This window comes from Neovison vison, chromosome 4 (assembly GCF_020171115.1).
Source record: "Neovison vison isolate M4711 chromosome 4, ASM_NN_V1, whole genome shotgun sequence".
NCBI lineage: Eukaryota > Metazoa > Chordata > Mammalia > Carnivora > Mustelidae > Neogale > Neogale vison.
Window position 1 is genome coordinate 80,858,455 of NC_058094.1, and position 72,089 is coordinate 80,930,543.

The following is a 72,089-nucleotide window of genomic DNA, read 5'->3' on the forward strand; positions in this document are numbered from 1 at the left end:
ATCTAGAAAAAGCAAACAGATATACTGCCTTGAGCAAATTCCCTTTCACAAAGACCTCATTAAAGAGTTGGCTACTGGACATAAAGATAAGCCCCAAATATTTGGTTGTAATGTTCTATGTTCAGTCTAAGTGCTTCTTTATTGAACTTCAACCCTATATGTAAGGTTTTCAATATGGTGTTTGCAGAAGTCAACAGAAATTTGCTTTTATTTTATAATAAACGATTTCATCACTTGTTTTGATTTGTTTAACCTGAATACATTTAAGCAAATCAAACGGGAAGTTCATAGATTAGGATTATTTAGTTAAAATAGCTATAGGGGCACTTGAGTGGCCAGTTGGTTAAGTGTCTGACTTGGCCTCAAGTCGTGATCCTGGGGTCCTGGGATCCAGTCCCACATCAGGCTCCACATTCAATGGAGAGTCTGCTTGTCCCTCTCTCTCTGCCTCTCCCTCAGCTTGTGCTTTATCTGTCTTTTTCTTAAATCAATAAATAAAATCTTTTTTAAAAATAAAATAAAAGTAAAATAGCTAAGGAATAAACTCAGGTCTCAACCTTCTCAATATGGTCAGTAAGTCTTAGGGAAAAAAAAAAAAAAAGAATATGCGTGTTTCTCTATATGTCTTTATCTGTATATGTATATGTTTCGAGTCTTGGTGAAATGATCAGACTTCATACTATACATAATGTATGCAAAATCCTAGCATTCATTCCTTACTCCTTATTTGAATTTGTATTATATACTTTCTCCTGAAGAAGTTTTGACTTGTGATGTAAGAGTTCCACCCCACTGCTATATCTTGTTCTCCACACTTGTTTTGGGAACTGTCATCTTCCCACTCTGTCTTTAGATAGTAAATCCCAGGATTTAAGGTAGATGTTTATGAGTAAATTTATTCATTCATTCATTCAATTGTTTAACAAATACTTATTTGGAGCCAGTCCCTGTGATGAGACTTCAGGGAACAAGAATGGAAAAGACCCCATTTTAATTAATCTACTGGAAAACATTAAATGCAAGGAGTTCACTTTTTTTTCCTTTTAAAACAACAAAGGCAATGAGGCAAATTTTATGATATATTCAAGAATCACTCCCATTTTCCTGATTTTGACTAAATTCTGAAGATTTTCTAGTAGCAAAGCTGCTCAGAACTGAACACCCTTTAAGATAAAACTTTAATAATAAATTCTACCCCCTTTCTCCTCAGGAAATACCCAGGTATCTCCAACATAGCATAGTGTGGAAAACTAATAAAAACATATTCTTTGAGATTCAGTACAATGCAAAAATGCTCACTCTGGCCACTTCTATTCAATACAGTACTGGAATACTAGCAAGAACTATCAGACAAGAAGGAGACATAAAAGGCATAGAAATCAGAAAGGAATAAGTAAAATGATCTTTTTTTCATAGATGGCATAATCTATATATAGAAAACTCCTAAGACTCACCAAAAAAGACCATTAGAATCAATGAACTCAGTAAAGTTGCATGATATAAAATCAACATACAAAAATAAGTTGCTTATCTACAATCTACATATGAACAGTGAACTATCAGAGAAAAATTAAGAATACAATCTAATTTACAATAGTATCAAAAAGAATAAAAAACTTAGGAATAAATTTAAGCAAAGAGGTGAAAAATCTGTACTGTGGAAACTATCAAATATTGATGAAATAAATTGAAGATGAAAATAAATAGAAAAGCATTCCACACTTATAGGTTGGAAGAATTAATATTGTTAAAATGTCTGTACTAACCAAGGCAATATACAGCTTCAATGATATCTTTATTGAAATTTCAATGGGGTATTTCACAGAAATTTTAAAAAAAAATTATGGAGGGGGGACAAGATGGCGGGGTACTAGGAAGAGGCGGCTTTTCAGCTGGTACCCCAAAGTGAGCTTATTACCTACCAAAGAACTCCGATCACCCATGAAATCAGCCTGAGATCAGAATTATACACGTCTGGATCTCTACAGGGGCAGAAGACACCAGTGAGCAGGTAAAACAGAATGGGAACAGCGGACTGATATCGGAAGATAAACAAAAGGGGGAGGGAGCCACCAGAGGCGACCGGTGCAAAAGTAATACCCCGATACGAGTGAGAGTGCCCTGCGTCTGGGGACCAGCAGTAACTTGGAGACTGGTTGAAAGCACTCCAAAAGAGCAAAGGATCGCGGGGGCAAATTGTGGGAATCGGGGCGGCTAGGGACAGGGGCTTAAGTCCCCGGTCCCAGACGGCCTCCCCGGCGCGGAGGCAGAGAGAGTGCAGTGGAGAAACCGGCTCCTGGTCCCTAAGCCGCCAGCGCGCCCCAGAGCGCGGGGGTTCCGGCTCCAGTGAGGGGATGGGAGCTGCGCCGGTCTGCAGAACGCGCACTAGCCCTACCACAAAGCTTGAGATGCGCGCGCACGTCCCTCCAGCTCTCCTGGGTTTCTAAGGCCCAGGGGCGCTTCTTGACCCTCGCCATTGTTTCAAAGTCTAAGCCGCGCGCGCGAAACTCTTCCCCGGACAGAGGCGTGCAAAAGCCCAGCCTGCGGCTTCCGGACCAGCGCCCCGTTCTCAGTGCCCCAGACGTGCGCCCGACCCACAGCCGCCTCTGAAAAGAGGTGCGCGCAAGCCGGCCACTCCCAGCCCGGGCCGGCGGCAAAATCTCAGTGTGCGATCGCTGCTTGGAACCTCTCAGACAGTCAGGAGCTCCCAGACAGCCGCCACTGCCTTGGCTTTGGGGACGAGCAAAAGATCCTGCGCCCCCAGGGTCTGCAACTTGGAACCTGCACTGCCAGCGTCCAAGGGGGAATTTATTCAGCTTCTGCACCCAGACTGAGGCTTCTCTCTGAGACTGAGATCAGGAAGTGTTCCAGGGTGCACCTTGACTGCACCAGAGTTGATACATCCAGCTACATCTGTTCAGTCTTCTCCCACCAAAATGACTAGGAGGAGGAATGCCCAACAGAAGAAAAATACAGAGGATGGACCTTCTGCAATAGAGCTAACGGCTATCAACATAGACAATATGTCGGAAAGAGAATTCAGGCTAACAATTATCCAGGCAATAGCTAGGTTGGAGAAAGCCATGGATGACCAAACAGAATTGATTAGGGCCGAACTGAAAGCGACCAGACAGGATGTTCACAATGTTAGGGCGGAGCTTAAAGCTACCAGGGAGGAGGTCCACAATGCTCTCAATGAGTTCCAATCTAATCTAAACTCTCTCAAAGCTAGGGTAACTGAGACAGAAGATAGAATTAGTGATCTGGAAGACAAACAGATAGAGAGAAAGGATCAGGAGGAAGCCTGGAACAAACAGCTTAGATCCCACGAAAGCAGAATCAGGGAAATAAATGATGCCATGAAGCGTTCCAACGTCAGAATTATTGGAATTCCTGAAGGGGAGGAGAAAGAAAGAAGTCTAGAAGATATCGTGGAACAAGTCCTTCATGAAAATTTTCCGAATCTCGCGAATGAAACCAGCGTTCATGTACGAGAGGCTGAACGGTCTCCACCCAAGATTATACACTCCAAAAAAAATCACGACACCTGATAGTCAAATTGAGAAATTATAATTGTAGGTATAATCTCTTGAAAGCCGCCAGGGCAAAGAGGCTCCTTACTTACAGAGGGAAGCCCATCAGAATAACGTCAGACCTGTCCACAGAGACCTGGCAAGCCAGAAGAGGCTGGCAAGATATATTCAGGGCACTAAATGAGAAGAACATGCAGCCAAGAATACTTTATCCAGCAAGACTGACGTTCAAAATGGATGGAGAGATAAAGAGTTTCCAAGGCCGGCAAGGCTTAAAAGACTATGCAACCACCAAGCCGACACTGCAGGAAATATTAAGGGGGGTTCTATAAAAGAGGAAAAATCCCAAGAATAGCACTGAACAGAAATATATAGACATTCTACAGAAAGAAAGACTTCAAAGGTAACTCGATGTCAATAAAAAGGTATCTATCAATAATCACTCTCAATGTGAATGGCCTAAATGCACCCATAAAACGGCACAGGGTTGCAGATTGGATAAAACGACAGGACCCATCCATATGCTATCTACAAGAGACCCATTTTGAACCTAAAGATACACGCAGACTGAAAGTGAAGGGGTGGAGAAGCATCTTTCATGCCAATGGGACTCAAAAGAAGGCTGGGGTAGCGATTCTCATATCAGATAAATTAGACTTCAAACTAAAGACTGTAGTCAGAGATACAGAAGGACACTACATAATCCTTAAAGGGACTATCCACCAAGATGATCTAACAATTGTAAATATCTATGCTCCCAATATGGGAGCAGCCAATTACTTAAGAAAACTGTTAATCAAGATAAAGAGTCATATTGATATGAATACACTAATCGTAGGAGATCTTAACACGCCTCTTTCAGAATTAGACTGATCATCGAAGCAGAAAATCAATAAAGAAACAAGAGCATTGAATGACACATTGGACCAGATGGACCTCATAGATATATACAGAACATTCCACCCTAAATCAGCAGAATACTCATTCTTCTCAAGTGCACACGGAACCTTCTCCAGAATAGACCACATACTGGGTCACAAATCAGGACTCAGCCGATACCAAAAGACTGAGATTATTCCCTGCATATTCTCAGATCACAATGCTTTGAAACTGGAGCTCAATCACAAGGAAAAGTTCCGAAGGAACTCAAACACCTGGAAGCTAAAGACCACCTTGCTTAAGAATGCTTGGCTCAACCAGGAGATCAAAGAAGAACTGAAACAATTCATGGAAACCAATGAGAATGAAGACACTTCGGTCCAAAACCTATGGGATTCAGCAAAGGCGGTCCTAAGGGGAAAATATATAGCCATCCAAGCCTTGCTCAAAAAAATTGAAAAATCCAGAACACACCAGCTGTCTCTACACCTTAAAGAACTGGAGGATCAACAACAAATCAAACCAACTCCACACATAAGAAGGGAAATCATCAAGATTAGAGCTGAGATCAACGAGGGAGAAACCAGAGATACAGTAGAACGTATCAATGAAACTAGAAGCTGGTTTTTTGAAAGAATCAATAAGATCGATAAGCCACTGGCTACACTAATCCGAAAGAAAAGAGAGAAATCCCAAATTCATAAAATTATGAATGAAAAGGGAGAGATCACAACTAACGCCAAGGAAGTAGAAACAATCATCAAAAGTTATTACGAACAGTTATATGCCAATAAGCTTAGCAACCTAGATGAAATGGATGCATTCCTGGAAAAATATAAACTACCAAAATTGAACCAGGAAGAAATCGACAACCTGAATATACCGATATCTAATAACGAGATTGAAGCAGTGATCAAAAATCTCCCAAAAAACAAGAGCCCAGGACCTGACGGATTCCCTGGGGAATTCTACCAAACCTTCCAAGAAGAAATAACACCTATTCTCCTGAAGCTGTTTCAAAAAATTGAAGCAGAAGGAAAACTTCCAGACTCTTTCTATGAAGCCAGCATTACCCTGATCCCCAAACCAGGCAAGGACCCTACCAAAAAGGAGAATTTCAGACCAATATCACTGATGAATATGGATGCTAAGATTCTCAACAAGATCCTAGCCAACAGGATCCAACAACACATTAAAAAGATTATCCACCATGATCAGGTGGGATTCATCCCTGGGCTACAAGGATGGTTCAACATTCGTAAATCAACCAATGTGATACAACAAATTAATATGAGAAGAGAGAAGAACCACATGGTCCTCTCAATTGATGCAGAAAAAGCATTTGACAAAATCCAACATCCGTTCCTGATTAAAACGCTTCAAAGTATAGGGATAGAGGGAACATTCCCGAACCTCATCAAATCTATCTATGAAAGACCCACAGCAAATATCATCCTCAATGGGAAAAAGCTTGCAGCCTTCCCATTGAGATCAGGAACAAGACAAGGATGCCCACTTTCACCACTCTTGTTCAACATAGTATTAGAAGTCCTAGCAACAGCAATCAGACAACAGAGAGAAATAAAAGGTATCCAAATTGGTAATGAAGAAGTCAAACTCTCTCTCTTTGCAGATGACATGATTCTTTATATGGAAAACCCAAAAGACTCCACCCCCAAACTACTAGAACTCATACAGCAATTCAGCAACATGGCAGGATACAAAGTCAATGTGCAGAAATCAGTGGCTTTCTTATACACTAACAATGAAAATACAGAAAGGGAAATTAGAGAATCGATTCCATTTACTATAGCACCAAGAACCATAAGATACCTGGGAATAAACCTAACTAAAGAGGTAAAGGATCTATACTTGAGGAACTATAGAACACTCATGAAAGAAATTGAAGAAGACACAAAAAGATGGAAGACCATTCCATGCTCTTGGATCGGAAGAATAAACATTGTTAAAATGTCTATACTGCCTAGAGCAATCTATACTTTTAATGCCATTCCGATCAAAATTCCACTGGCATTCTTCAAAGAGCTGGAGCAAATCATCCTAAAATTTGTATGGAATCAGAAGAGACCCTGAATCGCTAAGGAAATGTTGAAAAACAAAAATAAAGCTGGAGGCATCACCTTACCTGATTTCAAGCTTTATTACAAAGCTGTGATCACCAAGACAGCATGGTACTGGCATAAAAACAGACACATAGACCAGTGGAACAGAGTAGAGAGCCCTGATATGGACCCTCAACTCTATGGTCAATTAATCTTCGACAAAACAGGAAAAAATATACAGTGGAAAAAAGACAGTCTCTTCAATAAATGGTGCTGGGAAAACTGGACAGCTATATGTAGAAGAATGAAACTCGACCATTCTCTTACACCGTACACAAAGATCAACTCAAAATGGATAAAAGACCTCAACGTGAGACAGGAATCTATCAGAATCTTAGAGGAGAACATAGGCAGTAATCTCTTTGATATCAGCCACAGCAGCTTCTTTCAAGATACGTCTCCAAAGGCAAAGGAAACAAAAGCGAAAATAAACTTCTGGGACTTCATCAAAATCAAAAGCTTCTGCACAGCAAAGGAAACAGTCAAAAAAACAAAGAGGCAACCCACGGAATGGGAGAAGATATTTGCAAATGACAGTACAGACAAATGGTTGATATCCAGGATCTATAATGAACTCCTCAAACTCAACCCATACGAAACAGACAAACACATCAAAAAATGGGCAGAAGATATGAACAGACACTTCTCCAATCAAGAAATACAAATGGCTATCAGACACATGAAAAAATGCTCATCATCATTAGCCCTCAGGGAGATTCAAATTAAAACCACATTGAGATATCACCTTACACCAGTTAGAATGGCCAAAATTAACAAAACAGGAAAAAACATGTGTTGGAGAGGATGTGGAGAAAGGGGAACCCTCTTCCACTGTTGGTGGGAATGCAAGTTGGTGCAGCCTCTTTGGAGAACAGTGTGGAGATTCCTCAAGAAATTAAAAATAGAGCTTCCCTACGACCCTGCAATTGCACTCCTGGGTATTTACCCCAAAGATACAGATGTCGTGAAAAGAAGGGCCATCTGTACCCCAATGTTTATAGCAGCAATTGCCACAGTCGCCAAACTATGGAAAGAACCAAGATGCCCTTCAACGGATGAATGGATAAGGAAGATGTGGTCCATATACACTATGGAGTATTATGCCTCCATCAGAAAGGACGAATATCCAACTTTTGTAGCAACATGGACGGGACTGGAAGAGATTATGCTGAGTGAAATAAGTCAAGCAGAGAGAGTCAATTATCATATGGTTTCACTCATTTGTGGAGCATAACCAATAGCATGGAGGACAAGGGGCATTAGAGAGTAGTAGGGAATTTGGGTAAATTGGAAGGGGAGGTGAACCATGAGAGACTATGGACTCTGAAAAACAGTCTGAGGAGTTTGAAGTGGCAGGGGAGGTTGGGGTACCAGGTGGTGGGTATTATAGAGGGCACAGCTTGCCTCTATAATAACCACTGGAGCACTGGGTGTGGTGAAAAAATAATGAATACTGTTTTTCTGAAAATAAATAAATTGGGAACAAAAATTATTGGGAAAAAAAAATCATATAGAAGCACAAAGATCCTGAAGAGCCAAAGCAATGAGAAAGAAGAGAATGTTCTTGAGAAAGAAAAACAAAATTGGAGGCATCTTATTTATTTATTTCAAATGATATTACAAACTGTAGTAATCAAAACAGTATGGTACTGTCATAAAAATAGACATGTGGAACAATGGAAGAGAATTGAAAGTCCAGAAAGAAACCCATGCACATAGAGGTAACTCTTCCTTGACAAGGGTGCCAAAATTGCATAATAGGGAAAGGACAGTCTCTTCAACAAATGGTGTTGGGAAAACTGAATATTCATCTGCAAAATACATCAAACACAAACATCAATTCAAAACAGATCAAAGACTTAAATGTAAGGCCTGAAACTGTCAAAGTCCTGAAAGAAAGCATAGGGACATAGCTCCTTGACATAGACCTTAACAATAACTTTTTTGATATAATACCAAAAGGATAGGCAACAAAAGCAAGAGTCATCAAGTGGGGCAAAATCAATTGGAAAGCACCTGCACAGCAAAGAGAACCTGAAAAGACAGACAAATCATATATCTGATAACGGGTTAATATACAAAATGTATAAGGAACACATTCAACTCAATAGTAAAAGAGCAAGCAACACAAATGAAAAATGGGCAAAAGACCTGATCAGACATTTTTCCAAAAAGGGCATTTTTCCAAAAATGGCCAACAGGTACGTGAAAAGATGCTCAACATCTCTAATCATCAGGGAAATGCAAATCAAAACCACAATATCAGCCTAAGCCTGTTAGAATGGCTATTATCAAAAAGACAAGAGATAAGTGTTGGCAAGGATGAGGAGAAAAGGGAACTCTGGTACAATGTTGATGGGAGTATAAATTGGTAGTCATTATGGAAAAGAGTATGGAATGCCTCAAAAAATTAAAAATATCTCATTTTGGGGGGCAGCAGCAATTAGTAAACCTAAATGGGTGTTTATAAGTAAATCCAGGAGCTGTGGAGCTGTTGGAATAATGAGCTTTATTCTCAGGCTGCACTGCTGGGTCCGGGCAGCTCTCCACACTCTGCAGACCCCTGCCCCACCAGGCCATAACATGCACTGAATGAGCTGATCCAGGCTGTGTCACATATCCGATTTGTGTGTACCTTGGTGGTTCCAGACACCCAGTTCCTAAGAATGTAACCTACAGGAAGCCTCTCCATCATGGTATTAACCAGCTAGTTTGCTCAAAGCCTTCAGTCTGTTGTCCAGGAGAGAGGAGTTCTTATTCAACTAGCGAAGACTCCATGCACAAATTCTTTGAGGGTATCCTCATTGATTCATTGCATAAAACTATCAGAAAAAATCTTGGTCCAGAATGGATCACCAAAACAGTCCACAAGCACAGGAAGATGTGAGAGCTGACATCTGCAGGCTGCAAGAGCTGTGGTGTTAAGATGGGCCACAGTTCCCTCATACTCTTGGTGGGTCTTGTCCTTCAGGTTGGAGAAGATCCAATACTGTCTGATTCCACTTTTACTAACATTGGCCATGTTTTTAAATTATTACCTAATAAACAATTTATGATGGTCTAAAAGCAAATTAAAAATGGGACTACCATATAATCCAATAATCCCTGTTCTGGATATATATCCAAAGGAAATGAAATTAGTACTTCGAAGAGATATCTGCACTTCCGTGTTCATTACAGCATGATTCACAGTAGCCGAGATCTAGAAACAATCTAAATATCCATTGAGAGAATGGATAGAAAAAAAAAATTGTGGTATATATGCACTATGGAATATTATTCAACCTTAAAAAAGAAGACTTTGCCATTCTTGCAACATCATGGATGAAACTAAGAGATATACCAGCTATAATTGAACTTATTTGCTTGTTATTAATTAACTTTCTTTAACTTATATAGTAGCACATGGTAAAAAATCTCAAATACTGTACACATATGACAAAATATGTATCTCCCTTCACTTCAGACTATCAGGCACCCAGGCCCCCACCTCAAATGTAAACAATGTTTTCAATTTTTTTGTGTATTGGTTTATGAAAATATTCTGGGCATACAAAAATCTAGATCCACAATTTTATATATATTTGGGAGGATATTATGCATGCTAATATGCTCCTTGCTTTTTCACTTGAAAGTATTTCTTGGAGATCATCCTATATAACAAAGAGACATAGGCTGCTCAAAATGTTTCATAGATCAGTTATCATTTTTCAAATGCAATATCAAATAATTTTAACTTCCAACTTTCTACCTGAAAGGCAGGTCTGCAGTCAGCTGAACTGCCTCCACCCAAGCCATAGAAATAGCTCTCTTCACTCAGGTGGAGACAGGTCAGGGGCTTCACATCACCCTACAATTGAGCAACTGAGAAATTGTCAAGTGACACAATTAGCATAGTTATTTGTTACTCTCTGCAGGGAGCAACCAGGGGTGGGATCCAATCAAAACCTTCTTTTCCTTGTTAGAAGAGAAAGGAACAAATTTCTAATACATGTATGGAGACTAAACTATCAATATGAGAAAGCAGGGTTTTTAAGTAAAAAGAGATTTGCAAATGCTATGGATTTTCCAGTAGTACAGAAATAAAGAGTAATTTTTGAAAGTGACATAGAGACCTGGCACAGCTTGTATAACGCCAAAATGGTCACAGTCTTAGTCCCCTGCTCCCAAGAGAAGAGATAATCACTGTCAGATGCTACCCAGGGCTTCAGACACCTTTTGAGAAATTCCCTAAGGAGTTTCATAACAAAGTTGAAGTGCTAGATCAAAAAGCACCCAAAATTTAGTTTTGAAAAATATTTGACTTTCAAAGAAAGTATCTTTGAAAGAGATAAGTGTCTCTCCTAAAAAGTTGTACTGATTTACAATCCAAGCCAAAATATATGTAAGTTTCTGTTTTTCCATATTTTGACACAGGCTGTGTTTTTTAAAAATATGGTGAAATATATAGATATCTATATACAGATAGATAGATAGAGATAGAGATAGATAGATAGATAGATAGATATAGTTTGTAGAGTTCCAAAATTACCCCATTACCTTTTTTATTATTATCACATTAAATTTATTAATATCAAATATCTGAATCCTAACCCACTTTTGGATGGATTTGCCAGTAAGAGGCAAATCAATCAGCACCAGGAAGTTATAAGGGCAGTCCTCAGTTACCAATATAAAATGAAAATTGATCCCCTAACAAGGCAGAAACAAGGTTCTGAAACAGAAAAAGAAACTTTCTGGATGATAGAATTCTGCTTCAAGACTGTAAAATAGGAAAGTTCTGCCCAAAATTGGAGCTTCCTGGACTGTCCTATCAGTTTTAGACATGCCATCCTTTATAATTGCATGTGCTGATTCCTTAAAACAAATCTGTCTTTCAAATCTAAGGAAATTAACTTAAAACAAGTCTATGATATATATATTTCTCCAGAGAAGTAGAACTAATTGGAGTATATATCTAATCTACTGGTTCTACTTCTATGGAGAATGCTGACTGATACAAGTATTAATGCAAACCGAAATGGAAAACAAAATGTACACATTCAGTGAATTAGAACTGAATATATGCATTGATGTCTGTGAAGAAGCCAAGACATATTAGATAGAGTTCAAGTGATCAGTTATCAGATTATTTTTTGTCTTTGTAATCTTCAGGAGTTTTTTTCATCAAATCACAGATTACATGGCAAAACTGTTACAAAATCATTTCTGATTTCATCTAGTAGTTTTTTATTTTCTTAGATTGTGTTTCTCAGAGATTGGAGAGCTTGCAATTGTTATCTAGTTTTCTTTTTCTAAATTCTGGAATAAAATGTACCATATAATATATGTAATTCTGGTTCAAAATATTGCAAACTGAGTTCAGTTTTGAGCCGAGGTCCTACGTCTTGGAGGCACTCTGCTTGTGATCACTAAAGCCTTGTGGAAACATCCTGGATTACACTTCAGTGATTCCATCTTCTTGCATGCTGGCAAAGTAGCAGAGAAATGAATAGATACGTTGGTTGCCACCACCTTGAGATGGGTCTTTAAAAAAAAAAAAAAAAACCTGCATAATGTCTGATTTAGAAGAGTAAACACCACTATTAACAGCAGCTTTTAATGAGCTATCTGACCCACTTGTCATTTGAAGTAAATAAAAGAACAACTTTTCACATATCCAAAGGTCTGACTATATTTAAATAGCCTGTGTAGGTTGAAAGAATTAAGGTGATCATTCCATGGACATCAGTTACTCTTTTTATGCTATATAGGCAGCCTATGGTTCTATTTCTCTGGAGAAATATGTATTATAAAATACATGAATATGAAATTTTCTTTTTAAATGGGCTCTACACCCAGTTCCATGGGCGTAGCAACATGGGGCTTGAACTAAGGACCTTGAGATCAAGACCTGAGCTGAGATCAAGAGAGGGGCAGTAACCCATCTAAGCCACTAGGTGCCCCTATAGGAGAGATTTTTTAAGGAATCAGCTCATGGGGTTGCCTGGCAAGTCAAAATTGATAGGTAGGCCAGCAAGCTAGAAACTTGGGCAGAATTTTTCTATTTTACATTCGCGAAGCAGAAGCTCTTCTACAGACACTTCAGTTTGTTCTCTTAAGGTCTCTGACTGATTGGATGGGGGCCCACCCACATCACTGAGGGCAATCTCCTTCCTTTAAAGTCACCCAATTGTAGATGTTAATCACATAGACAAAATACCTTCACAGCAACTACCATAACACACATAAAGGACTTTGACCACTACTTTTTTTTGGAATAAATAGATGAAGTTCAGTAACATGCAATTATGAAAGTAGTTGAAAGTTCAATCCAAACAAGATTAGCTTTTGAGTCTGATTCTCCCTGAAGATCATCTATGTGAGTGAAATATATTCAATAATGATGCAATTAATCATGTGTCGCTTATGTAAGATGACTAATTTTGTGGAAGTCAGCTGTGTGTCATAAAGCTATACCTAATCACAAAGTGAGCTTGAGTTTAGCTCATTACGCCAAGTGGAGATTTGGCAACATCTAAGTAATCTAACTGAAGATAGCCATACTTTATAATTTACTCATCTGTGAATAAACTTATGTAAATGTGTGGAACCTAATCTCAATGAATAAGCAAATGCCAATCAACACCAACAAGCTTGAGCATGTAGATAAGTTTGAAGGCAAAAATTATGTGACCCACAGAAGCTGAAAGAATAACATGCTTCTGACTACTGTAAGAATCAATGAAGTTAAAATTTTGTAGATTGGAAGGATAACAGATAGTATCTTGCTAGGTTCTTTCATGTTACAGCCCAGGATACTGATGCTTTTAAAATCCCACCCATACCTTCTGACTCTGAGTCCAGTGCTCATTCTGTTATGGCTCAGTGTGCTTCATGCATTGTTGACAGTCTGATCAGACATCTTTTGTGTGTGCTAAGGGTTCTGTGATGAGAACAGTAGAATTAACCATTAAGAACTTCACAAGACAGGTCAAATTTTCCACCATACAACTGAAATCAATACTAACATAGACATAAGACATTTCCATTTTCTCCATGGGGATTCTCTATAACCTAACATACCTAGGGCTCAAAATTTTGGCTTAAACTGCTAACACCATGGATACAGAATTACATTAATGACAAATGAGAGTATTTATATTATCATAATAGCCTTCAAAAAAATGGGATATTTTCCCCCTCTCTCTCCTCATCACCATGCTTTTGGTTTATGCAGGCTACTACTTTATTTGGAGTCATTGTCAATGAAATATATTTCTTTTCTCAGGATCTCTTTCTGCTCATAATAACAAAGAAATTAAAGTAAAAGATTTATTCAGTATCTAAAGTCCATTTAAATACTTTGTAAACTTTCCAGTGTCACATTCCTTTTCAAATTTCAAAAATGCTTAAAGGTCAACAATTTAACAAAATACATATTGTCCATATTTATATCCTTAAGTTTATAGTGTTCACATTACAAGCAACTGGTTTTTTTTCTTTCTTCAAAGAAAACTTAGATAGTACTGAAAAATAGAAAAGAAAATACATTGTCCTATTCCTGAAAGTAAAACACTAGTAAATATGACTGTTATATTGAGCTATGAAAAGAGCCAGATTCTCAGGGCCAGAAAAATGTTCATGGCAGGAGTGGGGTGCACAGAGGCAAAGACTCTCACCCGGATACTGACAATAGGCACAGATGTATGTAAGGCAGTTTATGAAGGGATTTTGCACCACACTAAGGGCTTGAGTATTATGTTTTGAACTGTGTGGAATCTTCAGAGTATTCTAGATATTCTAAAATATAAAATGGAAGTGATGCCAAGTTTGTTTCTGAAAGCATAAAACTTTCCTTGCTTAAGGTTCATAATACATATAATGTAATTGCCTTATTGATTCACTTTAAGATTTATTTTCATAAAAAGGAAAAAAATCACTTTCAAAGAAAAAAGTACAAAGAAATAGTTAGAAAGAAACTAACTTTCTAGCTTTAGAGATAAATTAGGTAATAACTCCTAATAATATTTATTACAAGTAAACAGAGTTATCCATACTCTTAAATTGCAGAATGATTATTTGCTCTTATCAAAAAATCATTTTCTTTGTTAAATAATTCAGTGGAGTTGTAAAGACAACATTCTCTGGAGTCTAACTGCTTTGGCGGAATATTGATTAAATTGAATAATTTAATTTATCCAACCAACACTACCCTTGGATCTAAGTAAGAGAGGTTCTGATCCCAGCCCCTACATCAGATACAACCCTCTCCCACTTCAGAGTGCTTTCATTTGGGAGTTCTAAGTTCTCTGATATCTGGGATTGGTTTGCTCTGATAATGCCACCTGTCCAGTATGGGCCTTGGTATCCATCTCTCTCCTTCAGCAGACTTTCTAACCCCACTGTGTGGGAGGTGACCAGATGCCCAAAGACCTTCAGGCCTACACCTACAGCCATATTGCTAAGCCTTAGTTCATAGGGGATGTCCTGGCTAGTACGTTGTTTCTTTTGCATATTCATGCAAGATTGGGCCACCAGATAGTACTAACATGTTGGTTTTGGATGACTTTCAAATCAGACACAGGATGAGTCCAAATTTCTGTACTACTTACTAATAATGGTATCATTCCTATCCTGGGTTTGAGCCATGTGTGGGGTCCCACACATCACTTGATCCATCTGTGTTTCATCATAGGGCCAATCTTGTTGACAACACCTTAGGGGAACAGGAATTATTTTACTTTTTACTATCATCTATTTACTTATCCATCTATCATCTATTTATCTATCATCTATCATCTCCTATTAGTTATGTTTTTCTGGAGAACCCTAACTGACATGTGTTGCATAACATAGAGGTTTTAGGAGTTATCTCTGAATTTGATAGAATTTAGTAATTTCCCAAAATGACCAAAGTTCATTACATGTGAAGATACCAATTCTCTTGCATAAGAGTGAACTATGCACAGGGCGTAAGAAACCAGAAACTTGAATTGAATGTGAAGAGAAGTATCTGTGCTTTCTTGCAGACTGGAGTCCTCTCGACCATAAACATCCTAGAATTCCAGAGTAAATGGAGCAGTTCTAGATACTGAAACTTCAAGAAAATTACTGGGCTCTTGTCTTTTCAAACAATATAACTTGTGTTTAACATGCTATGTGTTGCCTTACAATATAGCTGCTTTTAAATGGGTATGTTGAGGGGCACCTGGGTGGCTCAGTGGGTTAAGCCGCTGCCTTCGGCTCAGGTCATGATCTCAGGTTCCCGCATGGGGCTCTCTGCTCAGCAGGGAGCCTGCTTCCCTCTCTCTCTCTGCCTGCCTCTTAGTCTACTTGTGATTTCTCTCTGTCAAATAAATAAATAAAATCTTTAAAAAAAATGGGTATGTTGAAAATACAATCAGGTGTGCAAGTTTACTTTTAGGCAGGATACTGTAGTCACAAAACATGTTGTCATTTAATTCTATGCTCACATTTCTACAGTCTCATTCTCTAAGGTAATGTTAGGAATCTCTAATATATAACACACCAAGCAAGAGATCCAGTTTTTCAAAGAGTAGTCTTCCTAGTTTGCAAATATTATTAGAGCCACTGTACCAAGAGGTTGCTTAGTCAGTTAAGGATTACAGCTTTCCTTGCTCAGGTTTTTGAGATATAATTGACATAAACATTTTTGTAAGTTCAGGATGTACGACATGATGCTCAGATAGAGGTATATATTGCAAAATGATTGCTACAATAAAGTTAGTTAACATCCATTTCCTCACATAATTATAATGTATGTATGTGGTAACAATATTTAAGACCTACTCTCTTAGCAATGTTCAGACTGACTGTAGTCACCATGCTGTGCAGTACATCCCCAGAATTTATTCACCTTTAAACTGGAAGTTTGGACCCTTTGACCAGCATTTCCCCATTTTCCTCACTCTGTAGCCACCCTTCTATTCTGTTTCTTTGACAAATTTGGACATGGATAAACACAAACAAAGATACAGAGAGAGAAAGAGAGAGAGAAAAGATAATGCTTAATGAATTTTGGAACAATCAGAACATGCACATTTTAATCTAGTATTCTGAAAAATCTTGGAATAAAGTCATAAAAGAAAGTTGAGAGTAACAAAAATATGTGCTTTCATTTTGCTAAAGGTTTTAACAGAATGCAGTTTGAGACAACGCAAGAATATCACCTAAATTTCAACTGAAGTGGTGAAGGAAGCCAATTTGGGGTGAATAATGAGCCTTGTGAGTTGGATGCAATGGATGGAGGAGCCAAAGTCTGCAAGAAGGAGAACTGCAGGGGTGTCAGATGAGAAGCTGCCACCTAAAATTTTTCCAACTTAAAATGTAGGTTTTTAGGAGGATTAAGTAGCCATATCTTAAGAGCAAGATTTCAACTGTTAGTTTGTTTTTCACAACTGTTTTCATTACCTCTCATGTTAGAAAAGAATTTCCCCTAGTTGGCAACCACTGGTCCAGAGCATGAAAATGGAAAATAACTTTATTACATTCCAATAAAAGTTAATCTTTTACTTACTCATAAGTTTGGAAAGATCACTTCATCTTTCTGTGCTCCATTTCTGCAAATACAGGATGATGTTTATAATAGTAAAGACCTCAGAAAATGGACTTCTGAAAACTTAAATAAGATAAACCATATACAATTATAACCTCAGTCCATGTGCATAAAAATCTAAATGTATATTTTAGTTGGCTAATGATTTTCTAAATAAAGAACTAAATGGCGACTCTTAATTTGTTACAACCATGAATTTCTTAATTGATTTTTCAAAAGCATCATGAAGCCTAGGGTTTTAGTACTGTAAATTGTAGGTCTTTGGTTTCTTATAAACAGGGAAATTCCATCTAGTTATGGAGCTGGTGTGAGAAGTTAGTGATATTTTGGACCTACGGAAATTACTTGCCACAGAGAAGATGCTTAACTCATAGATGCTATTGTGGTTATGCTTCAGTTCTGCATGTACTGAGCTCATTGTGATACCAGATAATTTTTAGGGAAAGGAGCTGAGTCCAGAATTGCCCTTGAGAGACAGCAAGTTGTAATTTTGAAGGGGGATCTTCTCCCACTAAGGGCTCAGGGTACATGAGATGCCACCATTCTATTCTATGTTGTTCTTGGAGACATAAAATATGACGTTCTCATGCTGGCTTTAAAGATTTTAATTATTTATTTGAGATAGAATGTGAGAAAAAGAGAGAGCATGAGAGAGGGGAGAGTCCAAGGGAGAATAGGGAGCCCAGTTTGGGACTTGATCCTGGGACTCCGGGATCATTACCTGAGCAGAAGGCAGCTGCTTAACTGTCAGAGCCACTCAGATGCCCTCATGTTGGGTTTAAATGGTCACAGTAAAATCATTTAGACTATTTCAGTATGTTTTACTATTTTCCTGTTTTCCACTTGGGAATATCTGTAAAGCTGCTGTTTTCTGGTGAGTCAAATTATCCCTCCGATCTTATTCCCTTCCTTATTGCAAGTCTATATCATATATTTACAAATACTTGATGCCAATAATATTATAAAATTTTAAAAAAACCGAAAAACAAAAACAAAGAAATTACCCCTACATAAGGAGGTAACTTTCTAGACTTTCCTAAAAATATTTCATTAAAGGAAAAGGTTCCAAAGTAACCAATGCCATTAACTCAAACTTTTTCTAAATGAACAAAATCAGAGTTAAATTATTTATGACAAATATATGTAGTCCAGGGTCTGCAGCGCTGAGATTTAGGAGTGTCATGACCTTCAGGATCATTCCCAGGGGTGTGTCCTTGCCTCAAGCCTTACTGTCCATGTTTTTATTTTGCTTCCAAGCCTCCTTCTATCCTTGTGTTGGATCCCATAAACCACAGAGTGCTCTTCCAATAAATTCTGAAGCTAACCAGAATCCATTGCTGGGTCTTGCAACCAAGAATAATGATTGATATAACTTCTTAATCTTTGTTTAATTTATCAGTTTTTCCTTGATCACTTAATTTCTAGATGCATTTTTTTAAAAAGTTAACATTGGTTATACAAGCAATTACATAAGTTTTGTGGGTTTTATAGATATACAACCATTAGTACATTTTCTAGGATAAAATATCTCACATTCCAAACTCATTTTGCGAACAACTTTTGCAAAATTAGTTGTTTTTTCAGTTGGGAGTTCCTAAATCATTAGCAGGCAGAATTTTCCTTTTAATACCAAGAAAATTCATCGTACAAAATTTTTTTTTTCACAGCCAAGCTTTCTAACTATCAAACTTCCTAGCTAAGCTTTCTTCTTCAAAAGCCTGTTATTATCCCAGTTAAGGAACTATATATAGGAGCTCCAATTTCCATCATATTGATGAAATGTCAGCTTTTTCAGAGAATGGGTTTTCAGTAATCCAACTAGTTATGGCTTGAGATTAAAAAAAAAAACAAAACTATGAGATTTCAAAATAAAAGACAAGAAAAAATATTTAAGTCATTTTGCCATATTATTTTGACAGAGCATACTTACTTAATGGAAGGTTTTCACCAGAAATAATAGTTTCCATCAAGGCCATTTTTTATGCTCAAACTGTAATTAGTTTGGATTTGCTATGGTTCGTATCCCATTCTCTAATTTATAATGAAAATTATGACTGGAATTTAAAACTTTCAAAATTGTCCTTTGAATTTTGTCTTTGCCTCTTTCTCAGAGAAGAAATTGTCTTTAAAAAGGATGGTTTAACTAGAAGCCTAACATGAATGCAAAGTTGCAAAAGATTATCTCAATGTTACATAGGCAGTGAGTGGCAAAATCAAGATCTGGATATAGACCTTCTGCTCCAAGGTAATATACTTTTATTAGCAAGACACAGTCTTTCTTCAGTTATCACCATTTCAGAATATTTTCCTGGGAACAAATTCCTGAAATATATCATAGAAAACTATTCCAATTGCTTTCTTCATGTTCATCTGAATGTGTGGGGTGATTTTGAGTTCCTCTACACCCATACATAGGAGCGCTTGTGTTAGAAAATTCTAAGGCTATTAATGTTAAAATCAACTAAAAACTCAAAATTCAATTTAATACTATTTTATTTACATCCAATTAGCCAACATACAGTACATCATTAGTTTAAGATGTAGAGTTCAGTTAATCATCAGATCCACAAAACACCCAGTACCCATTACATCACATGCCCTCTTTAATGCCCATCACTCAGTTACCCCATCTTTCCACCCACCTCCCCTCTAACAACTCTCAGTTTGTTTTCTATAGTTAAGAGTTTCGGTTTATCTTCCTCTCTGACTTCTTCCCATTCAATTTTCCCTCTCTTTCCCTATGATCATCTGCACTGTTTCCTATATTCCACATATGAAACCATATGATAATTGTCTTTCTCTGGTTGACTTATTTCACTCAGTATAATACCTTCCAGTTCCACCCATGTCAATGTAAATGGTCAGTTTTCATCTTCTTTGATGGCTTAGTAATATTCCATTGAATGTATGTATGTGTGTGTATGTATGTGTGTGTGTGTATAATGTGTGTATGTGTATGTGTATATATCGCACATCTTCTCCTTCCATTCTTCTGTCAATGTACATCTGGGCTCTTTCCACAGTTTGGCTATTGTGGACATTGCTGCTATAAACAGTGGGGTGCAGGCATCCCTTCAGATCACTACATTTGTATCTTTGGGGTAAATACCTTGTAGTACAATTGCTGGATCATAGAGTAGCCCTATTTTTCACTTCTTGAAGAACCTCCACACTGTTTTCCAGAAAGGCTGTACCAGCTTGCATTCCCACCAACAGTGTAAGAGGGTTGCCTTTTCTCTGCATCCTTGCCAACATTTGTTGTTTCCTGACTGGTTAATTTTAGCCAATATGACTGGTTTGAGGTGTTATCTCAATGTGGTTTTTGATTTTTATTTCCCTGATGCCAAGTAATGTTGAACATTTTTCATGTGTCTATTGGACATTTGTATGTCTTCTTTGGAGAAATGTCTGTTCATGTCTTCTGCCCATCTTGACTGGATTATTTGAAAGAATTAATAAGATCAATGGCCCCTAGTCAGACTTACCAAAAAGAAAAGAGAAATTACCCAAATAAAAAATCATGAATGAAACAAGAGAGATTAGAACCAACATCAAAGAAATACAAACAATTAAAAGAGAATATTATGAAAAACTATACACCAACAAAATGGGCAATCTGGAAGAAATGGAGCAATTTCTAGAAACATATAAATTATTAAAACTGAAACAGGAAGAAATAGAAAACCTGAACAAACGCATAACCAACAAGGAAATAGAAGCAGTAATCAAAAAACTCCCAACATATAAGTCTAGGGCCAGATGGCTTCCCAGGGGAACTCTACCAAACATTTAAAGACTTAATAGCTACACTTCTGAAGCTGTTTCAAAAATTAGAAATGGAAGGGAAACTTCTAAACTCATTCCATGAGGCCAGCATTACCTTGATCTTAAAACCAGAAAAGACCCCACCAAAAAGGAGAATTACAGATCAATATCCCTGATGAACATGAATGCAAAAATTCTCACCGAAATACGACTCAATAGAATCCAACAGTACATTAAAAAGATTATTCATCACAACCAAGTAAGATTTATTCCTGGGCTGCAAGAGTGATTCAATCCACAAATCAATCATTGTGATATACCACATTAATAAAAGAAAGGACAAGAACCATATGATCCTCTCAATAGATGCAGGAAAAGCACCTGACAAAATACAGCAATCTTTCTTGATTAAAACTCCCTACAGTGTAGGGATAGAGGGAAAATACCTCAATATCATAAAAGCCATGTGTGAAAGACCCACAGTGAATACCATTCTCAATGGAGAAAACTGAGAGCATTCCCCCTAAGGTCAGAAACACAACAGGGATGTCCACTCTCACCACTGTTGTTCAACTTAGTACTAGAAGTCTTAGCCTTAGCAATCAGACAACAAAAAGAACTAAAAGGCATTCAAGTTTACAAGTCCAATTCTTACTCTTTTGTTTAAAATCTTTTTATTAACATATAGTGTATTATTTGTCCCAAGGGTACAGGTCTGTGAATCATCATGCATACATATTTCACAGCACTCACCATAGCACATACATCCCTAAGGTCTATAGCCCAGCCACCCTATTCCTCCCCTCCACCCACTAACAAACCTCCATTTGTTTCTTGAGATTAAGAGTCTCTTATGGATTGTCTCCCAATCCCATCTTGTTTCATTTCCCCCCCAAACCCCACAAGCCCCTGCCCTGCCTCTCAAATTCTTCATATCAGAGAGATCATATTATAATTGTCTTTCTCTGATTGACTTATTTTGCTCAGCATAATACCCCCTAGTTCCATCCACATCATTGCAAATGGCAAGATTTTGGTTTCTTTGATTGCTGTATAATATTGTTATACACACACACACACACACACACACACACACTACCTCTTCTTTATGCATCCATTCATTTGATGATGGACATCTAGGCTCTTTCCGTGGTTTGGCAATTGTGGACATTGCTGCTATAAACATTCAGGTGCACGTGTCTCTTTGGATCCCTACAATTAAATCTTTAAAACCTGAGCTGAGATTGACTGAGCCACCCCTGTACCCCTATTTTTAATAACTGAGGTACAAAAGATATTATTTGAAGCTCATAAACTAGATAATAGAAGTAAAGAAATATTTAGCAATATAAAATAACTCTGTACAGTACACAAAAATTAAATGAAATGAGTAATGGAAAAAATAAATTACATGTATTAAATACTTGGAAGAAATGGAAATGGTTGCCATAAATCTATGACACCCATAGATTTATGACAGCCCCTTTCCTTCACCAGACACATAGAAATACACACAGACACACACAGACACATGTAAAATATCATCACCAGATCTTAGAGTGAAATGCTACCAAAATCTTTAGGGAACTGATGGTTCTAGTGTTACTAAAACAATTCCAGAACATTAAAAAATATACTTTCTAAAAAAAGTACTTTCTAAATTTTTCATAAAATGAGGGTAATAATGAGCTAAAAATCCACAAGAAATAATAAATTTAAAAAGTAATGTACAAAGTAGCCTTTATTTCAAGGATATCTAGGTATTTTCATTTGAAAAAATATATCCATTTAAAAATCTATTATAATATTTACTGTATTATTATTAAACAATAGAAAAATGTAGATTTTCATTTTGAAAGTTTTAAAATGTACCATCTATTTTAATTAAAAACTTTTAAGTGACATATAAAGATTTGGAAACATTTTAAACCTAGTAATATATACCATTAAGTATTGTACATAATGAAGAAACATCAGAAGCAGTCTCATTAAAGTCAAAATCAAGATAAGGATACTTGTATCCAATTTTATTTAATCATATATATTATTTTCAAATTAATAGTGTACCATATCTGTTTGTCCTCCAGATCACTAATTCTATCTTCTGTCTCAGTTACTCTAGCGTTGAGAGAATTTAAATTAGATTGGAACTCATTGAGAGCATTGTGAAGCTCATCCCTGGTAGCTTTCAGCTCTTCCCTAATATTGAAAACATGATCTCTGGTCATTTTCAGTTCGGCCCTAATCAATTCCGTTTGGTCACCCATGGCTTTCTCCAACCTAGCTATTGCTTGGATAATTGTTAGCCTGAATTCTCTTTCTGACATATTGTTTATGTTGATAGCCATTAGCTCTGTTGCAGAAGGTCCATCCTCTGTATTATTCTTCTGTTGGGCATTCCTCCTCCTAGTCATTTTGGTGAGAGATGGCTGAACGGGTGTAGGTGGGTGTATCGACTGTGGTGCAGTCAAGGTGCACCCTGGAATCCTTCTGAGCAATCAGGGTTCCCCACCCAAATGAGAGGAAAAGAAAAGGAAAAGAAAAAAAGAGAGAGGGAGAGAGACAGGAAAGAAAGGTGAGATAAAAGAGAAGGTTTAGCCGAAATGGGCCCCAAGGTAAGATTTATGAAGTATACAAACAAAAACAGACAAACAAAAAGACTGATAAAAATATATGACAAGAGAAAAAAAATATATATATATATATTTACACATATATGTATGCAAATAAAGGAAGAACCTCGTCAAAAAAACCCGGAGTGTAAGATTTATATACTATCAGGGCAAACACAAAAACACAGAAATACTGGTGGAAGAAAAAGATGGGAGAGTGGTTGTAAATTCTCAGTGTGGGTGAGGAAGGTTGTTTTGATTCTTCCTGGATGTATCTTGATATCTTTGTTAAATGACACAACTTTCCTAAGATAAGAGGGGATTAGGAATTGGTTTACCTATGGGGTGGCATTGATTGGGGAAAGGGGATTACCTTGAAGTTTAACTCTATATGAATATTAGAAAATAAAAATTAAAAAAAGGAATAAACTAAACTAAACTAAAATTAAAAAAAAAAGAAATTTAAAAAATAGAAATGCAAAAGGAAAACACAGGTGTATGTATCAAGAAGTTCAGGTTAGAAGGTTATTATGGAATCCAGCACCCGTTCCTGATTAAAACGCTTCAAAGTATAGGGATAGAGGGAACATTCCTGAAGTTCATCAAATCTATCTATGAAAGACCCACAGCAAATATCATCCTCAATGGCAAAAAACTTGCGTCCTTCCCGTTGAGATCAGGAACACGACAAGGATGTCCACTTATACCACTCTTGTTCAACATAGTATTAGAAGTCCTAGCAACAGCAATCAGACAACAAAGGAAAATAAAAGGTATCCAAATTGGTAATGAAGACGTCAAACTCTCTCTCTTCGCAGATGACATGATTCTTTATATGGAAAACCCAAAAGACTCCACCCCAAACTACTAGAACTCATACAGCAATTCAGCAATGTGGCAGGATACAAAGTCAATGTACAGAAATCCATGGCTTTCTTATACACTAACAATGAAAATACAGAAAGGGAAATTAGAGAATCGATTCCATTTACTATAGCACCAAGAACCATAAGATACCTGGGAATAAACCTAACCAAAGAAGTAAAGGAACTGTACTCGAGGAATTACAGAACACTCATGAAAGAAATTGAAGAAGACACAAAAAGATGGAAGACCATTCCATGCTCTTGGATCGGAAGAATAAACATTGTTAAAATGTCTATACTGCCTAGAGCAATCTATACTTTTAATGCTATTCCGATCAAAATTCCACTGATATTCTTCAAAGAGCTAGAGCAAATAATCCTAAAATTTGTATGGAATCAGAAGAGACCCCGAATGGCTAAGGAAATTTTGAAAAACAAAAATAAAACTGGGGGCATCACGTTACCTGATTTCAAGCTTTACTACAAAGCTGTGATCACCAAGACAGCATGGTACTGGCATAAAAACAGACACATAGGCCAGTGGAACAGAGTAGAGAGCCCAGATATGGACCCTCAACTCTATGGGCAAATAATCTTTGACAATACCTACAAAGGTAATTCAATACTTTGGAATAGACTTACTTAGGGATAAATACTTAGGCAAAACCAAAATATGTACAGATATCATGTGTGCCAAATCTATAGGAAGAAAATTCTTCATGTGCCCAAGAAGTAAAAGTGAAGACTCAATGAAAGAAAGAGGCAGGGCGTGTTCTTGGAAATAGTCAACTCATAAAACTCTTCCTCATAAAACTTTTTCCTGACTAATCTCTGAATTTAGTGTGCACTCTGATTCCCATTTCCTGCACTTCTAGCTTCCAGCCTGTAGTCTCCCCTATGAGGCAGCACTGATATTTGCAGGTTAACTGTGAATGGGCCTCCTCTCCGCTGAGACACTAGCAAGGAGCCCAGTGGGGAGGATAAGCTGTTGGAAAATCTCAGAAAGAGTTTGGTGTTTAAGGTTTAGATGATCTCAAGGGGGAGAAGTTCCATGTTGATTAGTGTGATTGTGCTAAGTTGACATGACCTTCAAAGGACCAGGAAGGAGAATGATGGGGATGCTGGTCCTTTTCTGCACTGCAGACTAGCTGGCAGGAATTTCTTCCCACACCCCTCCCCACACACACACATAGCTCCTGTGTTTAAATTTCCAAATAAATGACAAAAAATTAGACCACAAACCATTAATAAGTGAGGACCTGGTTCTATTTTATGTGACTGCACAATTTCTCTCAGGTTCTAATCACAGGCACATAAATGTTAAGCACCTAAGTACACCTAAGTGATAGTTTATAAAAAACTGAGGCAACATTAAAACTGGATTGTATGTGTGTGTGTGTGTGTGTGTGTGTGTGTTCCAGTAAACCTGTGGTTCTCAGGGGGATCACCAAAGAAGATCTTGTAAGCACAGAGCCCATGCTCTGCTTCCTATTTTCCAATACCATGTTCTTGCCCGCCGCCAAGCACGTGGGTTTCCCTCTCATCATCTCAGTCTCCAACCCCCTGACATCAGCTGGGTACCCTACAATTCAATTCAATTCTGAAACTAACTACAGGTGAAGGGTTCAGTTCCATAGGACTGCTCCCACTTCGTACACTAATCCCAATTCCTGGGCCTCTTTTATTCTTTAAAAAATGGTGGTTGCTACAATCCCATTCCTTTTTGCTAATTTACTAGAATGGCTCACAAAACTCTGGAAAAATATTTTTCTTACCATAACTAGTTCATTATAAAGGATACAGCTCAGGAACAGCTAATTTGAAGTGATGCATGGGCCATGGTATAGGGGAAAGGAGGATGGAGTTTGGCCGGTCTGGGCTCATCACCGTCATAACACCTTGATGTGTTAACCAACCAGGAAACTAACCCTGAAACTGAACCCTGTTATTAAGGGGTTTTATGAAGGTTCAATTATGCAGGCATGATTGATTAAACAAACTCATCTCCAGTCACTCTCCCCTTCCTAGAGGAGATAGGAGGGAGACAGTTGAAAGTTCCAACCTTCTCATCACATTGCTGGTTCTTCTGGCAAACAGCAGTTATTCTTGAAGTTAAGTAGGGGCCACCAGCCACCCATTATTTTGTTAGCATACAAAAGAGATTCATTACAGTAGAGATTCCAAGTCTTTAAGGAGTCAGGAATAAAAATCAAATATTTCTATATTTTTTAACTGTAGTGCACTCTTTGTGTGCTGATATGGCTATTACTTAATCCAGGTTACTGTTATCTGAAATAATCTTCATTCCAGGGCATTTTAGTGCCCTTCCTGATCTCTTATTGAAGTCTTTGGCTTAAATTCTGATTTGTTTGACATAAGTATGGCTACTCCAGCTGTCTTTTGATGTCTATTAACCTGATAAATGATTCTCTACCTCCTCACTTTCAATCTGGAGATGTCTTTGTGTCTAAAATGCACTATATCAATCGGTCTTGTTTTTTTTTTTACCCATCTGATAACCTATGTCTTTTGATTGGGCTATTTAGTCTATTTATATTCAGAGTAAGTATTGATAGATATGAATGTAGTGCCATTGTATCACCTGTAAAGTTGCTGTTTCTGCAGATTGTCTCCATTCTTTTCTAGTCTTTGTTGATTTTGGTTTCTCTTTCTCACTCAAATGTCCCCTTTAATAGTTCTTACAGAACTGGTTGAGTGCTCATGAGTTCCTTTAGTTTTTGCTTGCCTTGGAAACTCTTTATTTCTCCTCCTATTCTGAACGGCAGCCTTGCTGGAGACAGTATTCTTGGCTGCATATTTTTCCCATTCACCACATTTACTATATCATGTCACTGCTTTCTGGCCTGCCAAGTTTCTATGGATGGGTCTCTGCTATGTATCTACCTTTGTAGGTTAAGGACCTTCTGTTTCTAGCTGATTTCAGAGTTCTCTCTTTACTTTTGTGTTTTGCAAGTTTCACTATGATATGTATTGGTATTAATCTGTTTTTGTTGATTTTGAGGGGATTTCTTTGTGTCATTTGGACTTGAATGCCCTAGATTAGAAAAGTTCTCAGCTACAATTTGTTCAAATAAACCTTCTGTCCCTTTTTGCCCCACTCCTCTCTGGAACTCCTATAATACAGGTATTATTGCACTTTATGGAATTGCTGAGTTCCCTAAATCTATATTCATGATCTAATAGTTTTCTTTCCCTCTTCAGCTTCATTATTTTCCATAATTTTATCTTTTTTTTAAGAAGGGGAGGGGGAGGGGCAGAGGGAAAGGATGAGAGAATCTCAAGCTGGCTCCACACCCAGCAGGGAACCCAACATTGGGCTCAATCTCATGACCCTGAGATCATGACCTGAGCTGAAATTGAGTCAGTCACTTAGCCAACTGGGCCATCCAGGCACCCCCATAATTTTATCTTCTTTATCACCTGTTTGTTCCTCTGTTTCTTCCATCCTCATTGTGTTTACATCCAGTCAATGTTTCATCTTAGTTATAGCATTTTTTATTCTGGCCTGACTAGTTTTTAGGTCTTTTATCTCTGCAGCTGGAGTTTCTCTGGTGTTTTCTATGCTTCTTTTAAGCTCTGCTAGTATTCGTATGACCATTGTTCTAAATTCTTGTTTGGATATATTGCTTATATCTATTATGTGAAAATCCATGGCTGTGATTTCTTCTTGTTTTTTGGGGGGGAGAATTCCTCCATCTTATCATTATGTCTAAGTTTCTGTCTTTTGCATATTATGAAAGCTTGTTATGTTTCCTGCTCCTGAGAGTAATGCTATATTAGAAAGGGATTATATGCTGTCTAGGGCCTGGAGCTTCAGGAGGTGATTCTGGTGTATGCTCTGTGGATTCTGCTGTTATGCTTTGGCAGTTCTATGCCACAGGTCAGCCCTCTGTAGAGTTCCTTCTTGCTTGGGGTGTGTTTGGACATTTAAATAGGTCTGCTTTGATTTGTCTGTTAAGATAAGTCTGATTTTAATTAAAAAAAAAGGAGGGTTTGCTTGTTTGGCTCAGTCAGTTAGGCATTTCCCTTTGCCTTTGGCTCAGCTCATTGACCCAGGGTCCTATGACAAACCCCATGTCTGGATTTCCTGCTCAGTGGGGAGTCTTCCTCTCCCTCTGCTGTTGTCCTTGCTTGTGCTCTCTTTTTCTCAAATAAATAATAAAAAAAAACAGTTATAAAAATTTTAAAAAGAAGCCTGATCCAAGAAATGAGAAAAGGAAACAAACAACAAACAAATGTACAAAAAAACTATAAGCCTGGATCCAAAGAGGGTGGAAAAAAAAAAAAAAAAGCCTGGTCCTACTTCTGCCAGAACTGAAGCTGACCCTTCAGAGCACTTTATGATCAGTAGACTTGGTACATGCAGGGAGCCTCTGTTGATTCTCTTGGGGTTGGCCCATTATGCTGACTCAGTCAGATCTGCCCTACTAAAGATGCTCCTGCAGGGCACAAGGGATCATGATTTGGTGTAAGTGGCTCCAGCTTCCACTGGCACTGTGTTGCTTACTGAAGTCCAACTGAGCTTGAGGGCAGAGGTAGAAGATGGCATCATCCTGCTCTCTTGTCCCCAGGGTAGGGAAACTCATGCCCACCTGAGGCACACAAAGAAAGGCAAACAATCTCCCCTCCCATGCCCCAGGCTTCTCTCAGGTCCTTGCCCCCAACCTGTCCATGCCCAGGCTAGGTGCATGCCCAGCACCACTGGGTGCTCCTGTGCTTTATCTCAGGCTCAGGGCTAGGATTCAAAACTCCAAATCTTAAAGGACCCTTCAAGTCACAAACCTACTCCTTTGCCTGGAAAAGAGCCTCGCATCACTGCACCTGGTGCTGATTTGTCCCAGAAAAGCAGTTGATGGGCCATGCAGTTATCTGGAGTCTATGATGAAACACAGTAAAAAAGCTACAAACAGATTATCTGCCCTTTGCATGTGCCTCTGAGCTCTTTTGTTGAATGGTCACTCAATAGTGCACAGTGGGTCTTTTCCTTAGAGAAGAAATATACACTCTTTCAAATGTACTCCAGGAAGGGAAACATTCTCCTCCAGTGCTACCCGAGGATTCCCACACCATGGCACCTTATATGAACCTTGTGAGCCAATCTCTCTTCCTGTCTCTTCTTCTCTCCCTGACCTCTGTCCATGAAAAGGGCTCCCTTACCTCTGCAGCACCATGGTTTTTCTCTCTCCCAATCCGTGTCTTAGAACCGCACATCTGCTGTGTTCTGTTCCTTTAATTGTCCAGATTATTTTCTTAATCCTTAAATATATTTCATAGTTGTTCAAAATGATTTTGATATTCATCCAGCTATGTTTAAGGGGTGAGGCAATCCCAGGGTCCCCTACTACTCCTCCATCTTAACTCCAACTCCTTCCCATCTATTTCCGGACATATTAGAAGGCAAAACAAGGATAAAGTACACTAATTGGAATTTTTGCCTCATATTGATACATTGAAACTTTTTTCCTGGCTTTATTGAGATATTATTGACATATAATATGTAAGTTTAAAGTATACAATGTGATGAGTTGATATATACGTATATGATGAACTTTTTACCACAATAAGGTTACTTAAAAATCCTTCACCTCAGAAAGAGGTCAAGATGGCAGAGAAGTAGCAGGCTGAGACTACTTCAGGTAGTGAGAGATCTGTTTCTAGAATTGCTGTTCTTCTTCTCTTCGATCTCCCGTTGGATTTGTAGGTGTTTGCAATCTTTAGATAAGCTATCTAGTTGATCTCCTGCTGAGATTACTTCAGGTAGCAGGAGATCAACTAGATAGCTTATCTAAAGATTGCAAACACCTACAAATCCAACGGGAGATTGAAGAGAAGAGCAGCAATTCTAGAAACAGAAAATCAACCACTTTCTGAAAGGTAGGACTGGCAGAGAAGTGAATCCAAAGCGGTGGGAAGATAGACCCCGGGGGGAGGGGCCGGCTCCCGGCAAGCTGCGGAGCAACCGAGCACAAAATCAGGACTTCTAAAAGTCTGATCCGCTGAGGGACATCACTCCAGAGGCTAAATTTAGCCCATGCGGGGTCAGCGTGGCCTCAGGTCCTGCAGGGTCATAGAAGGATCGGGGATGTCAGAGTGTCGCAGAGCTCGCAGGTATTAGAACGGGGAAGCCGGCTACAGAGACAGAGCCAAGGAGTGAGCTCTCAGCTCGGGCTTACATTGAACCAGTCGCAGGCTCAGTGAGCTCGGAGTGCGGCCGGAGGCCAGGGAGATGGGAGTAATTGGGCATTATTCTCTGAGAGCGCACTGAGGAGTGGGGCCCCGAGCTCTCGGCTCCACTAGGCCAGAGACTGGGAGGCCACCATTTTCATTCCCGTCCTCCAGAACTCTACAGAAAGCACTCAGGGAACAAAAGTCCCAGAAAGCAAACCCTAGCGGATTACTCAGCCCGGCACCTGGTAAGGGCGGTGCAATTCCGCCTGGGGCAAAGACACTTGAGAACCACTACAACAGGCCCCTCCCCCAGAAGATCAACAAGAAATCCAGCCAGGACCAAGTTTACATACCAAGGAGTGCAGTTTCAATACCAAGGAGAGCAGCAGAATTCCAGAGGAGGACAAAGCAAAGCACGGAACTCATGGCTTTCTCCTCATGATTCTTTAGTCTTGCAGTTAATTTAATTTATTTTTCTTTTTCAGTTTTTTTCTCTTCTTCTGCTAAATTTTTTTAACTTTTGCCCTTTTCTTTTTTAATGTTTTTTTTAACTAGTTTATCTAATATCTATATATATTTTTCTTTTTTATATTTTTTCTTTATTCATTTTCTTTTTTTAATTGTTTCTTTTTCTTTTTCTTTCTGAACCTCTTTTTCTCCCCTTTCCCCCGCCCCCCACAATTTGGGATCTCTTCTAATTTGGTTAAAGCATATTTTCCTGGGGTCTTTGCCACCCTTTTAGTATTTTACTTGCTCCTTCAAAAACTCTTATCTGGTCAAAATGACAAGGCGGAAAAATTCACAACAAAAAAAAGAACAAGAAGCAGTACCAAAGGCCAGGGACCTAATCAATACAGACATTGGTAACTTGTCAGATCTAGAGTTCAGAATGATGATTCTCAAGGTTCTAACCGGCCTCAAAACAGGCATAGAAGATATTAGAGAAACCCTCTTGGGAGATATAAAAGCCCTTTCTGGAGAAATAAAGAACTAAAATCTAACCAAGTTGAAATCAAAAAAGCTATTAATGAGGTACAATAAAAAATGGAGGCTCTCACTGCTAGGATAAATAAAACAGAATAAAGAATTAGTGATATAGAAGACCAAATGAGAGAGAATAAAGAAGCTGAGCAAAAGAGGGACAAACAGCTACTGGACCATGAGGGAAGAATTCGAGAGATAAGTGACACCATAAGACGAAACAACATTAGAATAATTGGGATTCCAGAAGAAGAAGAAAGAGGGGAGCAGAAGGTATACTGGAGAGAATTATTGGGGAGAATTTCCCCAATATGGCAAAGGGAACGAGCATCAAAATTCGGGAGGTACAGAGAACCCCCCCTCAAAATCAATAAGAATAGGTCCACATCCCATCACCTGACAGTAAATTTTACAAGTCTTAGTGACAAAGAGAAAATACTGAAAGCAGCCCAGGAAAAGAAGTCTGTAACATACAATGATAAAAATGTTAGATTGGGAGCAGACTTATCCACAGAGACCTGGCAGGCCAGAAAGAGCTGGCATGATATATTCAGAGCACTAAAGGAGAAAAACATACAGACAAAAATACTAAATCCAGCTAGGCTATCACTGAAAATAGAAGGAGAGATTAAAAGCCTCCAGGACAAACAAAAACTGAAAGAATTTGCAAACACCAAACCAGCTCTACAGGAAATATTGAAAGGGGTCCTCTAAGCAAAGAGATAGCCTAAAAGTAGTAGATCAGAAAGGAACAGAGACAATATACAGTAACAGTTACCTTACAAGCAATACAATGACACTAAATTCATAGCTCTCAATAGTTACCCTGAATGTTAATGAGCTAAATGCCCCAGTCAAAAGACACAGGGTATCAGAATGGATAAAATAACAAAACCCATCTATATGTTACTTACAAGAAACCCATTTTGAACCCTAAGACACCTCCAGATTTAAAGTGAGGAGGTGGAAAACAATTTTCCATGCTAATGGACATCAGAAGAAAGCAGAGGTGGCAATCGTTATATCAGATAAATTAGATTTGAAACCAAAAACTGTAATAAGAGATGAGGAAGGACACTATATCATACTCAAAGGATCTGTCGAACAAAAAGATCTAACAATTTTAAATATCTATTACCCTAAAATGGGAACAGCCAACTATATAAACTAATTAATAACAAAATCAAAGAAACACATCAACAATAATACAAGAATAGTAGGGGTCTTTAGCACTCCCCTCGCTGAAATGGACAGATCATCCAAGCAAAATATCAACAAGGAGGTAAAGGTCTTAAATGACACACTGGAACAGATGGACATCACAGATATATTCAGAGCATTCCATCCCATAGCAACAGAATAAACATTCTTCTCTAGTGCTCATGGAACATTCTCCAGAACAGATCACATCCTCGGTCCTAAATCAGGTCTCAACCAGTATCAAAAGATTGGGATCATTCGCTGCATACTTTCAGACCACAAAACTCTGAAGCTAGAATTCAATCACAAGAAGAAATTTGGAAAGAACCCAAATACATGGAGACTAAACAGCATCCTTCTAAAGAATGAATGGGTCAACCAAGAAATAAAGAAGAATTGAAAAGATTCATGGAAAGAAATGATAAGGAAAACACAATGGTTCAAAATCTTTGGGACACAACAAAGGCAGTCCTGAGAGGAAAATATATAGTGGTACAAGCCTTTCTCAAGAAACAAGAAAAGTCTCAGGTACACAATCTAATCCTACACCTAAAGGAGCTGGAGAAAGAACAAGAAAGAAACCCTAAACCCAGCAGGAGAAGAGAAATCATAAAGATCAGAGCAGAAATCAATGAAATAGAAACCAAAAAACAAAACAATATAACAAATCAACGAAACTAGGAGCTGGTTCTTTGAAAGAATTAATAAGATTGATAAACCCCTGGCCAGACTTATCAAAAAGAAAAGAGAAAGGACCCAAATAAATAAAATCATGAATGAAAGAGGAGAGATCACAACTAACACCAAAGAAATACAAACTATTATAAGAACATACTATGAGCAACTCTACGCCAATAAATTTGACAATATGGAAGAAATGGATGCATTCCTAGAAACATATAAACTACCACAACAGAACCAGGAAAAAATAGAAACCTGAACAGACCAATAACCAGTGAGGAGATTGAAACAGTCATCAAAAATCTCCAAAGAAACAAAAGCCCAGGGCCAGACAGCTTCCCGGGGGAATTCTACCAAACATTTAAGGAAGAACTAATTCCTATTCTCCTTAAAGTGTTCCAAAAATAGGAATGGAAGAAAAACTTCCAAACTCATTTTATGAGGCCCACATCACCTTGATCCCAAAACCAGACAAGGATCCCATCAAAAATGAGAACTACAGACCAATATCCTTGATGAACACAGATGCAAAAATTCTCACAAAAATACTAGACAATAGGATCCACAGTACATTAAAATAATTATTCGCCATGACCAAGTGGGATTTATTCCAGGGCTGCAAGGTTGGTTCAACATCCACAAATCAAACAATGTGATACAATACATTAATAAAAGAAGGAACAAGAACCATATGATATTCTCAATAGATGCTGAAAAGCATTTGACAAAGTACAGCATCCCTTCCTGATCAAAACTCTTCAAAGTGTAGGGATAGAGGGCACATACCTCAATATTATCAAAGCCATCTATGAAAAACCCACCACGAATATCATTCTCAATGGAGAAAAACTGAAAGTTTTTCCGCTAAGGTCAGGAACACGGCAGGGATGTCCATTATCAACACTGCTATTCAACATAGTACTAAAAGTCCTAGCCTCAGCAATCAGACAACCAAAAGGAAATTAAAGGCATCCAAATCAGCAAAGAAGAAGTCAAACTATCACTCTTCACAGATGATATGATACTATACGTGGAAAACCCAAAAGACTCCACTCCAAAACTGCTAGAACTTGTACAGAAATTCAGTAAAGTGTCAGGATATAAAATCAATGCACAGAAATCAGTTGCGTTTCTTTCCACCAACAACAAGACAGAAGAAAGAGAAATTAAGGAGTCAGTCCCATTTACAATTGCACCCCAAACCATAAGGTACCCAGGAATAAACCTAACCAAAGAGGCTAAGAATCTATACTCAGAAAACTATAAAGTACTCATGAAAGAAGTTGAGGAAGACACAAAGAAATGGAGAAATGTTCCATGCTCTTTGATTGGAAAAATAAATATTGTGAAAATGTCTATGCTACCTAAAGCAATCTACACATTTAATGCAATTCCTATCAAAATACCATCCTTTTTTTTTTTCAAAGAAATGGTACAAAAAGTTCTAAAATTTATATGGAACCAGAAAAGACCTCAAATAGCCAGAGGAATATTGAAAAAGAAAACCAAAGTTGGTGGCATCACAATTCCGGACTTCAAGCACTATTACAAAGCTGTCATCATCAAGACAGCATGGTACTGCACAAAAACAGACACATAGATCAATGGAACAGAATAGAGAGCCCGGAAATATACCCTCAACTTTATGGTCAACTAATCTTTGACAAAGCAGGAAAGAATGTCCAATGGAAAAAAGACAGCCTCTTCAATAAATGGTGCTCGGAAAATTGGACAGCCACATGCAGAAAAATGAAATTGGACCATTTCCTTACACCACACATGAAAATAGACTGAAAATGGATGAAAGACCTCAGTGAGACAGGAATCCATCAAAATCCTTGAGGAGAACACAGGCAGCAACCTCTTCGACCTCAGCCGCAGCAACATCTTCCTAGGAACATCGCCAAAGGCAAGGGAAGCAAAGGCAAAAATGAACTTTTGGGATTTCATCAAGATCAAAAGCTTTTGCACAGCAAAGGAAACAGTTAACAAAATCAAAAGACAACTGACAGAATGGGAGAAGATATTTGCAAACGACATATCAGATAAAGGACTAGTGTCCAAAATCTATAAAGAACTTAACAAACTCAACACCCAAAGAACAAATAATCCAATCAAGAAATGGGCAGAGGACATGAACAGACGTTTCTGCAAAGAAGACATCCAGATGGCCAACAGACACATGAAAAAGTACTCCATATCACTTGGCATCAGGGAAATACAAATCAAAACCACAATGAGATATCACCTCACACCAGTCAGAATAGCTAAAATCAACAAGTCAGGAAATGACAGATGCTGGTGAGGATGCGGAGAAAGGGGAACCCTCCTACACTATTGGTGGGAACGTAAGCTGGTGCAACTACTCTGGAAAACAGCATGGAGGTTCCTCAAAATGTTGAAAATAGAACTACCCTATGACCCAGCGATTGCACTACTGGTTATTTACCCTAAAGATACAAACGTAGTGATCCAAAGGGACACATGCACCCTAATGTTTATAGCTACAATGTCTACAATAGCCAAACTATGGAAAGAACCTAGATGTCCGTCAACAGATGAATGGATAAAGAAGAAGTGGTATATATACACAATGGAATACTATGCAGCCATCAAAAGAAATGGAATCTTGCCATTTACGACGACGTGGATGGAACTAGAGGGTATCATGCTTAGCAAAATAAGTCAGTCGGAGAAAGACAACTATCATATGATCTCCTTGATATGAGGAAGTGGAGATGCAACATGGGGGGATTAAGGGGGTAGGAGAAGAATGAATGAAACAAGATGGGATTAGGAGGGAGACAAACCATAAGTGACTCTTTTTTTTTTTTAAATGTTATTTCTTTTTTTTTTAATTTATTTATTTTCAGAAAAACATTATTCATTATTTTTTCACCACACCCAGTGCTCCATGCAAGCCGTGCCCTTTATAATACCCACCACCTGGTACCCCAACCTCCCACCCCCCCCCCCCGCCACTTCAAACCCCTCAGATTGTTTTCCAGAGTCCATAGTCTCTCATGGTTCACCTCCCCTTCCAATTTACCCAAATTCCCTACTCCTCTCTAATGCCCCTTGTCCTCCATGCTATTTGTTATGCTCCACAAATAAGTGAAACCATATGATAATTGACTCTCTCTGCTTGACTTATTTCACTCAGCATAATCTCTTCCAGTCCCGTCCATGTTGCTACAAAAGTTGGGTAGATTTTATTTATTTATTTGACAGAGAGAGAGAGATCACAAGTAGGCAGAGAGTCAAGCAGAGAGAGAAGGGGAAGCAGGCTCCCTGCTGAGCAGAGAGCCCGATGTGGGGCTCGATCCCAGGACACTGAGATCATGACCCCAGCCGAAGGCAGTGGCTTAATCCACTGAGCCACCCAGGCGCCCCGCATAAGTGACTCTTAATCTCACAAAACAAACTGAGGATTGCTGGGGGGAGGGGGTTGGGAAAGGGTGGTTGGGTTATGGACATTGGGGAGGGTATGCACTGTGGTGAGTGCTGTGAAGTGTGTAAACCTGGCGATTCACAGACCTGTACCCCTGGGGATAAAAATATATGTTTATAAAAAATAATAAAAAATTTTAAATCCTTCGCCTCATATAATTATTATTTTAGGTATTATTACTACACTTTTTTTTAGGTATTATTACACTTTCAGGTGTTCAGTATGGTATTGTTATTTATAGTGACCATACTGTACACTATACCCCTAGAATATATTTATCTTATTAACTGAAAGTTTTTATGCTTTGACTGGCATCTCCCCACTTCCCCCACCCTTTGGCCCAGGCAACCAACTTTATACTCTTTGTTTCTGTGAGTTCAGTGTTTTTAGATTCCACGTATAAATGAGTTCATACAGTATTTGCTTCTCTGACTTTTTCACTTAGCATAATGCCCTCAAAATTCATCCATGTTTTTACAATTGGTAGGATTTCCTTCCCTTTTTTTATGGTTGAATGATGTTCAATTAAATATATATATTTTATTTAAATTTCCCTGATAATTAGTGACATTGAATACCTTTGGCCATTTTTATGTTTTCTTTGAAAAAAATGTCTGTTCAGGTGCTCTGCCCACTTTTTTATTGCTTATTTTTATGCTATTGAGTTCTTTGAGTTGCTTGTATTTTTTGGATATTAACCTTTTATCAAATATATGGTTTGCAATTATTTTTTCATATTCTATATGCTGCCTTTTTTTGTTGCTGTTGTATAAAGAAAAAAAAAGGAAAGGAGAAAAAAAACTAGTTTTATGTGGTCTCACTTGTCGATTTTTACTTTCATTGCTTGTGCTTTTCTTGTCCTAACCAAAAAAAATCATTGCCAAGACCAATGTCAAGGAAATTTTTATGTCTTTCTCTAGAAGTTTGACAGTTTCATGGTTTATGTTTGCATCCTAACTCATTTTGAGTTAATTTTTGTGAATGGTATAACATAGGGGCTAAATTTCTTTTTTTTGCATTTGAATATCCAATTTTCCCCAACATTATTTATTGAAGAAACTAACTTTTCACCATTGAGTATTCTTGATGCCTTTGTGACCTATTAGCTGGCCATATATGTGGGGTTTGTTTCTGGTCTCTCTGTTCTGTTCCATTGGTTTATGTGTCTGTTTTTATACCAGTGACATACTGTTTTGCATTATTGCATTATAGCTTTATAATATAGCTTGAAATCAGGAAATGCATTGCCTCCCACTTTATTCTTCTTTCTCATGATTGCTTTGGCTTTGGGTGGTCTTTTGTGTTTGATATGAATTTTAGGATTGTTTTGGTTTAATTCTGAATGAAATTTCATTCAAATTTTGATAGAGATTGCACTTGGGGTTGTATAGACACATAAAAATATCAATCCTTCAATCCATGAACATAAGGTGTCTTTTCATTTATTTGTGTCTACTTCAATGTTATTTTCATCAATGTTCTATAGTTTTTAGTGCATAAATCTTTCACTTCTTTGGTTAAATTTGTTCCTAAGTATTTTCTTATTTTTGATGAGCTCATAAATGCAATTTTTTTCCATTTTATTCACTATTAGTGTATAAAAATGCAACTGATTTTTGTGTGTCAATTTTGTATCCTGAAACAACTGAATTCATTCATCAGGTTGAACTTTTTTTTTTTTGGTGGAGTCTTCAGTGTTTTCTATATGCAAAGTCATGTCATCAGCAAAGAGAAAATTTTACTTCTACTTTAAAAATTTGCATCCTCAGGTCTAATACTCTGTTATCTTGGTGACATCATTTGTGCTGTATCATAACTCTCATATTGTTTTACATAGCAGGTTAGGCTGGAATTTTTCAATATAGATATAGTCTCCGGGTGACTTTGAGCAAGCATATTTGGGGGAACCACTACACCATCCCCTCAGTGCTTCTGTCATAAATATCTCATAGCCTCTGGTTTCAAAAAGCTGTTATCTAGTGAAAGAAACATATGAACCATGTTCAATGATGGTAAGCACTAACAGTGGGAAATTCACAAGAGGTCGTTTGTTGAACAAAGTGACATAAAACAAAACTAATTGAATAGCAATGCCTAGAAAGCTCTAGTTTAATCTTGAGGCTTCCTTTCTTTCCTCCAGCCATCAAGTCACCTATTTACACTGCCTACTTATATCTAAAATATAGACAATAAAAATTGAAATTAAATAATTCCCCATCCAGTAAGGATCATCTTTTTTTAAAAATATTTTATTTATTTATTTGACAGAGAGAGATCAAAAGTAGATGGAGAGGCAGGCAGAGAGAGTGAGAGAGGGAAGCAGGCTCCCTGCTGAGCAGAGAGCCCAATGCGGGACTCGATCCCCAGACCCTGAGATCATGACCTGAGCCAAAGGCAGCGGCTTAACCCACTGAGCCACCCAGGTGCCCCCAGTAAGGATCATTTTAATATATGGCATCTTTAAGGTTCTTTGGCAATAAGGTAATGGTTTCTGTTCAATATTTAAGTTTCCTCAATGTCTGAGGGGCATTGTATAAAATGCATTCAGGGACCATGTTCATTTTATCCTCTTCCCAAAATACACTATTACGTGGAAACTGAGATTTCAGCGTGTCATTGTCAACCCTTTGGCATGGCCAAGAACACTGTAACAGCATAAGCCATAGAGTCAAATGTTTTCTATCTATGCAAACTTATGAAGTATTCAGGATGGCAAAATTATAATATTTACAGATTTAATCCTCTAATTTCTCTAAAATCTAATTTTGGTAGCACAAGAAAATATGCTTTTAATGACTATCTCTTGAATATATTAAACTCCACTATGAAAAAGCGTGAAGTCTGAAATTTGCACACTGATGGGTCAACCATTACCAGAAATAAGAAGCCTCCCTTATGCTCAGGTGATTTGACTTGTCAGCCCCATAATTGTGTTTATTCATGCCATCTGTCTGACTAAACTAGTAAAATCTTTTTTTTTAATTTGTTTTATTTTTTTTTAATAAACATATAATGTATTGTTGGCTCCAGGGGTACAGGTCTGTGAATCGCCAGGTTTACACACTTCACAGCACTCACCATAGCACATAGCCTCCCCAATGACCATAACCCCACCACCCTCTACTTACCCCTCTCCCCCCAGGCTCCCTCAGTTTATTTTGTGACATTAAGAGTCTCTTATGGTTTGTCTCCCCCCTGATCCCATCTTGTTTCATTTATTCTTTTCCTACCCCCCCCAAACCCCACACATTGCATCTCTACTTCCTCATATCAGGGAGATCATATGATAGTTGTCTTTCCTGATTAACTTATTTCACTAAGCATAATATCCTCTAGTTCTGTCCATGTCATTGCAAATGGCAAGATTTCATTTCTTTTTTTTTTTTTTAAAGATTTTATTTATTTATTTGACAGACAGAGATCACAAGCAGGCAGAGAGGCAGGCAGAGAGAGAGAGAGGAGGAAGCAGGCTCCCCGCCAAGCAGAGAGCCCGATGCGGGGCTCGATCCCAGGACCCTGGGATCATGACCTGAGCCGAAGGCAGAGGCTTTAACCCACTGAGCCACCCAGGTGCCCCGATTTCATTTCTTTTGATAGGTGCATAGTATTCCATTGCATATATATATACCACCTCTTCTTCATCCATCATCTGTTGATGGACATCTAGGTTCTTTCCATAGTTTGGCTATTGTGGACATTGGTACTATAAATATTTGGGTGCATGTGCCTCTTCAGATCACTTCATTTGTACATTTGTATCTTTAGGGTAAATACCCAGTAGTGCAATTGCTGGGTCATAGGGTAGTTCTATTTTCAACTTTTTGAGGACCCTCCATGCTGTTTTCCAGAGTGGCAGCACCAACTTGCATTCCCACCAACAGTGTAGAAGGGTTCCCCTTTCTCCGCATCCTCGCCAACATCTGTCATTTCCTGATTTGTTAATTTTAGCCATTCTGACTGACATTAAGTGGTATCTCATTGTGGTTTTGATTTGTATTTCCCTGATGCCAAGTGATGTGGAGCACTATTTCATGTGTCTGATGGACATCTGGATGTCTTCTTTGCAGAAATGTCTTGTTCATGTCCTCTGTCCATTTCTTGATTGGATTATTTGTTCTTTGGGTGTTGAGTTTGATAAGTTCTTTATAGATTTTGAATACTAGCCCTTTATCTGATATGTCGATTGCAAATATCTTCTCCCATTCTGTCAGTTGTCCTTTGGTTTTGTAGACTGTTTCTTTTGCTGTGCAAAGCTTTTGATCTTGATGAAGTCGCAATAGTTTCTTTTTGTGCTTGCTTCCCTTGCCTTTGGCAATGTTCCTAGGAAGAAGTGTCTGCAGCTGAGGTTGAAGAGTTGCTGCCTGTGTTCTCCTCAAGGATTTTGATGGATTCCTGTCTCACATTGAGGTCTTTCATCCATTTTCAGTCTATTTTCATGTGTGGTGTAAGGAAATGGTCCAATTTCATTATTCTGCATGTGACTGTCCAGTTTTCCTAGCACCACTTATTGAAGAGGCTGTCTTTTTTCCATTGGACATTCTTTCCTGCTTTGTCAAAGATTAGTTGACCATAAAGTTGAGGGTATATTTCCGGGCTCTCTATTCTGTTCCATTGATCTATGTGTCTGTTTTTGTGCAGTACCATGCTGTCTTGATGATGACAGCTTTGTAATAGTGCTTGAAGTCCGGAATTGTGATGCCACCAACTTTGGTTTTCTTTTTCAATATTCCTCTGGCTATTTGAGGTCTTTTCTGGTTCCATATAAATTTTAGAACTTTTTGTACCATTTCTTTGAAAAAAAAAAAAGGATGGTATTTTGATAGGAATTGCATTAAATGTGTAGATTGCTTTAGGTAGCATAGACATTTTCACAATATTTATTTTTCCAATCAAAGAGCATGGAACATTTCTCCATTTCTTTGTGTCTTCCTCAACTTCTTTCATGAGTACTTTATAGTTTTCTGAGTATAGATTCTTAGCCTCTTTGGTTAGGTTTATTCCTGGGTACCTTATGGTTTGGGGTGCAATTGTAAATGGGACTGACTCCTTAATTTCTCTTTCTTCTGTCTTGTTGTTGGTGGAAAGAAACGCAACTGATTTCTGTGCATTGATTTTATATCCTGACACTTTACTGAATTTCTGTACAAGTTCTAGCAGTTTTGGAGTGGAGTCTTTTGGGTTTTCCACGTATAGTATCATATCATCTGTGAAGAGTGATAGTTTGACTTCTTCTTTGCTGATTTGGATGCCTTTAATTTCCTTTTGGTTGTCTGATTGCTGAGGCTAGGACTTTTAGTACTATGTTGAATAGCAGTGTTGATAATGGACATCCCTGCCGTGTTCCTGACCTTAGCGGAAAAACTTTCAGTTTTTCTCCATTGAGAATGATATTCGTGGTGGGTTTTTCATAGATGGCTTTGATAATATTGAGGTATGTGCCCTCTATCCCTACACTTTGAAGAGTTTTGATCAGGAAGGGATGCTGTACTTTGTCAAATGCTTTTTCAGCATCTATTGAGAGTGTCATATGATTCTTCTTCTTTCTTTTATTAATGTATTGTATCACATTGTTTGATTTGCTGATGTTGAACCAACCTTGCAGCCCTGGAATAAATCTCACTTGGTCTTGGTGAATAATCTTTTTAATGTACTGTTGGATCCTATTGTCTAGTATTTTTGTGAGAATTGTTGTATCTGTGTTCATTAAGGATATTGGTCTGTAGTTCCCTTTTTTGATGGGATCCTTGTCTGGTTTTGGGATCAAGGTGATGCGGGCCTCATAAAATGAGTTTGGAAGTTTTTCTTCCATTTCTATTTTTTGGAACACTTTCAGGAGAATAGGAATAATTCATCTTTTAATGTTTGGTAGAAATCCCCTGGGAAGCCGTCTGGCCCTGGGCTTTTGTTTGTGTGGAGATTTTTGATGACTGTTTCAATCTCCTTACTGGTTATGGGTCTGTTCAGGTTTTCTACCTCTTCTTGGTTCAGTTGCGGTAGTTTATATGTCTCTAGGAATACATCCATTTCGTCCCGATTGTCAAATTTGCTGGTGTAGTATTGCTCGTAGTATGTTCTTATAATTGTATTTCTTTGGTATTGGTTGTGATCTCTCCTCTTTCATTCATGATTTTATTTATTTGGGTCCTTTCTCTTTTCTTTTTGATAAGTCTGGCCAGGGGTTTATCAATCTTATTAATTCTTTCAAAGAACCAGCTCCTAGGTTCATTGATTTGTTCTATTGTTTTGTTTTTTGTTTTTTGTGTTTTTTTTCGGTTTCTATTTCATTGATTTCTGCTCTGATCTTTATGATTTCTCTTCTACTGCTGGGTTTAGGCTTTCTTTCTTGTTATTTCTCCAGTTCCTTTAGGTGTAGGATTAGGTTGTGTATTTGAGACCTTTCTTGTTTCTTGAGAAAGGCCTGTAGTGCTATATATTTTTCTCTCAGGACTGCCTTTGTTGTGTTCCACAGATTTTGAACTGTTGTGTTTTCATTATCATTTGTTTCCATGAATTTTTTCAATTCTTCTTTATTTCCTGGTTGAGCCATTCATACTTTGGAAGGATGCTGTTTAGTCTCCATGTATTTGGGTTCTTTCCAAATTTCCTCTTGTGATTGAGTTCTAGCTTCAGAGCACTGTGGTCTGAAAAAATGCAGGGAATTACCCCAATCATTTCATACTGGTTGAGACCTGATTTATGACCCAGGATTTGATCTATTCTGGAGAATGTTCCATGTGTAGTAGAGAAGAATGTGTTTTCTGTTGCTTTGGGATGGAATGCTCTGAATATATCTGTGATGTCCATCTGGCCCAGTGTGTCTTTTAAGGTCTTTATTTCCTTGTTGATCTTTTGCTTGGATGATCTGTCTATTTCAGTGAGGGGATGTTAATGTCCCCTATTATTATTGTATTGTTGTTGAAGTGTTTCTTTGATTTTATTATTAATTGGTCTATATAGTTGGCTGTTCCCATGTTAGGGTCATAGATATTTAAAACTGTTAGATCTTCTTGTTGGACATACCCTTTGAGTATGATATAGTGTCCTTCCTCATCTCTTATTATAATCTTTGGCTTAAAATCAGATTGATCTGATATAAGGATTGCCACCCCAGCTTTCTTTTGATGTCCATTAGCATGGTAAATTTCCCATCCCCTCACTTTAAATCTGGAGGTGTCTTTGGGTCTAAAATGAGTTTCTTGTTGGCAGCATATTGATTTTTTTTTTAATCCATTCTGATACCCTATGTCTTTTGATTGGGGGCATTTAGCCCATTTACATTAAGGGTAACTACTGAGAGATATGAATTTAGTGCCATTGTATTGCCTGTAAGGTGACTGTTACTGTATATTGTCTCTGTTTCTCTCTGAGCTACTACTTTAAGACTCTCTCTTTGCTTAGAAGACCGCTTTCAATATTTCCTATAGAGCTCGTTTGGTGTTTGCAAATTCTTTCAGTTTTTGTTTGTCCTGGAAGCTTTTAATCTCTCCTTCTATTTTCAGTGATAGCCTAGCTGGATATAGTATTCTTGGCTGCATGTCTTTCTCGTTTAGTGCTCTGAATATATCATGCCAGCTCTTTCTGACCTGCTAGGTCTCTGTGGATAAGTCCGCTGGAAATCTAATATTTTTACCATTGTATGTTATAGACTTCTCGTCCTGGGCTGCTTTCAGGATTTTCTCTTTGTCGCTAAGACTTATAAATTTTAGTATTAGATGACAGAGTTTGGACCTATTTTTCTTGATTTTGAGGGGGATTCTCTGCACCTCCTGCATTTTGATGCTTGTTCCCTTTGCCGTATTAGGGAAATTCTCTACTATAATTCTGTCCAATATACCTTCTGCTCCCCTCTCTCATTCTTCTGCTTCTGGAATCCTAATTATTCTAATGTTCTTTTGTCTTATGGTATCACTTATCTCTCAAATTTTCCCCTCATGGTCCATTAGTTGTTTGTCTCTCTTTTCCTCAGCTTCTTTATTCTCTGTCATTTGATTTTCTATATCACTAATTCTTTCTTCTGCCTCATTTGTCCTAGCAGTAGGAACCTCCATTTTTTATTGTACCTCATTAATAGCTTTTTTGATTTCAACTTGGTTAGATTTTAGTTCTTTTATTTCTCCAGAAAGGGCTTTTATTTCTCCACATAGTGTCTCTCTGATATCTTCCATTCCTTTTTTGAGCCTGGCTAGCACCTTGAGAATTGTCATTCTGAACTCTAGGTCTAATATATTATTAATGTCCGTACTGATTAGGTCCCTAGCCTTCAGTCTGCCCCTTTTTCTTTTTTTTGTGTGTGAGTTTTTCCACCTTGTCATTTTGTCCATATAAGAATATATGAAGGAGAAAATAAAATACTAAAAGTGTGGCAAGGACCTCAGGAAAATGTGCTTTAACCAAATCAGAGGAGACTCCAAATCATGGGGGGGGGGAGAAATGGGGTAAAAAGAAATTCAGAAAAAAAAATTAAAAAAGAAAACAAAGAAAAATATGAAAAAGAAAAAATATATATATTAGACTGGTGACTAGGTGACTGGTGACAGGGTGACAAGGTCACCCACTTAATTTTCGGAGTATTTTGGTCTCTTAGAAGAAACTACCTCCCCAAATTTTAAAGAATGAAAAACGTATATAAGGGTAAACCCAATGAAGGAATGGAATATGACTATAAAGATGAAAAATATATAATTATTTTAATTTTTAAAAAAGGAGTTGATAAGGTAAGTTGGTTGGGAGAATAAAGAAAAAGAAAGTGGAGAGAATTTTTTTGGTTGGAGAGTAGAACAAGCCTGGTGCTAAATTTAGGGTGCATTTTGATCTATTAAATGAAGTTGTACCCCAAATTTTTTAAAAGAAAAAGCCTTATATGTATAAAAAAAAAGTTAGATACAATGAAGGATAAAATATGACTATAGTAACCATAAGTGACTCTTAATCTCACGAAACAAACTGTGGGTTGCTGGGGGGAGGGGGGTTGGGAGAAGGGGGTAGGGTTATGGACATTGGGGAGGGTATGTGCTTTTGGGTAAATTGGAAGGGGAGATGAACCATGAGAGACTATGGACTCTGAAAAACAATCTGAGGGGTTTGAAGTGGCGGGGGGGTGGGAGGTTGGGGTACCAGGTGGTGGGTATTATAGAGGGCACAGCTTGCATGGAGCACTGGGTGTGGTGAAAAAATAATGAATACTGTTTTTCTGAAAATAAATAAATTGGAAAAAATATGACTATAGTAATGAAGTTTCAAAAAAAGTTTTTTTTTTAATGAATGGTATTGTTAAGATAGAATAGTTAAAAAATGTTAAAGACAAAAGGGTATAAGTTTAAAGAATTAATAGAAAAAAATTAAAAAAATTAATTAACTTTACAAGACTAAAGAATCATGGAGAGAAAGCCTTGAATTCCATGCTCTGCTTTCTCCTCCCCTAGAATTCCGCAGTTCTCCTTGGTAAGTGAACTTGATCTTGGCTGGATTTCTTGCTGATCTTCTGGGGGAGGGGCTGGTTGTAGTGATTCTCAAGTGTCTTTGCCGGAGGCAGAATTGCACCACCCTTACCAGGGACCAGGCTATGTAATCCGCCTGGGTTCGCTTTCAGGAGCTTTTGTTCCCTGAACACTTTCCTTAGAGTTCTGGACTCGAGAATGAAAATAGCAACCTCCCAATCTCTGGCCCAGAGGATCCAAGAGCTCAGGGCCCCACTCCTTAGTGCACGCTCAGAGAAAAGTGCTCAATCACTCCCGTCTCCCTGGTCTCTGGCTGCACTCCAAGCTCACCCAGCCTGTGACCAAATGTGTCTGTTTTTGGCACACAGCTCTACCTGGAGTCTCCAAACCCCATAGATCCTTGAGCTCTTCCAGGGGGGTCTCCCCCAATCTTGTGGGGACCCCACTCACAGAGCCGTAGCCTGTGCCACAGATTATGGTTCAAGGTAACCCCGAGTTGAGAGCTCACTCCTTGGCTCTGTCTCTGTGGCTGGCTTCCCTGCTCTAATACATGTGAGTTCTGTGATTCTCAGACACCCCCAATCCTTCTGTGACCATGCAGAACCTGGGGCCATGCTGTCTCTATGTGGGCTTCACCCCAGTTTAGCCTCTGGAGCAATATCCCTCAGTGGAGCAGACTTTAAGAAGTCCTGATTTTGTGCTCCATTGCTCCACTGCTTTCCAGGAGCCAGCCCCTCCCCCCACGGTCTACCTTCCCCTTGCTTTGGATTCACTTTTCTGCCGGTCCTACCTTTCAGAAAATGGTTGATTTTCTGTTTATAGAAAACTAAAAACAGCTATTCTTCTCTTCAATCTCCTCTTGGATTTGTAGGTGTTCAGAATGGTTTGATAAATTATCTAGCTGATCTCCTGCTACCTGATGTCATCTCAGCCTGCTACTTCTCTGCCATCTTGACTCCTCCCCCAGTAAAATCTTTTTTAAAAAGGTAAAATAATTTAGGATTGACTTAGTTAATTATTATCTGCAGATCCTTGTTTGTTTGTTTTGTTTTTTAAATAGTCTGATATAGTTTAGGAGTACCTGGATGGCTCACTCAGAAAAGTGTGATTCTTGGTGTCGGGGTTATGAGCTCAAGTACCATATGAGGTATGGAGATTACTTAAAACAAAATTGATATAGTTTAATCTGTTGACCTAAATGCTCTTGTCATATGAGAACACAGATAACATTAAATGAATTAAAATAAAAATTGTTAATGCTTATAAACTGTGATTTATAAACTTATATTTAGAAGATTCTAAAGAGTGTTTTCTTCCAAGGATATTATATTTAGAATTAAACATTATGAATGGTACTAATGGTACTCAAAAAGTATCAAACTAATGTCATGTTCATAACAGAAAAAAGGATTTTGAAGTCTGTCACACAAAGAATTTCAACTAAGTGAAATCAGATTTTTGATCTAGACTCCCCTTTTATGAGTGCTATTTGCATGGAAAACAGTGTTAGCATTTTTTCTGCAGATTATTGACTATTCTTGGTCATTGTTTTACTGCATTTTTGTGAAAGAAATTGCTTAGTGGGTAACAACTGTTTTAAATATTTGGACATCTTTTTGTGGTTAAATGTCAGGAGAAATTGTTCACAGTGAGATTAAATGGATTTGTTTTCCTTGACAGAAGCACAATACTCAGACACACCAAGTTCCCCAGGGTGCCTGTCCATGGTGTTCAGTCATTGCTCTCATCCGTGTTGTTTCAGTCATTGCTGGCAGGCAGTCAGACCTGGTCATTGCCCACAAATGTTCATGCTCGGCAGCTGGCAGATGCTCCCAGATGCCTCATAAGAAAGAGTTTTCTTAAAAATCCACCTCTTTTCTTCCAGCTATCTCTGCATATTGGAGCCCTTAGTACTAGAAGTATTCTCTCCCTCTGTGGCCCCTCATGTCTCTGTACCTAGGTTTTTAACAGAAACCAGGGTCTCTGAAATAATGCATTGAGATGAGAAGCATAAAGACAAATGGTCAGGGAATACTGTAATGCAGTGTTTTCTTGGGAAAAAATAGTTTTTGGTGTGAAAGTCCTTGCTGACGGTATTTCCCTTACCGCCCATTCTCAGGGACCTTAGTCTACTCTGGGAGTGGTACTGGAGGTACCAGAGTTATGGTGACTATAAAATTTTTTTTTAAAAACCCACAAAACTATGGGTCACAATCCAGATTAACTTCATCTGTTTTTATTTCATTTGATTCTATTAAAAATATTATTCAGCAATTACCAAGTACAACTTCCCTTTTGGGGGCAGTCTCAATTTTAATTGCATTGCTACATTGTCCTCATAAAACATAAAGATGTATTAGAATTTTTCCTGACTGATTTCCCAAGTTGTCTCTCATTTGTCAAAGGGGTACAGATGCCTTTTGTCAATCCAGGAGCTTCGATATTTGAATTAGAAAAGGGTCATTGTTATCTGAGGAGAGCAATAGAAAGTCCCAAAGGCCAGGAAGACTAGGGCTGCCCTTCCTGGGCTTTGATTTCTCAAAGACTGTTTACGTTTTGTGTGCTTAAGTTTAGTGGCTAGTTATCTATAGAAAATTATCTGTTTATTTGAGAATTCCAAACAATAAGAATGCATATATGATCAGTAGTTCTCAGGAAAGGCAAGACAAATCCACATGAAGATTTATATTAAATATTAAGGCACAGGCTGTGATTTTTTAAAAGAAAGATAGAGACTATAAGTAATGTTTTTTCAGAGGGGTAAAAGATATCATGAGGTTGAAATAAACATCGAACAGTTAGGATTTCACCCAAGTATCATAGCCCATTGTGCCTAAGAAGAGACAGAGGACCCTCAGAAGTACTGTGGACAGAACCAGTTCCTGTAACTGATGAAGATTTTTACTGAGCAGAGCCCCTGAAAAAGAGAAGCAGCATTCAAAAGCAGGTGGCCTCCAACTAGAGGGAGTTTTTTTGGAGTTTTGGGATTGGGCCTCTGATATATCTGCTAGGTTCTCTCCTTTTAGAAAGCAGTTATGGGTTTGCTACTAAAGCATCTGTGGAAATTAAATGCTAACCCTTAGAGGTCTGCTGAATCCCTGGATTGACATGCCCATTTATAGGGTAAGGAGGGGAAAGGAAGGGCTCATTTGACTTTGCTTTGATTGATAACTGAAAGGGGCTCCAAAAGCTTCCAGTTAAGAATGTCTGTCAAAGTAGCATCTCAGCTCTGCTGAAGTGATAGCTTTTCCTGTAGGGGGAAGAGCTGCATCTTCCACTCCACTGCCCAAAGCAAAATGCTGACTCTATAGGCTCTTCAATTCATGGAGGTCCCCTAAGCTCTTGAGCCTGCTACACTGGTGTTAAGTAAGCTGAATCCCCATGGTGAGCACTGTGGCTGTCCAGCACTGCCAGATGGAAAGCAGACATGTTAGCTCTGCTCTGACTCCTGGACTCTTGCAGATGTAGGACATCCCCTTCCCGGGCTGGGAACTGTGGGTATGGAATGTGGTCATCTATCAGACTGTCTGGATCACTCCTGCAGATGCCCACAGGAAGGGCTTTTGCTCAAATCCGGCCCCTGATGGAGCCTGCCACATTGTTTATCCCTACATCACTGCCTACATCTGTCCCTGTTTTAGACATAGGAACACATTCCCCCACCACACCACACATAGGGCCCAAAGTGAAAGACTCAGAGTTTCTTTTTTTTTAAGATTTTATTTATCTATTTATTTGACAGAGAGAAATCACAAGTAGGCAGAGAGGCAGGCAGAGAGAGAGAGAGGGAAGCAGGCTCCCCGCTGAGCAGAGAGCCCGACGCGGGACTCGATCCCAGGACTCTGAGATCATGACCCGAGCCGAAGACAGCGGCTTAACCCACTGAGCCACCCAGGCGCCAAGACTCAGAGTTTCTAATGCAGAAGCTATCACTGCATACCAGACTCTGGTCTTTTGGATGCTCTTTTGCCTCTCCCTGGGGGAAGCTGCCTGGAGAATGTTCCCGGGTGCACTGCATCCCTCTCAGGGCTCTCTCTCAGCTCTGGCTCTGAACTGCAGGACTCACCATACTGACCTGATACTGACATGAATCTGTGATGATGTTGAACTTAGCAGAACCCTGTGATTTTGGAAAGAATGATGATCAAGAATTCTTTATTCTCCTGTGTTGGGCAAACAAGCTACAGCAAAGGACCACACTTCCCCATACGACCCAGGTAAGTCTGTGGATGTCCCTTCGTTTTTCTTTGATAAGGTCAGATGAAGCTTCTCCAAATCAAATGCCTTTTCTTTGTCTTATAAATGATGAGCTGCTCTTTGGCCCCCTGCCCAGTTGGGATGGACAAAATGTCCATAAATGTGATGTGTTCAAGTCCCTACATTTCCCTCTTTCCCTCAGGGCCTGAACTTTGGCCTAACCTTAAGCCCCAAGCACAGAATAACCAAGCCCTCCTTGATGGCTGACCGACTGTCCATCAGGCTACCCACTCATCCCAGCTAACACTCCCAGTTCTCTCTATCCTTGCTTACCCTTCCTTAGAAAAGAAAAACCCTCCTGTCTATTCTTTAAGATGCTTGCATATCCTACTGTTAGTGTGTTTTCCCTTTTGCAGTAGCTCCCTTCCCTCCCTTACCGAACCATCTCCCTTACCCAAGTCTGAATTTGCTTTCATTTCACATCTATGTGAAGTTCTAGACTTCGTGATCAGATGTGGGTTGATAACAATGTGCCTTTGGGACAGAAGCTATTCAATAATGAGCTGATGGTTCGACTGCTTACCTCACCTCCCTGTACACACATCTTAGTAAGGCAGTTGGGATCATCCAATAAAGCAGCTATCCCCAGAAAGGAGCACCCTCCTCCAGGTTGCTTACTGGATCATGGTCAGTGTGAAGGGTGGGAGGGTGGTACAGACTAACGGTGAAAATTTTAAGAATTCAGGATTCCCCCTGACTATTCCAGAGCATGATATATTATTCTTTCTCCTAACAGAGACAATTAGTCATGTCCTTAGGGTAACAGCCTGTCATAAAAGGGGCTCAGAAGATACAAACTTAATTCTGATAGACTGGGGGGGTTTGTCCTTGTTTTGTTTTTAAATGTTTTAACAAGTTGCTTTTAGAGCAGTTTTAGGTTTGAAGCAAAACTGAATGGAAAGCAAAGTGTTCAAATCAAAATGGTACATTTGTGGGGCTCCTGGGTAGCTCAGTGGGTTAAGCCTCTGCCTTCAGCTCAGATCATGATCTCAGGGTCCTGGAATCGAGCCCCACATTGGGCTCTTTGCTCGGTGGAGAGCCTGCTTTCCCCTCCCTCTCTGCCTGTCTTTCTGCCTACTTGTGATCTCTGTCAAATAAATAAATAAAATCTTTTAAAAAATGGTACATTTGTTATAATTGATGAACCTGCATTGGCATATAATCATTGAGTCCTTAAGTTACACTAGGGATCACTCGGTATTGTACATTCCGTGAGTTTGGACAAGTATGTGATGGCATATACCCATCACTACAGTATCATATAGAATTTGTTGCCATTAAAAAAAAATCATCTGTAATCTGCTTATTCATCCTTCTCTCCCTTCAACCCCTGGCAACCACTGATCTTTCTACTGTCTCCATAGTTTTGCCTTTTCCAGAATGTCATATGCTTGGAATCATACATTATAATACACAGCCTTTTCAGAGTAACTACTTTCTTTTATTGTGACAAGAAACATATAACTTAAATCTACCCTCTCAACAATTTTTAAGTACGCAGTATAGTATTGTTAACTACATACAATGTTGTACATCAGACCTTCAGAACTATTTCATCTTGCATTAGTGAAATTCCATGCATATTGAACAATCCCACCCCCCCATCCTGGTAACCACCATTTCCTTTCTATTTCTATGAGTTGGATTACCTTTGATACCCCATATAAGTGAAACCATGTACTATTTGCTTTTCTGTGTGAATTTGTCTTTATTTCATATGCAAGGATTTCCTTTTTTTTTTATGGCTGTATGTATGTATGTAGGTATGTACATATGTATGTATATACCAGCTCCCTTTCTTCTCATCCATCAGTGAACATTTAGATTGCTTCCACAACTTAGCTATTGTGGATAATGCTGCTATTAATACGAGGGTGTGAAAATATCTCTTTGAGAGCCTATTTCCTTTGGATATGTACCCAGATATGACACTACTGGATCAATTGGTAGTTCTATTTTTAGTTTTTTTGAAGACCTGCTGTACTATTTTCCATAGCATCTGCACCATTTTACAGTCCCACTAATAATGATCCCCAAACTCCAATTTCTCTACATTTTTGTCAATCCTTGTTATTTTCTGGTTTTTGACAGTGTGCATCCTAATTGGTAACTCATTGTGGTTTTGATTTGCATTTCTTTAATTATTCATGATATTGTGCACTTTTTCATATGCTTATTGACCTTTGTAAATCATCTTTAGAGAAGTACCTATTCAAGTCTTATGGCCATTTTTTAATTGGATGATTTGTGTTTTTTTTGTCATTGAGTTATAAAAGTTCTTTATGTATTCTGGATATTAACCCTTTAGCTGATATGAGGTTTACAATTTTTTTTAAAAAATTTTATTTATTTATTTATTTGACAGAGATCACAAATAGGCAGAGAAGCAGGCAGAGAGTGAGGAGGAAGCAGGCTCCCTGCCGAGCAGAGAGCCTGATGCAGGGCTCAATCCCAGAACCCTGGGATCACAACCTGAGCTGAAGGCTTTAACCCACTGAGCCACCCAGGCACCCCGGTTTACAATGTTTTGTCCCATCCCATTCCATCAATTTCCTTTTTTACTCTGTTAATTGTTTCCTTGGTTTAAAGATGTTCTGAGGGCTTGACATTGTCCCATTATCTATTTTAGCTTTTGTAGTCTGTGCTTTTGATGTCATGTCCAAAAAATTATTGCCCATTTCAATATTATGAGGCTTTTTCTCTATGTTCTTTTTTTAATTTTACAGTTCCAGTTCTTGTGTTTAGATTTCTAATCCATTTTGAGTTAATTTTTGTTTATAGTATATGGGTCTATCTTTACTCTTTTGCATGTGGATATCTAGTTTCCTCAACTCTACCATTGAAGAAATCATCATTTCTCCATTTTGTCATCTTCGCAACCTTGCCAAAGATCATTTGATACATACATGAGGTTTTATTTCTGGACTCTATTCTATGTACATCTTTCAATAGTACCATACAATTTTGATTACTATAGCTCTGTAATAGGTTGGAAAATCAAGAAATATGAGGCCTTTAGCTTTTCTCTTCTTTTTCAAGATTGTTTTGACTATTCAGGGTCTTTTGGGATTTCATACGAATTTTAAGATTTCTTTTTCTATTTCTGTAAAATGTCATCAGGATTTTGATAGGGAGTCTGTAGATTTCTTTAGGTAGACTGGACATTTTAATAATAAATCTTCTGATCTATGAACATGGAATGTCTTTCCATTTATTTGTAACTTCTTTAATTTTTTTCAGCAATATTTTATAGCTTTCTGTGTATAAGTCTTTTTTGGTTAAACTTGTTCTTTAATGTTTTATTCTTTTTGATACTATTATAAATGAAATTGTTTTCTTAATTTCCTTTTTGGCTTGTTCATTGTGTACAAAACTGCAATAGGTTTTTGTATGTTGATTTTATACAAATTTTTATATTTTAATGTTAATTTCCATATAAATGCATGCTTAGCTGCATTCATTAGTTCTAGCAGTCTTTTGTGGAAACTTTAGGGTTTTTTTTCTTTTTTAAAAGATTTTATTTAGTTATTTGATATAGAGAGACTATGCATGAGATTGGGTGAGGGGCAGAGGTAGAGGTAGAAGCAGGCTCCTGTCTTAACAGGGAGCCAGATGTTGGGTGGGATCCCAGGATCCCAGGATCAAGACCCTAGCTGAAAGCAGATGCTTAACAACTAAGCCATCCAGGCACCCCAGGGTTTTCTAAATATAAGGTAATGTCATTTGTGGGTTGTCTGGGTGGCTCAGGTGGTTAAGCATCTGCCTTCAGCTGGGGTTATGATCCCAGGGTCCTTGGATAGAGCCCCATGTTGGGTTTCTTGCTCAGTCAGGAGCCTGCTTCCACCTCTACTTCTACCTCTGTTGCTGCCCCTGCTTGTGCTCTCTTGAGGACACAAGTGAATGCACACATTTCCTCAAATAAATAAATAAAATCCTAAAAAAAGATCATGTCATCTATTAACAGAAATAATTTTACTTCTTAGGGGGAGACAAGATGGCAGAGAAGTAAGAGGAGGCCCCATTTCAACCCACACCCTAAAGTGAGCTGATTACCTACCAAAGAACTTTGATCACCCATGAAATCAGGCTGAGATTAGAATTATACACGTCTGGATCTCTACAGGGGCAGAAGACTCCAGTGGGCAGGAAAAGCAGAGTGGGAAGGTTGGACTGATATCAGAAGATAAACAAAAGGGGGGAGGGAGCCACCAGAAGTGACCCATTGGAAAGTAATAACCCAATATGAGAGTGCCCTGTGACTGGGGACCAACATTAACTTGGAGTCTGGTTGAAAGCACTCAAAAAAAGCAAATAATTGTGGGGGGAAATTGTGGGAATTGGGATGGTTAGGGACAGAGGCTTAAGTCCCCAGACTCAGGACAGCCATCCCTGACGCTGAGCCAGAGAGAGTGCAACAAAGAAACCAGGTCTCTGGGCTGCGATCCAGTCTGAGAGTATGTGGGGTTTGGCTCCTGTGAGGGCTGTAAGTCTCACCGGCTGGCAGAAGCACAGCCTTTTTGCAGTCCCCACGCAGGCGCTGTGCCATGCTATCAGAGCCTGAGTCACGCCCCACACCCTCCCCTGAGAGAGGTACACGCAGGCACCAGCCCAGCATTCTCGGATCCAGAAAGTCTAGCAACTCCCTGCCCGGACCAGTGGGAAAATCTCAGTGTGCAATCGCTGCTTGGGACCTCTCTGGTGGTCTGGAGCTACCCAGACAGCTGCTGCTGTACCGGTTTTGGGTACAAGCAGGAATTCCTGTGTCCCCAGGGACTGCAACTCAGAACATGCTCTGCCAGTGGCTGAGGGGGAACTTATGTGCTCTGGAGAGCTCAGAGGGAAACAGACTGAGGCTTCTCTCTGAGAGGGAGGTCTGGGTGCAGTTTGCTTTCCTCTAAACCTCCAAAAACGATCAAAAACTGTCAAGGCAAGAGAAAACAAAAAACAAACATAAAAACCTCCAGAGAACAAAAGCCTGAAAAACCGGTTTCCTCAGAGCCCACCCCCTTGAGGGGGGCAGGAGGACTTAACTCAGGGAACACTGCCTGAAAACCCATGTGTCAGGCCTCTCCCCCAGAAAGCCAACCTGAAAAAAGAAAAAAAAAGAAAGAAGATGACAAGAGAACAACCACCACTACTTCATAGATACAACTATTATTTTTAATTTGTTCCCACTATTCTGTTTTCTTTTTTAATTTTTTTTTATATAGATAATTTTTTAACCTATTTACCATCACAGTGAGATGTCCAGTACATCAAATTCCAAAAAAACCTTTTAACTTGGACTTTTTGATACATATACCCATGTTTTTCTTTTGTTTTTCTATTTTTTTAATTTTTTAAAATTTTATTTTAGTTCAGTTTAGTTTATTCTTTTTTTATTTTTATTTTTTAATATTCATATAGAGTTAAACTTCAAAGTAATCCCTTTTCCCCATTCAGTGCTACCCCTATAGCTAAACCAATTTTTAAACCATCTTTATCTTAGGAAAGTTGAGTCCTTTAACAAAGATATCAATATACATCCAGGAAGAATCAAAATAACCTTCCTCGTCCACACTGAGACTTTATAACCACTCTCCCATCTTTTTCTTCTGCCAGTGTTTCTGTGTATTTGTGTTTGTCCTGATAGTATAGAAATCTTAAACTTGGGGTTCTTTTTGAGGAGGTTCTTTTGTTTTGTTTGTTTGGCTTTTATACATATATATATATATTTTTTTTTTTCTCATCATACACTTTTATTAGTCTTTTTGTTTGTCTGTTTTTGTTTGTATATTTCATAAATCTTACCATGGGTCCCATTTGGGCTGAGCCTTCTCTTTTATCTTTCTTTTTTTTTTCCTGTCTCTCTCTCTCTCTCTCTTTTTTCTTTTTTCTCTCTTTCTTTTTTCTTTCTTTTGGGTGGGGACTCTTGATTGCTCAAAAACGTTCCAGGGAGCACCTTGCATGCACCATGGTTGATACATCCAGCTACATCCGTTCAGCCATCTCTCACCAAAATGACTAGGAAGAGGAATGCCCAACAGAAGAAAATTTCAGAGGATGGGCCTTCTGCAACAGAGCTAATGGCTATTGACATAAACAATATGTCGTAAAGGGAATTCAGGCTAACAATTACCCAGGCAATAGCTAGGTTGGAGAAAGCCATAGATGACAAAATGGAATTGATTAGGGCAGAACTGAAAGCCACCAGGAATGATGTTCACAATGTTAGCGCAGAACTGAAAGCCACCAGCAATGATGTTCACAATGCTTTCAAAGAGTTCCAATCTAATCTAAATTCTCTAAAAGCTAGGGTAACTGAGACAGAAGATAGAATTAGTGATCTGGAGGACAAACAGATAGAAAGGATCAGGAGGAAGCCTGGGACAAACAGCTTAGAAGCCATGAAAACAGAATTAGGGAAATAAATGATGCTATGAAATGTTCCAATGTCAGAATTATTGGAATCTCTGAAGGGGAGGAGAAACAAACAAGTCTAGAAGATATAGTGGAACAAGTTCTCCATGAAAACTTTCCCAATCATGTGAATGGAACCAGCGTTCATGTACTAGAGGCAGAATGGTCTCCCCCCAAGATTACAGATTCTCAAAAGTCCTTGAGACACCTGATAGTAAGAATGAGCAATTATAATTGTAGACAGGCCCTCTTGAAGGCAGCTAGGACAAAGAAGCTCCTTACGTACAGAGGAAAGCCCATCAGAATAATGTCAGACCTGTCCACAGAAACCTGGCAAGCCAGAAAGGGCTGGTAAGATATATTCAGGGCACTAAATGAGAGGAACATACAGCCAAGAATACTTTATCTAGCAAGACTGACATTCAAAATGGATGGAGAGATAAAGAGTTTCCAAGACTGGCAAGGCTTAAATGAGTATGTGACCACCAAGCTGACACTGCAGGAAATATTAAGGGGGTTCTATAAAAGAGGAAAAATCCTAAGAATATCATTGAACATAAATATAGAGATAATCTACAGAAAGAAAGACTTCAAAGGTAACTTGATGTCAATAAAAACGTATCTCTTAATAATCACTTTCAATGTGAATGGCCTAAATGCGCCCATCAAATGACATAGGGTTGCAGATTGGTTAAAACGACAGGATCCATCCATATGTTGTCTACAAGAGACCCATTTTGAACCTAAAGATACATCCAAACTGAAAGTGAAGGGATGGAGAAGCATCTTTCATGCCAATGGGCCTCAAAAGAAGGCTGGGGTAGCGATTCACATATCAGACAAATTAGATTTTAAACTAAGGACTGTAGTCAGAGATACAGAAGGACACTACATAATCCTTAAAGGGACTATCCACCAAGATGATCTAACAATTGTAAATACCTATGCCCCCAATATGGGAGCAGCCAATTACCTAAGAAAACTGTTAATCAAGATAAAGAGTCATATTGATATGAATACATTAATAGTAGGAGATCTTAACATGTCTCTGTCAGAAATAGATCATCGAAGCAGAAAATCAATAAAGAAACAAGAGCATTGAATGACACATTGGACCAGATGGACCTCATAGATATATACAGAACAGTCCACCCTAAAACAACAGAATACTCATTCTTCTCAAGTGTACATGGAACCTTCTCAAGAATAGACCACATACTGGGTCACAAATCAGGACTCAACCAATACTAAAAGACTGAGATTATTCCCTGCATATTCTCAGATCACAAAGCTTTGAAACTGGAGCTCAATCACAAGGAAAAGTTCAGAAGGAACTCAAACACCTGGAAGCTAAAAACCACCTTGCTGAAGAATGCTTGGATCAACCAGGAGATCAAAGAAGAACTGAAACAATTCATGGAAACCAATGAGAATGAAGACACTTCAGTCCAAACCCTATGGGATACAGCAAAGGCGGTCCTAAGGGGGAAGTACATAGTAATCCAAGCCTCCCTCAAAAAAATTGAAAAATCCAGAATACACCAGCTCTCTTCACACCTTAAGGAACTGTAGAATCAACAACAAATCGTACCAATTAAGAAGAGAAATAATCAAGATTAGAGCTGAGATCGTTGAAGTAGAAACTAGAGATACAGTAGAAAGTATCAATGAAACTAGAAGCTGGTTTTTTGAAAGAATCAATAAGATCGATAAACCATTGGCCACACTAATCCAAAAGAAAAGAGAGAAAGCTCAAATTAATAAAATTATGAACGAAAAGGGAGAGATCACAATGAACACCAAGGAAGTAGAAACAGTCATCAGAAGTTATTATCAACAGTTATATGCCAATAAGCTAAGCAACCTAGATGAAACAGAAGCGTTCCTGGAAAACTATAAACTCCCAAAATTGAACCAGGAAGAAATTGACAAACTGAATAGACCAATATCTAGTAACGGAGATTGAAGCACTGATCAAAAACCTCCCAAAAATCAAGAGCCCAGGACCTGACAGATTCCCTGGGGAATTCTACCAGACTTTCAAAGAAGAAATAACACCTATTCTCCTGAAGCTGTTTCAAAAAATTGAAGCAGAAGGAAACCTTCCAGACTCTTTTTATGAAGCCAACATTACCCTGATCCCCAGACCAGGCAAAGACCACACAAAAAAGGAGAATTTCAGACCAATATCACAGATGAATATGGATGCTAAGATTCTCAACAAGATCCTAGTAAACAGGATCCAACAACACATTAAAAAGATTATTCACCATGGCCAGGTGGGATTCATCCCTGGGTTACAAGGATGGTTCAACATTCACAAATCAATCAATGTGATAGAACAAATCAATAAGAGAAGAGAGAAGAACCACATGGTCCTCTCAATTGATGCAGAAAAAGCATTTGACAAAATCCATCATCCGTTCCTGATTAAAACGCTTCAAAGTATAGGGATAGAGGGAACATTCCTGAACTTCATCAAATCTATCTATGAAAGACCCACAGCAAATATCATCCTCAATGGGAAAAAGCTTACAGCCTTCCCGTTGAGATTAGGAACACGACAAGGATGCCCTCTCTCACCATTCTTGTTCAACAGAGTATTAGAAGTCCTAGCAACAGCAGTCAGACAACAAAGAGAAATAAAATGTATCCAAATTGGCAACGAAGAAGTCAAACTCTCTCTCTTTGCAGATGACATGATTCTTTATATGGAAAACCCAAAAGACTCCACTCCCAAACTACTAGAACTCATACAGCAATTCAGTAACGTGGCAGGATACAAAGTCAATGTACAGAAATCAGTGGCTTTCTTATACACTAACAATGAAAATAAAGAAAGGCAAGTTAGAGAATCGATTCCATTTACTATATCACCAAGAACCATAAGATACCTGGGAATAAACCTAACCAACAAGGTAAAGGATCTGTACTCGAGAAATACAGAACACTCATGAAAGACATTGAAGAAGACAGAAAAAGATAGAAGACCATTCCATGCTCTTGTATCAGAAGAATAAACATTCAAAATGTCTATACTACCCAGAGCATTCTATATTTTTAATGCCATTCTGATCAAAATTCCACTGATATTCTTCAAAGAGCTGGAGCAAATAATCCTAAAATTTGTATGGAATTAAAAGGGACCCCGAATCACTAAGGAAATCTTGAAAAACAAAAATAAAACTGGGGTCATCATGTTACCTGATTTCAAGCTTTACTACAAAGCTGTGATCACCAAGACAGCATGGTACTGGCATAAAAAGAGATACAGAGACCAGTGGAACAGAATAGAGAGCCCAGATATGGACCCTCAACTCTATGGACAAATAATCTTCAACAAAGCAGGAAAAAATACACAGTGGAAAAAAGACAGTCTCTTCAATAAATGGTGCTGGGAAGACAGGACAGCTATATGTAGAAGAATGAAACTTGACCATTCTCTTACACCGTACACAAAGATAAACTCGAAATAGATAAAAGACCTCAACGTGAGACAGGAATCCATCAGAATCCTAGAGGAGAACATAGGCAGTAATCTCTTCGATATCAGCCACAGGAACTTCTTTCAAGATATGTCCCCAAAGGCAAAGGAAACAAAAGAGAAAATGAACTTTTGGGACTTCATCAAGATCAAAGCCTTCTGCACTGCAAAGGAAACAGTCAACAAAACAAAGAGGCAGCCCGTGGAATGGGAGAAGTTATTTGCAAATAAGAGTATAGACAAAAGCTTGATATACAGGATCTATAAAGAACTTCTCAAACTAAACACACAGAAAGCAGATAATTACATCAAAAAATGGGCAGAAGATATGAACAGACACTTCTCCAATGAAGACATACAAATGGCTATCAGACACAAGAAAAAATGTTCATCATCACTAGCCACCAGGGAGATTAAGATTTAAACCACATTGAGATACCACCTTACACCATTTAGAATGGCCAAAATTAGTAAAACAGGACACAACATGTGTTGGAGAGGATGTGGAGAAAGGGGAACCCTCTTACCCTGTTGGTGGGAATGCAAGTTGGTGCAGCCACTTTCGAGAACAGTGTGGAAATTCCTTAAGAAATTAAAATTAGAGCTTCCCTATGACCCTGCAAATGCACTCCTGGGTATTTACCCCAAAGATACAGATGTCGTGAAAAGAAGGGCCATCTGTAACCCAATGTTTATAGCGGCAATGGCCATGGTCACCAAACTGGGGAAAGAACCAAGATGCCCTTCAACGGATGAATGGATAAGGAAGATGTGGTCCATATACACTATGGAGTATTATGCCTCCATCAGAAAGGATGAATACCCAACTTTTGTATCAACATGGACGGGACTGGAAAAGATTATGCTGAGTCAAATAAGTCCAGCAGAGATAGTCAATTATCTTATGGTTTCACTTATTTGTGGAGCATAACAAATAGCATGGAGGACAAGGGGAGTTAGGAGAAGGGAGTTGAGGGAAATTTGACGGGGAGGTGAACCATGAGAACCTTAGGACTCTGAAAAACAACCTGAGGGTTTTGAAGGGGCAGGGGTTGGGAGGTTGGGGGAGCCAGGTGGTGGGTATTAAGGAGGGCATGGATCACATGGAGCACTGGGTGTGGTGCAAAAACCATGAATTCTGTTATGCTGAAAAGAAATAAAAAACTAATTTTACTTCTCTTTTGATTTAGATGTATTTTATTTTAATTTTATTATTTTTATTTACATTTTATTTTATTTTATTATTTTTGCCTAATTGCTTTGAGTAGATCTCCAATAAGATGTTGAAGAGAAGTGGTAAGAGTGGACATTTTTTGTTGTTTGACACTTACAGGACAAGCTTTCAATTTTTCATGTTGAGTATGATATTATCAGTGGCTTTTTATATATAAACTTTCATCTATAGATCCATTTTGTATATAGTTTGTTCTATAATTTTACCATGAAAGATGTTGAATTTTGTCAAATGCTTTTTCTGCACTGTTTGGGATGATCATGTTACTCATTCTGTTAATGTGGTGTATTACATTCATAGGTTTTCATACATTGTACTATCCTTGTATCCAAAAGATAAATTCCACTTGCTTATGGTGTTCTATCTTTTTGATATGCTGTTGAATTCAGTTTGCTGGTATTTTGTTCAGAATTTTTGCATCAGTATCCATCAGGGGTATCAGTCTACAATATTCCTTGCAGTATCTTTGTCTGGCCTTAGTATCAGAGTAATGCTGGCCTCATAAAATCATCTCCTCTAATAAAATGATCCCTTCCCCTCTAATATTTTGAAGACTTTGAAAAAGATTGGCATTGATTTTTTAAATATTTGGTAGAATTCTCCAGTGACATCATCTAGCTCTGGTCTTTTCTGTTGTTGTTGTTGTTAATATTATTATTATTAATTCAATCTTTTTACTTGCTATAGGGCTGTTCAAATTTTCTGTTCGTCGTGATTCATCCTTAGTTGATTGTATATTTCTAGAAATTTATGAATTTTTTCCAATATTTTAATTTGTTGCCATGAAATTGTTCATAGTACTCATAATTCTTTCCTATTTCTATGGTATAAATTGTAAGGTCACCTTTCATTTATTTTTGCTATTTGAGTTATCTTTTTTTTCCCTTAGTCTAGTAAGTGTTTATAAATTTTGCTGATCTTTTCAAAAAAACAAATTCTTAGATTTGTCAACATTTTCTGTTGTTTTCTGATTCTCTTTCATTTATTTTTTGCTCTAATTTTTATTATTTCTTTTCTTCTACCAATTTGGATTTGTTTTGTCTTTCTTTTTATAGTCTTTGAGGCATAGAATGAAGCTGCTTATTTGAGATCTTTCTTCTATTTAAAAATAAATATTTACTGCCATGAACTTTCCCCTTAGTACTGTTTTTGCTGTATCCCCAAAATATTCATATGTTGTGTTTCCATTTTCATTTGTCTCAAGATATTTTCCTTTTGGTTGTTCAAGTATCTTTAATTTTCAAATATTTGTGAATTTTCCAATTTTCATACTCTATTAATTTCTTATTTCATTTGCTTGTGTTGTTGTTGTGTTGTTGTGGTTGGAAAAGATACTTGATATGTTTTCAATATTCTTAAATTTGTCAAGACATGTTTTGTGCCCTAACATGTCATCTGTCATGGAGAATTTTCTATTTGTGTTTAAAAATAAAATATATCCTACTGCTGTTAGATGATGTGTTCTGTATACATCTGTTAAATTTAACTGGTCTATATTGCTGTTCAAGTCTTCTGTTTCCTTATTGATCTTCTATCTGGTATTCTGTCCATTACTGAAAATGAGGTATTGAAATCTATCTTGAGTTATCTCTCTCTATTTTTTCTTAGTCTAGTAAGACTTTTTTTTCCTCTCTTGAATTCTGTTTGTTTTATGCATTTTGATCCTCTGATATTAGGTGTACACATGTTTATAATTGTTTTATCCTTCTAGTGAATGAGCCTTATATAATGTTCTTCATCTCCTATGACAGTTATCCCTGTAAATCTATGTTTTTCTGAAATAAAAATGCCCACCCACTTTATTTTGTTTACCATTTGCATGGAATGTCTTTTTTTGTTTATTCATTTGAAACTATATGTGACTTTACATGTAAGATGAGTCTTCTGTAGACAAACTATAACTGCATCTTGTCTTTTTAATCCTTTCAGATACCCCATGTCTTTCCATTAAGGGTTTAATTCATTTACATTCAAAATAATTTCTGATAGGGAAGGACTGGCTATTGTCAGGCTAACTGCTTTCTGTCTCTCTTATAGCACTTTTGTCCCTCTTTTCCTCTCTTGTTGCCTTCTTTTGTGTTTATTTTGTATTGGCATGCTTTGCTTTCTTTCTCATTTCCTTTGTATATTCTATAGCCATTTCCTTTTCATAACCATGAGGCTTAAATAAACCATATTATTGTTATAACAGTTTATTTTAAGCTGAAAACCACTTATCTTCCATTATATAAAAGGTCTTCATTATTTTACATTCCTTATACACACTTTGTGTTGATGTCACAAATCGCATCTTTATATATTGCATGTCCATTAATATACAGTTACAGTTGTTGTTTTTATGCTTTATCTTTTAAGTTCTATTCCAGAATTAAAAGTGTTTTGCACACCACTATTACAGTACTACAGCATTCTGTGTTAACCTATACATTTACCTTTACCAACAAGATTTAAATTTTCATATGCTTTCATGTTGCTGTCTAGTATACTTTCATTTCAACTTCCAGGATTCCCTTTTGCATTTTTCATAATAAGGTAGGTACAAATGTTCATGAAATCCCTCAGTTTTTGCTTATCAGGGAAAGTCGTTATTTCTCCTTATTTTTGAAGAACAGTTTTGTAGATACAGTATTCTTAGTTGGCAGTTTTTTTCTTACAGTATTTTAAATATATTCTTCTTCTCATCTGTGTGGTTTCTTCTGAGAAATCCACTGATATTCTTAAAAGAGCTCCCCTGTATGTGATGAGTCACTTTTCCCTATTGTTTTGAAGATTCTGTCTTTATTTTTGTTTTTTTTTATAGTTTATTTTTAATGTGTCTTAGTGTGGACCTCTTGGGCTTTTCCTCACTGGAGTTGCTTTGGCTCCCGAAATTTGGCTGTCCATTATCTTCTTCAGATTTGGAAAAATTGGGGTCATATTTCCCTCAGTAAGCACTTTGTTTCTTTCTCTCTCTGTCTCCCTTCTGGAACCCCTGTAATACATATATTGGTCCACTTGTTGGTTGTCTCATAAGTGCCTTAGGTCTTTCACATTTCTTTATTGTCTTTTTCCTTTTTGCTCCTCTGACTCATTTTCCTGATTTTGTTTAATTGTTTATTTATGTCCTCTTATAAATCGTTGAACTTCTAAAAGATAATTATTACCCAGCCTCTGGTAAACAACATTTTACTCTTCGGTTTTATGAGTTAGCTTTTTTAGATTCCACCTGTCAGTGATTTCATATGGTATTTGTCCTTGTCTGTCTGACCTATCTCACTTAGCAAAATGTCCTCAAGGTCCATTTTGTCAAGGACAAAATATTGTTACAAGTGGCAGCATTTTCTTCTTTCTTATAGTTGAATAATAATCCACAACTTCTTTATTCATTCATCAAACATAGGTTGTTTTCACAGCTTGGCTATTTTTAATAATGAGGCAATGTATATAGGGCAATGACTACATCTTTTTGAATTCCTGTTTTCATATGTTTTGGATATATACCCAGAGGTGGAAATGCTGGATGACATAGTAGTTCTATTTTTAACTTTTTGAGGAACCTCAATGCTGTTTTTCATAGTATCTGAACCAATATTCATTTCCACCCATACTGCACAAGGGTTTCTTTTCTTCACATTTGTTATTATGATAGCCATAATAACAAGTGTGAGGTGATATCTCCTTGTGCTTATGATTTGAATGTTCCTCATAATTAGTCATGCTGAGCATTTTTTCATGTATGATGTGTTGGTTATTTAGATGTCTTCTTTGAAAACATGTTTTCAGTTCCTTTGCCCCCTTTTTAAAGTCAGGTTGCTTGTTTCTATTGTTATTGAGTTTTTATGAGTTCCTTATATATTTTGGGTATTAACTCCTTACAGATGTATGGTTTGCAAATATTTTCTTCCATTCTGTAGTGGACTTTTCATTTTTTTCTACTTTTTTATTTCCTTCTACAGAAGCATTTTAGTTTGATCTAATCTTATTTGCTTATTTTTGGTTTTGTTGCTTGTGCTTTCAGTATCATATTAAAAAAAATCATTACTAAGACCAATGCCAGATAACTATTCTCTTTTTTCCTCTAGGAGTTTTATAGTAATGGGTCTTATGTTTAAGTATTTAATCTATGTCAAGTTAATTTTTGTGAGCGGTGTAATATAGGAATCCAATTTTGTTTTTCTACATGTGGTTATCCAGTTCTCCCAATAGAGACCAAGATCGGAGTTTTTATACTGTAGTAAATTATGGGCTATTGGGATGGTCTCTAGTTGTGTGGTATCTGGCCATATGGTGTTTTAGAGCAATCACCTTAAATAATCTTGATAAAAGAAGTGGTCTGGATTTGTTTGTTTTTATACCAAAGAACTTTTACAGGATAGTCATTTGTTATCTCTAGGAATTGGCTAATCCTGGGAGGGGCATTCCCTCCAGAGTCAACAAGATCCCAAATGCCAGAGAAGCATGAGGAATATAGAAAATAAGAAAATATAGTCAATATATGTAGTTACTGGAAAATGACACATAGGTTTTGTGGCAGTGGAGAGAGAGCAGCCATCCAGCACCTGAAGAGGGAATACTTTATATGCAGAAGGTAAAAGAGATAATGCATTAATACTGTATATTTCTGAACTGCTTCTGTAGCCTTTTCCATTAGAAAGTGCCATGGTGGGGCGCCTGGGTGGCTCAGTGGGTTAAAGCCTCTGCCTTCGGCTCAGGTCATGATCCCAGGGTCCCAGGATTGAGCCCCGCATCAGTCTCTCTGCTCAGCAGGCTCCCTGCCTGCTCTCTCTGCCTGCCTCTCTGCCTACTTGTGATCTCTTTCAAATAAATAAATAAAATCTTTTTTTTTTAAGATTTTATTTATTTATTTGACAGAGAGAAATCACAAGTAGATGGAGAGGCAGGCAGAGAGAGAGGGAAGCAGGCTCCCCGCTGAGCAGAGAGCCGGATGCGGGACTCGATCCCAGGACCCTGAGATCATGACCTGAGCCGAAGGCAGCGGCTTATCCCACTGAGCCACCCAGGTGCCCCCAATAAATAAAATCTTAAAAAAAAAAAAAAAGAAAGTGCCATGGTGGTGCTTTACCAAACTGTTATGAGCACTTTGATTTTAACTACACATTAGTCTGTCACCTCCCCATAGACAGGTCTGGCCACAAGGCAGCGCAGAATGGCCTCAGTTCTTATATGAGCTGTGAAAAATATATGTGGATAGATGTAGTGGGTGAATTGAACCTAAGCAGTTCCTCTAAAAACAAAGCTCAAGTGTTCAGCCTGAACTAAGTACCCCAAGGATAAGGGTGGAAGCCCATTCAAGGCCCTTGACAACTGTGCATTCTATCTGTGCAAGAGATAGTGACAACTGTAACTATAAACACTTTATTTCCACATGTTATACATTCTACCTTCTTGTTTGAAAAGCAGGCATTAACGTCTCTCTTGGAAAAACAGTGATATGAGCTAAGGGTGGTTACAGTTACAAGAAATTTTCAAGTATTTAAGGAAGCACCCCCAATAAATTAAAAAGCCCTCAATTACATTATATGAGCATTTTACTTATAAGTAGAGTCATTCAATTAGGAAAAGTGGTTTGAAATTTGTCCTTGACTCCAGTTGAAGTAATCAATGACACCTCTAGGCCCTGCAAATCAAATCAGCCTCAATCCATTGGCCAGATTGTTATGACAGAATTGACTGAAATTTTCTCCACTGTGAGCCAAGGAAAATCTGTGTAGAGTATGAACACATTCTGCTGAACCTGGATTATGCCTCAGGCTAGGTGGAAATTTCCATTTAGGAACTTAAATAGAAAGCCACCTTACTTTCTAGTAAAGAACATGATAGGATTTATTTGGCTGATTAGATCCAGAACACTGAGGTGGGGGTAGGGAGTGGTTAAAAAAAAAAAAAGAGAGAGAGAGAGAGAGAGAGAAATTGGCCTAGATTAATACTATAGCTTGTTCTCATCCTGGTATTCTCAGTTCTACTAATAGTTAAAAATTGCATGGTATGTTTCAGGGAAATATAGGTCCAGCCTTTGTCAGATTATTCAGAATAGCTGGTGGGATGGTGTATAGACTGAAAAACTTGCCAGAAGTCATTCCCTGTGGAATCAAGCAGTAGAACTGTCAGGAAACAATGCTTCATGAATATGTTCATACTTCTGCACAGTATAGGCTTCTGAGCAAGAGAAGTTGACACACTATAAAAATAATGTCTCCTCTTCCTCATAGCCACTATCTGCTTTCAATTAAGGTATAATAAAACTTAGAACCTAGGCTGTAAAAACCTAGGGACAGTCCCTTCCTTTCTCCAAATAAGATTTACTTATCTCCCTGTGTAAAATATGAAGTATCAATCTAATTATTTATCTATTTATCTATTTCTCTAATCTGTCTCCAGAAGAAGGGGCAACTGTGCCTGTTGTACCTTGTAAGTGAGTATATAAAAGCTTTGGGTGTCACAATTCCAGAGCTCCCCTCCTGTGGCATGGAACCTTTGCATACATGGTGATACACAAGTGATATCTTATTGCATAGCCTAGTGGGGACCTGGGGTGTGAGGAACAGATGCAAGAGATTCTGAGTAACTAAAAATCTCTCTCACGTAGGTCTTATGATGCAGCTAAATGGGTAACATTTCAGACCTTCAGTTTCAAAATTAACAGAAAGAGGAGAGAGGAGTCAAGATAGTGGAGGAGTAGCAGTCTGAAATGACATCAGGTAGTAGGGGATCAGCTAGATCCCCAGATCAACTCTAGATCAATTCTAGAAACAGAAAATCGACCACTTTCTGAAAGCTAGGACCTGCAGAGAAGTGAATCCAAAGCAATGGGAAAATAGACCGTAGGGGAGGGGCCAGCTCCCAGCAAGTGGTGTGTCAACGGAGCACAAAATCTGAACTTTTAAAAGTCTGCTCCACTGAGTGACATCGCTCCAGAAGCTAAGCAGGGGTGGAGACGTCATGGGGACAGCGTGGTCTCAGGGCCCATGGGGTCACTGAAGGATCAGGGATGTCTGAGTATTGCAGAACTTGCAGGTATTGGAACAGGTAAGCCAGCTACAGAGATGGAGCTGAGGAATGAGTTCTCAGCTCGTGGTTACTTTAAACTGTGATCCATGGCGCCATCAGACCACTGCTCTTTGAGCAGAGACCCTACATCTGGGGAGATCTCCCTGGAAGAGTGGCAGAGATCTGCTCAATTTGGAGACTCCAGGCAGAGCTGTGTGCCAAAGACAGAGATGCTGGGTCACAGGCCAGGTGAACTCAGGGCGCAGCTGGAGGCCAGGGAGATGGGAGTGATTAAGTGCTTTTCTCTGAGGGTGCACTGAGGTGTGGGACCCTGAGCTCCCTGCTCCTCCAGGCCAGATATTGGGAGGTTACCATTTTCATTCCCGTCCTCCAGAGCTCTATGGTAACAGAGCAGGGGACAAAAGCTCCCGAGAGCGAACTGGAGTAGATTACTTAGCCTGGCCCCTGGCAAGGGTGGTGCAATTCCGCCTGGGCAAAGATACTTGAGAATCACTACAAGAGGCCCCTCCCCCAGAATATCAGCAAGAAATCCAGCCAAGACCAAGCTCACTTATCAAGGAGAACAGCAGAATTCCAGAGGAGGAGAAAGCAAGGCATGGAATTCATGGCTTTCTCCACATGATTCTTTAGTCTTACAAAGCTTGTTAATTTTTTAAAATTTTATTTTTATTTTTTCCTTATTCTAAGTTTTTTAGCTTTTACTCTTTCCTATTTTAATGTTTTTTAATTAGTTTATCTTAACAATACCTTTCATTAAAAAGTTTTTAAACCTTCATTATTATAGTCATATTTTATCCTTCATTGTATCTAACTTTATTTTTTTATACACATAGGGTTTTTTCTTCTAAAAATTTTTGGGATAAAACTTCTTCTAATAGATCAAAATATACCCTAAATCTAGCATCGGGCTTTGTTCTCATCTCCAGTCTGAGCAAATTCTCTCCACTTTCTTTTCCTTCCTTTTCTCAACCAACTTATCTATCAACTCCTTTTTAAGAGTTTTTTTTTTAATTTTCATCTTTACAGTCATATTCCATCCCTTCATCATGTTACCCTTCTTTTTGTGTATATATATATATATATATATATATACACACACACACATTTTATATATATATATATATTTTTTTCTTTCTTTAAAATTTTGGGAGGCAGTTTCTTCTAAGAGATCAAAGTACTCCCAAAATTAAGTGGGTGGCTCTCTTCTATTCACCTAATAACTACATTTTCTTTTTTTCTTTCTTTCTTTTTTTTTTTTAATTTTTTTTGAACTTCTTTTTATCTCCTTTCTTCTCCCCAGAATTTGGGGTCTCTTCTGATTTGGTTAAAGCACATTTTTCTGGAATCTATGTCACCCTTTCAGTATTTTATTCTCTCCTTCATATATTCTGATCTGGAAAAAATGACAATATGGAAAAACTCACCTCAAAAAAAGAACAAGAGGCAGTACTGAAGGCTAGGGACCTAATCAATATGGACATTGGTAATATATCAGATCTAGAGTTCAGAATGACGATCCTCAAGGTGCTAGCTGGGCTCAAAAAAGGCATGGAAGGTATTAGAGAAACACTTTCTGGAGAAATAAAAACCCTTTCTGGAGAAATAAAAGAACTAAAATCTAACCAAGATGAAATTAAAAAAGCTATTAATAAGGTGCAATAAAAAATGGAGGCTCTTACTGCAGGGACAAATGAAGCAGAAGACAGAATTAGTGATATGGAAGACCAAATGACAGAGAATAAAGAATCTGAGCAAAAGAGACACAAACAACTAGTGGACCACGAGGGGAGAATTTGAGAGATAACTGATATTGTAAGACAAAACAATATTAGAATAATTGGGATTCCAGAAGAAGAAGAAAGAGAGAGAGGGGAAGAAGGTATATTGGAGCAAATTTTAATAGAGAATTTCCCTAACATGGCAAAGAGAAAAGCATCAAAATCCAGGAGGTACAGAGAATCCCCCTCAAAATCAAGAAAAATAGGTCCACACTCTGTCCATCTCATAGCAAAATTTACAAGTCTTAGTGACAAAGAGAAAATCCTGAAAGCAGCCCGGGACAAGAAGTCTGTAACATACAATGGTGAAAATATTAGATTGACAGCAGACTTATCCACAGAGACCTGGCAGGCCAGAAAGAACTGGCATGATATATTCAGAGCACTAAATGAAAAGCATGCAGCCAAGAATACTAGACCCAGCTAGGCTTTCATTGAAAATAGGAGGAGAGATAAAAAGCTTCCAGGACAAACAAAAACTAAAAGAATTTATAAACACCAGACCAGCTCTACAGGAAATATTGAAAGGGGTTCTCTAAGCAAAGAGAGAGCCAAAAAAATAGTAGACCAGAAAGGAACAGAGACAATATACAGTAACAGTTACCTTATAGACAATACAATGGCACTAAATTCATATCTTCCAATAGTTACCCTGAATGTAAATGGGCTAAATACCTCAATCCAAAGACACAGGGTATCAGAAGAGATAAAAAAACAAAACCCATCAATATGCTGACTTCAAAATTAACAGAAACAAAACATCATAGAAAAAAATTGAGAAAGTAGAAAATAAAAAGCAACAGAGAAGTAAATTAAACCCAATTCTTTAGTGAAAAAGTATGAACAAAATGAACACCAACCCAGATTGTTTTATAGGCAAATTTTACTAAACTTTTTTTTTCAATTTATTTATTTTCAGAAAAACATTATTCATTATTTTTTCACCACACCCAGTGCTCCATGCAAGCCGTGCCCTCTATAATGCCCACCACCTGGTACCCCAACCTCCCACCCCCCCCCGCCACTTCAAACCCCTCAGATTGTTTTCCAGAGTCCATAGTCTCTCATGGTTCACCTCCCCTTCCAATTTACCCAAATTCCCTACTCCTCTCTAATGCCCCTTGTCCTCCATGCTATTTGTTATGCTCCACAAATAAGTGAAACCATATAATTGACTCTCTCTGCTTGACTTATTTCATTCAGCATAATCTCTAAACTTTTAACATATAATTATTCCCTACTCTAAAGAAAGTATGACAGAGAAAAGAGGAAAAGCCATGCAACTGACTTAATAAGCTTAAATGAGCATAGCTTTAATACAAACAGTGAACTACAGAAAGACTACAGAAAAAGTAGAAAAAAAAATACTAATATAAACTACTTATGAACACATACATACAAATACTGAATAAAAATTATCAGATATAACATCATTTATTACACAGTAGAATTTATCCCAGGAATGTGAGGATGGTTTAAAGTGGAATATATCACTTTAATGGATTAAAGGGGGACTAATGATCACTTTCATGAAAGCAATACAAGTACTTGAGAAAGCCACTTTCATTAAAGATGAATTAATAAAACAAATTGGTGGAAATATCCTTAACCTTATAAAGTATATCTATGAAACAATAGGTAGTAAAAGAATATA